A 72,089-nucleotide genomic window follows, 5' to 3' on the forward strand; every position below is an offset into this window, starting at 1 on the left:
GGATAAGCTCCATGGGGAGGTCGGCAACGACTGTTGACATGAAGTATGATGAGAGCCTGTACATGCCAGACGAACGCTCCTTTTCAAGCATCCTACGCTCCTGAGGGAAGGTAAATATAGCTTGAAATAGAGGGAAGAAGCCCCAAAATCCTGATTCGAAGAAGAGCAGTCCAATCTGCATATTGCATTGTTAAAAAAGCAATCTGGATTCTATGTACCATGTATTCAAATCCAAGCAAATGAGTGAATGTCATGCTATGCATAAGGGCCATTTCTAAAGGTTGTCAATGTGCTACATATGTATATTTATTCAACTTCCTATTTTTAGTCATCTAATTTAATTGATCTTCACAAATTGAATCTTCCAACACTATGCCAAATCAAAGTTGCCTCATTTGGTTCAAAATAGTAATTGACAAAATCATTTTTCAAGCAAAGAAGAATTCTCGTACCTTATCCTGTAGGTGGGCATCATCAGATTGCCACCATAGCAGTCCTGAAAGAACAGCTACAACCAGGACCTGACCGATCTTGAGGCCGGAGAATGACTGATGCTTTCTCTCTTTGACCCCTCTTGTAAACAAAACAGAAAATTGTTGCCACCAAGTTGTGGACCACTTGCCAAATTGCTTGTCATCTAATCCATCTTGATATTGACTGCTTCTAAGTTCTTGAAGCTCTTCCTTCAATTTGTCAGCAAGATTAATCTTATAGGCAGATACCAAAGTCTGCTTAATCTTATTTTGATCCTCATGTGAATCATCCGAGGATACACCTGAAAGGCTGCAAACATTAGCACCGGAACAATGCGTGATATGGGACATATAGTGTGCAATAGTAAGGAAAAAGTACTAGTGATTCATGATATCAAATGCCAAAGGGCATCAACAAATTCTCGTGATGCCTTTCTGTCTAAAATAGGAAGCCTAAAGGAATTGGATCCTCGTGTTTATTTGACTAAAAGCAGAGTCACCACACAGAATAGCAAGCCATATGTTTTCACCAAGTAATAATCATTTATGAATCTAAAAGAAGTGAAATTAATTTGAATCCACCAGTAAAGACCTTATGCAAACAAAACAGGAAATTGTTACTTCTACACACATCAGACCTTTTGTTAAATGTCTGCAGAAGGAAGCCTGTCAAATTCTGGCCTTTGCTTCCAAGCAGTGTTAAAAGAATGAGCAAAAAAAGAGAGGAAACCATACATGGGAAACTAGAAATAAACAAGATTATAAATGTGAAAGGAGATCCAGAATGTAAGTTAATATCGGTTGAAACAAATTTTGTATAATAACTTTCTATGCATACATGCAATATAAATTAGAAAAGAAAAAGAAAACCAAATAATGGGAAGCTGAGACTGCTTTTCTGATAGTATTGCAAAGTTTCCTAAGCCTACTAACAATTTCAATAGCTTTCTAAGGTTTCTAAGGCCTTTTTAGATCTTTACCCAAGGAAATTTCCCAAATTTTCAACCCTGCAGCTTTGCGAACATATTTTTTTGGTAGAAATAGAATTAGGCTTTGGCATTAATTATCCATGCTCCCAATTCTACATATAATAAAGAGTTCGGGCCTTAACTAAAGCAATACAAGAATAATTTCCTTGATAATTAAAAGCTCTTTAACGCAGTCAATACTATAAAGAAAATAAAATAATCTTCATTTGATTGTCCTACACGAGTACCAGTGCAAGCATTTTACAAAATATGAACCGCTAATAGATAACTTCATTGTTGGGGAAAAAACCAACAAACCATGCAATATTCCTCAAATCATCTTCAGATATTATAGGCAATTAGGCATTTTCTAAAATGAAAATATGAAAAATTTAAATATAGTTTCTTAAATGTTAAACCTTAGACTATCCAATTGAATTCAAGCACATTGTCGAATGTAACGACAATTAAATTCAACCATGTAGTTCATTAATTAATGTAATCATATGGTTGAATTTAATTGGTAAACCTAAGGTAATACACATAAAGAATTTAAGAACTTAAGAGAAAACAGTATTATCTTACACATACCGTTTGCAAGATCTAAGAAAAAATCTGCAGGATTCATGACAACCATTGGGGAATATCCGATGCTGGAAAAGTAGTCCATTGCTTCTGATCCCCTTCCAAAATACAAAGGGTTACCTTCGGATAACAGTAAAACCTTATGAAACATGTAAAATAGCCTACTTGAAGGCTGGTGTATGGTCATAACAACTGTTCTTCCTCCATTTGATAACTCCCACAATGTGGATACAATCCTTTGAGCAGTTGTTGAGTCAAGACCTGAAGTGGGCTCATCCAAAAATAGCAGACTAGGGTTTATGAGCATTTCTTGTCCTATACTAACCCTTTTCCTCTCTCCCCCAGAAATCCCCCTCAATCGTTCTCCTCCAACAACGCTATTATTGCATTTAGTTAAACCAAGTTGAGTTATCACAGCTTCTGCATGCTGGATTTTCTCTTCTTTACTCAGGCTATTAGGCAACCTGAGAAGAGCAGTGAACACTAGTGTTTCTGTCACTGTCAAGTGGGGATAAAGAACATCATCTTGTGTAACAAATCCAGTGTTTCGCTTCATAGCATTCGAGAAGGGCTTGCCATTGTAGGTTATGGTTCCAGCAAGCCGTCCACCAAGGCGGCCACCCAGTGCAGTCAGCAATGTTGTTTTGCCACTGCCAGAAGGGCCTAGCATGGCCAAAACTTCTCCAGGTTGAACCATGCCTGTGACACCCTTCAATATCATTTTCTCTTCAGAATTTTTGCTCTTCTTAAGTAATCCGCCTTTATTAATTGTGATCATGTAAACAACGTCCTCAAACTGTTCAATAAATCAAAATAACATGTGGGATTTGTCAGGTGAAGAGTTTACTAGATTTCCTTCGTAGTATAACTGATAATCATCAATGTCAATAAAAGTTTGTCCACATAGTACAATACTATATAACAGAAACAAACAAAGAAAAAACATATATTTAAAATTCATGTTGATTCCCATCATATTTTGATACAATAAACCATTAACTTTTGAACGATAGATATAGTAACAATGGTACTGAAGAACTAAGGACTAAAATTTAAAACCCATACTTATAAGAAAATTTATACATAAAATTAATTATAATTTTGAAATTGATTTTGCAAAATGAATCCGTTTATGATAAAGAGAAATCTAATTTTGACAATGAAATCTTCCAGATAATACTTAGATGTTACTTAAAGCCAAAGAACGCATAATCAATTCACCAACGTGTGTAAAATTAGTCTTTCAACCCAAGAAACAAGAGAGCCATGCATGGACAATCTTGGAAGTCATTATTCCATATGTAACAAAGAAAAAGGTTGATGTCAATATTGTACCTTCAACGTAACAGGCCGATTGGCTTTCTTAAAGATGGCTGGGGCTTCCATTTCTGTCTTCTTGTTAGCTTGAGCCTCTATGTCCACCATCGACATCTCTTGCTCCATGTTTTTTTTTTTTTTTTTGTCTTTTTCACTTCCCAATAAACCCACCTCTCTTTTTTCTTTTATGTATAGTATGAAAGAGATGATCAAAAGGTTGATCTCTCTCTCTCTCTCTCTCTCTCTCTCTCTCGCTCTCAAAGTCTAGTCTTTCCCTAGCTAGACACTCTTCTTTTCAGGTTGTTATTGTTATAGTAATGTGAAATGTGATAGTATTAGAGTGTGCAAAATGTTGGGAATAGAAAAGAGAAAAGGGCAACCAAGTTATTGTGGCTCATGCGAGAGAGATGAGAGGAGAGTTCGAATTTTGGCATTCACAAACCTGAGAGATTCGCGGCACCTTAAATGGGGCTTCAAATACCAGTTTTTAGTATTCCGCGTTCAGAGCTCTCTCTCTTTCTCATTCTGTTACAAATTACTCTACACAGATGTGTATACATGTGCGCCATATACAGTACTATAAATGAAGATTTTCATACATAAATTACGTAGCGTATAGCCTCTCTCTCTGATTTGTTGGGTAAAGTATTCTTGAATGAGATGGAACTCCTATAAATGATAAATCCTACTCCAACTGAAATTCTTGTGATGATGTGTTGGACGTAGGCCTCCTAAAATAGAATATAATAATAATATAATGGAAGTAGCCCCTAAATAATAATAATAATAATAATAATAATAAATCGACATCTTCTATTGGCCAAAAAAATGTAATGAATAATTTTTTTCCTAAAAAAAAATATCATACTTTTTAAAAAATATTGTGTATTTTATTAATTCATTTTACTATGTTTACAGTAGTTTAAAAGAGTAGAAAATTTCAATCTCTCAAAAAATTTTCTACTCTTCGATCAGTTCTCATTCTATCAAAATTTATATTAGAATTAATAGATTTCCGAACAAGTTTATTATTGAAATCCATTGTTGAATACCTAAAGTCCAATAGTGCAAAGAGTTGTTTTAAAAAAAAAAAAAAAAATAGTGCAAAGAGAACCAATGACTATCTCACACATGATATTTATTCTGATTGTTCAATTTTATTTTTAGAATTAAAACTTTTAAAATACGTTAAATAAATGAAAATAATCCAATTAACATATAAAGTTATGTAAAAATACTAGATTATTTTTTTAATGAATGTATCGCTTATAAAAATTAACTAACCATACATATTGTATTTGTGTATACAAAAATAATTTATCTAAAATTAAAATTAATAAAATCATATATTTTTTCTTAAAGAAAATGATTGTAAACTTTATTTATTGAAGATCGCATTACACAATAAAAAAGAGAAAACATGAACATTAAATAATAACTTTCTTATTCTTTTTTACCGTACTAGCAAAAGTTAGAGCAATACGAATACATCATTAAAAAAAAAACTAAAAAAAGGATATGTAACAAAAACTCTCACAAATCAGATTAATACGCTCAAGAATCCATGCGATTTTTTCACTGGGCAAATTCTACCCGAATTCAGGAACAACCTTTACAGGACGTGTAACGTGTTGAATGTTTATGTTCTGTTCATGGGACATGTTGAATGCTTATGTTTACTTGTAGCTTGTCTCTTGTAATAAGACTCAGTGTCATTTTCTGAATTTGCTTTTTCTGCACCTCGCTTTTTTGAAGTGACACCAAGGGTGAAGGAACTACATGTTGGAACTATGGAATTTCCTCACTACTCCAAAGCATACGTTTTCTAATATTTCAGTAAAAGTTTGACTAAGCTCAACCAAAACAGTACACATTAGTCTCGTTAAATTAATATATGCTTTTAGCGATGTAGAGTTTACTTGCTACATGTAGTGAGTCTCGATCTCTTTTCGCTACATTAGAAAGAAAAGACTTTTTTTTTTAATTCAATTTCTCAACCTGCCTCTCTTCTCCCTTCATCTATCTCTTCATCTGATTCTCTGTCATCTCCTCACTTCCTTCTCTCTCTTCATCTTACTTTCTCTCATCTCCCTCTCTCCTCTCTCTTATTCATTCTGTTAGAAATACTGAATTCAATAGTATTGTATTTCTCATTGAAAGAATATACATGAGTGCCTTTATATAGGAGGCATATGAGTGCAGTACAAGTAAATATGAGTGTAGTACAAGTAAAAGTGCTATACAAGTAAACTAGTTGGGCCTAAAGCCCACAACATTATACATGTTAACAGCCCCCCTCAAACTCAAGGTGGATGTGAGACCAACTTGAGGTTGTCAACCAAAGTACGAAGGCGTCCCTTAAGATATGACTTGGTGAAGATATCTGCAAGTTAATCTGTAGAGGAGACTGAGATTAGCTTGAGAGCACCATGGACAAGATGATAACGGATAAAATGACAATCGATCTCGATGTGTTTAGTCCGTTCATGGAAGACATCATTATGAGCAATATGAATGGCACTCTTGTTGTCACAATAAAGAGGAGTAGCAGAGGATGTAGACACACCTAAGTCTTTGAGAAGCCATTGTAGTTAAAGAAGCTCAGATGTGGTATCAGTAAGGGCACGATATTCTGCTTCAGTACTAGAACAGGCCACATGAGTTTGTTTCTTGCTTTGCCAAGAAATTAGAGAAGAACCAAGAAGAAAGCAATAACCAGTGGTGGACCTGTGATCAGTGGGATCTCCTGCCCAATCGGCATCAGAAAATGCACGGAGAACAAGAGGGGACTGAGCAGAGTAGAAAAGACCATGGAAGAGAGTGTCCTTTAGGTACCGAAGAATGCGCAGAATAGCAGCATAATGAGTCGATCGTGGAGCAGACAGATACTAGCTCACCTAGTGAACAACATAGGAAATGTCTGGACGACTAACAGTAAGATAAACTAGGCTGCCAACTAAGCGTCTGTAAAGAGAGGGATTAGACAATGATTTCCCTCCTGAGGGAGTCAAATGCGCATTAAGCTCGACTGGAGTGTCAACAGTCTTGCTATCAGTGAGTCTAGCTCTAGACAAGAGTTCAGAGGCATACTTGGCTTGAGTAATGTAAAGTCCATCTGTAGAATGAGTGATTTCAAGACCCAAGAAGTAGCTGAGATGTCCGAGATCTTTCATCTCAAACTGCTGACTGAGAAAATTCTTGAGTTCTTGAATGCCACTAAGGTCATCACCAGTTATGATCATATCATCCACATACAAGAGAAGTAAAATAGTGCATTTGTCAGTGCGACGAAGAAATAAGGTAGAATCATAATGACTGGCCATGTAACCCAAACGAGAGATGGTAGAGCTGAATTTGACAAACCAAGCACGTGGAGCTTGTTTAAGGCCATAAAGTGCACGTTGAAGGTGACAAACCTTGTTTGATTCAACAGAGAGACCAGGAGGAGGTTGCATATAAACTTCTTCACTTAAATCCTCATTAAGGAATGCATTTTTGACATCCATCTGGAAAAGATCCCATTTACTGGCAGCAGCAACAGCTAAGAGGGCACGAACAGAAGAGATACGAGCAACCGGAGCAAAGGTCTCTTCATAATCAATCTCATACTCCTGTGTAAAACCTTTTGCAACAAGACGAGCTTTGTAGCGCTCAATGGACTCATCAGAGCGAGTCTTAATCTTGTAAATCCACTTACAACCAACCACAGATTTCCTAGGAGGGAGAGTGACCAAGTCCCAAGTATGGTTTTTAGATAATGCATTAAGTTCCTCTTTCATTACAATCTGCCATAAAGGGTCAGTGGAAGCCTCACAATAGGTGTGAGGCTCGTGCAGTGTAGCAAGGGCAGTGTAACAATGATAGTCAAATAAATGTGCAGGAATTGACCTTACCTGAGTTGAGTGACGAGGTGGAATGTCTTGTGCATGATCTTCAGGCGGAGCAGGAGCAGGGGAACCAAGATCAGGGTTGGGTAGCTCGTCTTCGACCTGTTCATCTTCCACCTGTTCATTAAAGAGGGAACTAAGAAAGGGATCAAGGATTTCTGGTGGTTGGGCAAAGAAGTCAATAAGAGAATCAGGAGCAACAACAGGAGTATCATGATCAGCTATAGGAGGGTCAGGAGCAGCTACAGAAGGAATATGTGTCTCATCTGGAAATAGATCTAAGACAGAAGAGGAAGATAGAGAAGCACGAAAGTGAGAGAGCTCGACAAAGAGGCGATGTTCCCAAAAGACAACATTGCGGGAGATACGAAGACGATGAGAAATAGGATCATAACACCGATACCCCTTTTGAGTTTCGCTATAGCCAAGAAAACAACAAAGTCTTGACCTAGGCTCAAGTTTGTTATGCTCATGTGGCTGAAGAAGAACGAAACAAGCAGAGCCGAATGAGCGTAGGTGGTGATAATCTGGAGGTGACCCAAAAAGGCGCTCATATGAAGTTTGATTTTGGATGACAGGACTAGGAATGCGATTAATAGTATGAACAACATGAAGAGCAGCTTCACCCCAAAAAGGAGCAGGAACTTTGGCAAAGAGAAGAAGAGTACGAACAGTGTCAAGAATATGACGAAGTTTTCGTTCGGCTCTACCATTTTGCTGAGAGGTACTTGGACAAGTTAGTTAATGAACAGTGCCATAGGAATGCAAAACAGATTGGAAAGCATATTGAGTGTACTCAAGAGCATTATCAGATCGAAAAATTTTGATACGTTTAGAAAATTGAGTTTCAACCATTTTTGCAAAATTAGAATACACTTGCAGTAATTCATAACGATGTTTCATATCAAAGATCCAGCTATAGCGAGAGTAATCATCAACAAAGACAACAAAATATCGAAATCCACCAATACTAGAGATAGAGGAAGGTTCCCAAACATCAGAATGAATAAGGTCAAAGATATCAGTGGATATAGATTCACTAGAATTGAAAGGTAAAGCTGGTTGTTTTCCTAACTGACATGAAACACAATCAAAATTTTCTGTAGACATTGAACCTAACAAACATCTAGAAGCCAAATGTTGTACACAGGAAGAAGATGCGTGACCAAGTCGAGCATGCCAAAGAGCAAGAGAAGGAATAGAAGAAACTGCAGCAGTTGCGGTAATAGAAACATGAGCAACAAGTGGAAGACGAAGGTTGTTCACGAGAAACATACGCCCAACTCTGGGACCGGTCCCTAGCTCCTGTCCCGTCCTTGGATCCTGCACAATACACCCAGAATAATCAAATATAATTCGATAACCCAACTCAGCTAATTGTCCCATAGAAAACAAATTGTAAGAAAGGTCAGGAACATTAAAGACCCTAGAAACGGAGAGGTTAGAGGTTGAAACGGAACCTATATTATAACCAGACATTGTGGAACCATTTGCTGTGAGAATAGTAAGAGGGTGTGGTGCAGGTTTAAGTTCAGAAAATAAGGACGAATGAGGTGTCATGTGATTGCAACAAGCAGAATCCATAAGCCAAGAGGAAGGAGACATACCAGATAAAGCTGAGAGAGAAGAGGAATAAGATGCATTACCAACCATACGAATGACATTGGCGATGATGTTTTTAAGGTCATCTGTGGTCATGGTGAAAGTGCGACCTGAAGACTTAGACTACGCAGAGACGGGAGCCATTGGTTGGACACTCTCAATGTTAGCAATAGTGGCAGCAGAAATTGAAACAGCTGATTTATTGCGCTGAAAGCAAGTTTCAATATTATGGCCAAAACGTTTGCAAAAATTGCAAAAACGTTTGCTGGATTGTCGGCGACGATTGTTGCAAAAGGAAGAAGATTTGTCCTTATGCTTCATTTAGAAGCAAAATATGCAAAAATGGATTGCAAAAATGAAATCTACGCGAAAAACTGAGTAAGGAGAACCTGGACTGCAAAAAGTCAACTCCGAAAAAGTCAACGGTCAACAGTGACGTGGCGGTGATGTCAGCAGTGCGCTGGAGGATGACGTTAGCGATGACATGGCGTGATGACGTCACCTAGGGTTGACGTCAGCAGGAGCAGGTCTGGCGTGTGGTAGCGCGTGAAGGCAGGGATTCGGTGCGTGGGCGCGTGATCTTCAGTGCAGAAGCTTTGGGCGGCGCGTGAGGGCGCGTGGTGCCTTCGATGACTGTGAGGTTTTCACGAAAAGGTAGATCGGAGCAAGACGATCTTCGTGGTACCTTCAGAAAATTTTTCGGAGCAATATTCACGGCGGTGCTGAAAAAGGCAATGGTCTTTGCAGTGTTCGAACTCCTCAACGGCGGTTGCTATAGGTCCGGAACCTGAGGATGATGTCTGGAAGACTCGAAGGTTCAACGGAGAAAGGCTGTGGCAATTGTTGTGACAGCGGAAGCAATATTGAGAATGGAGTTACACCAATAAAGACAAGACTGCTAAGAAAAGGTCAGAGCAGTGGCTTTGATACTATGTTAGAAATACTGAATTCAATAGTATTGTATTTCTCACTGAAAGAATATACATGAGTGCCTTTATATAGGAGGCATATGAGTGCAGTACAAGTAGATATGAGTGTAGTACAAGTAAGAGTGCTATACAAGTAAACTAGTTGGGCCTAAAGCCCACAACATTATACATGTTAACACGTTCGACTGTCTTTATTCTGGGTATAGGTGGATTGTGCGATGTAGTGGCCATGGCATCAAATCTGTCATTTTTGGTGTTGTGATTTGGTTTGGTGTGGCGTGAATCTGTCGTTTCCGGTGATGTTGCGATTTGGTCTGGTGTGTTGTAGTGTTGTGAAGTGTTTAGGTGGTGGTGGTGCGATTTGGTAGTTTTGTTAGTGGTGCGATTTGGCTATTTTGGTGGTCGTATGGTGGTGCAATCTAGAGGTTCTAAGCGGTCAGATCTGGATTCTTGTATTGTTATCTTGATTTGAGTGGCTTTTGTGATTTGGGTTCTTGTTGGTAGTGGGTGTTTTAGGTTGTAGTGGCTGTGCCCGGTGGCTATATAATTTTTAATTTGGGATAAAAATTGTGAATGATAATTGAAAATAAATTATATTTAATTGTTACGGTGATATAGTATCGAAGCTGATCTATATGAATGAAAAAAAAGTAGATAGTTAAACAAGAAAAAATAGAGTTTTTTGGACTAATTTAACTAAAAGATTGAGAAGGCTAATTTGAATGCGAGTCTGTTTGGATTGAGGGGAAGGAGGGAGAGTAGAGTAAAATAAAATAAAATAAATTTGATTTAAAATTAGTTTATTTTCAGTCAACTTTATTCTACTCCCTCAATTCAAACAAGTCCTTAAGGAAGACTTGTTTAGGTCCAATTTCTCTTCGAGAACAACTGGAATCATTTCCAAATGAGTTTTTGCCTTATCTTTTAGACTTTGTTCCCACCCTTTTCATTTGGATATTTCTAGTTTGAATCAAGAAGGTAAATTAGCGATATTACTAATCAAAAACGAAATTTTAGCAGAAGTTGAACACAAAAACCTAAGCAAAACCCGTTTGATAAGCGTTTAAAAAAAAAAAAAAAAAAAACTGCGCCTTTTGGTGCTAAACGCGAAAAAGGTTTCTTTCACGGTCTTACTTGGAATTTAGTCTTAAAAACATTGAAAATAACGTTGTGAAACCTGCTATGTTTTGTTCTTTGTTTTTTGTTTTGTTTTTTTGTTTTTGTTGAATAATGTCCCAATAAATGCATCAAAGAAACAGTTTGCATCCCAAGAGATTTAAAGTTTAAACAGGGTTGACATTTTCCCACTTCATTTTATTTAAGTGTCTCAATTCCTAAAATGGCCTAATATATTTACTTAATTACTAAGAGATCAGATTAAATCGTCGAAAAGTAAACCCCCTGGACTCCACACAATCATCTCTATTATTTTTTCTCCATCAACCATCATACTTATGCCTCACTGCTGGTTATCTGCCGCTTGTCATTTGCCACGTGTCTGCACCAAATATGAGTTAACCATCTACTGTTTTCCATGCTTTTCACTATGAAACTTTCCTTCTTTCTTTTGTTGCAACTCACTTATCTTTTTAAAAAATAAATTCACCTCTTCATTCATTTTACTTGATTTTCTTTCTGCTTAGCAACATCCCTAAAATCACCTATACAGTTTCACATGTTACAAACCTGTGTACCTTTTTGGTAATTTGCACTTAAACAACAATTAGACCAATATTATCCAAATGTTTAAATATGATATTAAAAGTTGAAACTACACATTTTCAAAATTTTATCAAACGCTTAATTGTAGTTTAAAAAATTGTATTTTGAAAACCCAGATTTTATAAACGCTATATTTTAAAAATGTACTTTTTAAAAGCAACCTATTCAAATGGACACTTAGTAGTAATTTTGTATCTCAAAAAGTAAGAAAATATAGATTTTAAATAAATAAAAAATCAAAACATAAATATTACTGTACTATTTAAAATAAGAAAAATCCCCAAAAAAATAGTTGCCTTAGACTCCTTATGTGTTGTACTGGTCTTTTGAAATGAATCTGTTTGAAAATGAATTGTGGTATTTGATAGAAATGACACCATTTAGAATTTACAAGTATTTTTTATAAAAAAAAACTATTTTATATTTAAAACACTATGCATATGAAAAAATTCCTCGTAGTGGGCATATTTTACATGAAAGACATTTAACATGCTTATAACTTTATTAATTCCTTATGATTTTGGCATGATCATTATGGTAATAGTGTAAAGAAATCAATTTAATTGAGGCTAAATTTGTTAAAAACATACAATATCATAGATTTTACAAAGAAAATTGGCAAAAATCCAAAACTGATCCACTAACTTTCAGTTTTTTTCATTTCAGTCCTCTAACTTTCAGCTTTGTCATTTCAGTCCTCTAACTTTCAATTGTTGTCAATTCGGTACTCCGTTAGACCTCAGTTACCTGCTGCCATTAAGTGAGGCTCTTTTTTATTTTTTAATTCAGAATTAAAAAAAAAAAAACTGTTATTAAAAAAAAAAAAAGATAAAAGAAAACATTTAGGGGAACGATGACGTCGTTCCCCTTACCTAAAATCAAAACCAAGGAAATACGACACCCAAATCCCTAACTTAGAGAATTTGGGAAAAAGGGAAAACTAGTCGGTGGTTTAAGAGAGAGAGACTAAGTCCGTTTGAGAGAGAGACTGAGTTGGATTGAGAGAGAGAGAGACTAAATCGGTTTGAAAAAGAGATCGAGTATGAGAGAGAGACCAAGATGAAGGTGATGGAGTTCTGATAAAGACCGATTTGTAGAGATTGAGAGATTAAGACCGAGATATTGAGATTGAGACCGAGATATTGATATTGATAGGGTGTACTCCGTAGCTTCAGCTCTGGCCAAGAATTGTTTTGAGTAAGTGATGAAAACCCAGTTTTTTTTAGTGTGTTTGTGTGTGTGTTTTTGTTATGATGAAAATCAAGATATTGATATTGCAAAACAATGAATTCTAACTAGCTTTTTGTTTTCCCCAAATTTTCTCAGTTAGGATTTGGGTGTCATAATCTTTGGTTTTGATTTTAGGTCGTCGTTCCCCTAAATGTTTTTTTTTTTTTTAAACAGTTTTTTTTTCTTCTTTTAATTCCAAATTTTATTTTAAAAAAAGAGCCAAAATGACGTCATTTTGGCTCACTTAACGGCAGCAGATAACTGAGGTCTTATGAAGTATCGAATTGACAACAATTGAAAGTTAAAGAATGAAAATGACAAAATTGAAAGTTAGAAGACTGAAATGAAAAAGTTTGCAAGTTAGAGGGTTAGTTTTGAATTTTTGCCAAGAAAATTTAATGAGAACGCCGTTGAAATATGGAAAGGAACTAATAATGCCTTGCCTTGGGCCCAAAATATGTTGCATTGGCCCTGTTTTTATTTTTTTTTTAATCATATTTAGCCTTTTATAGCACTGCATGACTAAAGCAAATTGTGCAAGAAGATTGAACAAAGGAATCCAAGATAAATATTGAAATATGTGAACACTATCAACAATAATCATAATCCCATAAGAAATCCAAGCTAAATATTTCATATGTAAATAGATCCAACCGATTGAGTGAAAGAAATTTGGTATGTATATGTGTAGCTTGTGCCTTTAGGTCACTATTTAATAATTATGATGATATATTCAAATTTATTTCTTGTATGTTTAATAGCAAGGATTGATTTTATTTCTTGTATGTTTCTCAAAAAAAAAAAAAAATAGCAAGGATTGATTTTATTTTTAAAAATAAAAAGGACAAAGTACTTATTCAAACTTATATTGTAGGTAATTTCTTGTTTCTCAAAAACAAAAAAAAAAAACTATATATTGTAGGAATCTTATTTTTTAACATATATATTTCAATTAACCACTCACATGTATTAATTATTTAAATAAGTCAACTTTTAATTAAGTAATTTGACTAAAAAGACGCATAATTTTTTTTTTTTATTTTATGAATTTGCATATTATAGGTCCCATGAATTTTTCCCCTAATTTTTTTTCTATCAGGGTGTCCATTAGTCCATATATTTTGGCAGAGATGGCATTACAATTAGTCACCTAATAAGTGGTTGTGCATGAGTCTTTCTAGAAAGACAACAAAAAATGAGTAATGCTATAATTACAAACTATTAATCTAGTAAATTCTTACTAGTTCTAATTTGGGCTCACCGCTAACATTATATTTTTTCTTACAATAATTGTTTGAAAAATGCTAAAAGCACATCAACAATTTGTAAAAATGTTGTAAAATAATTTTAGTCTGTAGCATTACTCATAAAAAATCCAACAATCTCACAATATTCCCGAATGAGCCTATAGCACCTCATATATATGAAGCTTTAAACTAATTTAGAAATATTGTGAAATCTATGTTTTCATATATGGAAATTTTAATTTTCTTCTTTTACACCATCTGTCTGTTGTTGTGATTTAGAAATCGATTAGGGTACCTTGTACTCCATATACATTGAGATTGTAGTAGTGTGTGTGTATATATAGTTATATACAAACCATACAACCTAAAGGGCAACCTTTCTTAACGTCATGAGTAATATTCCCTGTAAAAAGGAAATAAAGGATTATATATGTGACTTCATTTTCCCTCGTAGTTTCCCACAAGAAATCTGAGTTCTAGAATAACACATTTTTTAGCTGAACTGAGCTAGGTGGTTAGTATTTTTTTTTTTCTTTAGCTGGTAAGTATTTCCCTTTTCTAATTTTGTTTGTTTATTTTGGATACATTCACTCATTTATTCCCCACACGATATCGCTCAATCGTTCAAAATTGCAATTGAAGATGTGTCTAATCCGAAACCACTACACACACACACAAGTTGTTGTAACACTATATTAGAAGACTCGAAAGATTTTTATTTCTTTTTATATAATTATATATTTTTTGGAAGGAAAAGTCTTTTAGGGATTTTTTTTTAGAAGAAGAAGAAGAAGGATTTTAGGGAATTGAGTGTGAATACTGAATAGTTGCACGTCATTGGGCTCAAACTTTTGGACCAAAATTCTATTTATATGGTCCAGCAAGAAATCTTACCCTTAAAAAAAAAAAAAAAAAAAAAAAAAAAAAAAAAAACCCACGATTGGGTTCAGGATTGAAGTCCAATGTTTTGCACTCATCTTAGAGCCCATACCGTTTTTCACAAAAAAAATAAAAATAAAAGGAGGATCTCTTTCAAATTTTCAATATCCAAGTTTGAAATAGTCATTTTTAAGGTGATTCTGAAGTCAATCTCCGCAACTCTTAACTCTAATGCATTTTTTTTTTTTTTGAGAAACAATTCTATTGCTAATACTTTGTTGAAAATAACGTATGTAATATAAGAAATTATCTCACCTCTTCTATTCGGTGGAATTGATGTTATGTACCAACTAGCAAGATAAATAGCCAAAGTTTTTCCAAAAAAAACAAAAAGAAAGAAAGAAAAAAGAAGAAGAAAAATTAGCCCAAAACATAACAACTTGGGCTATTTCTTGCACTAGCTGAGGCGCACTTCCATCTCTTTCAACCCTAATTGGACCCTCTTGACATAGTTTTAGATGTGTTGGTTTCTTCTGCCTTTTGCTTCTTGCTTAGTTGCGTTTCAAAAAATAGATTAACCAATACGGCTCGTAAAAGGGCCACAAAAATTGAATATAGATTGTTGTAAGTTGTAAGAGTAATTACATCAGTTCTTGAAAAATAGAAAAAGTGTTCATTTTACATATTTTGCTCAAAAAACTATAATAAATTTTGGTGGAGCCTAGCCATGGAAAAAGGTTAACCAATAGGGCTCGTAAAAGGGCCACAAAAATTGAATATAGATTGTTGTAAGTTGTAAGAGCAATTGCATTAGTTCTTGAAAAATAGAAAAAGTGTTCATTTTACATATTTTTGCTAAAAAAACTATCCACATCAGTAGGTCCATAATACTGTTCATATGCAAAATTGCTACAGAAACTATGTAAATATATACAGTTACTGTAGTTGTGTAAATCAATATTTTATTTTATTTTCTCTCTCTCCCATCAGACTTGTCCTTCTTCTTCATCTCACTATCTCTCTCTTGATCTCTTCATCTAAGAGCACAGCTGATCAATCTCCACCCATAACTACAACCTAGTGCCACCCAACCAGCACCACCCAACCTAGCACCACCACCATAACAACAAATAATAATCCAACCAAAAAATAAATGGAAAATCAAAGAAAAAATCAATAGGAAATCAAACCCAAAATCAATAAGAGAGAGGCGAAGAGTTTGAGGGAGGAGATGAGACTTTCACTAAGCTCTTCATCATCGATAAAGTCTTGTTCAAGCAATTCATCCTCACTAATCAACGGTGTATCATAAATGGTTCCTTCTTCATCAACTCGAGCCCAAGCATGGTTGTCATTTGCATCATCACATGCATCATCAGTAGTTACATTATAAGGGACATTCTCTATATATGTATCTACTTCATCGTCATATACAACTTCAATACCAACATCAAACACCTCCCTAGGTTTTGTTATGACCACCACCACCCAATCTTTATGTCTCACATCCTCTACATAAAACTCTTGCGAAGCTTGAGATGCTAATACATAAGGTTCGTCAATCAATCGATCACCCGTGTTTATCAATCTTGAGAAAATGATAAGGGGAAATCCAAAGTCATCTTTTTTGCATCCTCTCCCACTAATAACGTTAGCCCATTGACATTTGAATAATACATATTAATACTTATCAGAGTAGTTCAACTCAATAATATCGATTAGTATACCATAATAAGTAGCACCACTTTCAGTAACAACACAAACTCCACTATTTTGAGTTTTCCTAGTTGTCTCAAAATCTTTGGTGCGAAACTTCAAACCATTTATGACATAACGCTTGAACCGATTTGCTTCATTATCTGGATATCGAGCAAACCATCTAACTTTATCAGAGAGCTCTTTTCTCTCAGAGGCATCCATTGACATCACCTATTATAGGAGAGAATTTTATTATAAGTATGCTATCGAAAGTGTTACAACCGAAAATAGTGTTTCCTCTATGTGCTGCTTTTGAATAACATCATCAGTCACATAAAAAGGCAAACCAGCCTTGATCTTTGCTATGTGTACACTGTGTAGACAAATGTGTTAGTGTTAATCTAAAGCATTGTATTCGAATGTCGTTAAAGGACACACAAGGACATATCACTTACTCATGAAATGGGGTGATTTCTTTACAATTGAATAGCACATAACAATGTGCTTGGATCCATGAATTTGAATCTAGTGTAATGCTCACCACCGCACCCGTGGATTCCTCAACATTCCTTACAGGCCGATTGAATGCAGTTTCAACAGATTTAAAATAGCGTGAGCAGAATGTTAAGCATTCCTCTGCTACATACCCTTCTGCAATGGAGCCTTCTGGATAAGTTTTATTATGCACGTAAGACTTTAAGTCTTGACAAGTACCTATTGGAAAACCCAAGATCAACAACGGGAAATTGGTAAGTTAAGCAAAACCAAATAGACCAAGTTAACATATGTGTTACCTCTCTATGGGACACATCCAACGATAAGAACTGGGCCAGCAACTTTGGCTTTGTTAGCCAAATGCATGACTAGATGTACCGTCACTGTAAAGAAAAAGGGAGGGAATATCCTTTCCAACTCACACAATGTCACTGCAATTTTCTTCTCAAGAGCCCCAAGTTTCTCCACATTTAGTACTTTGAAACATATCTCCCTAAAAAAACAAGATAAGTCGATTAAATTCCTCCTCACTTCAGGGGGCAAAGATTTGCGTATTGCTATTGGAAAAAGTTGCTGCATTAAGATGTGATTATCATGGCTCTTCATTCCACTAATCTTGCATTCTTTGAGTTTAACGCTGTAGACGACTAAATTTCTTAGTTCGAAATAAATCAAACAAGTAAAATAGTTTCACAAATGCGAATTTGTATTGATGAATATGTGGTACAATTCTCTGTAATTACAAAAGAGTGATCCTCTAATTCAATCTCCTTGAAAGATTTGTTGATTGGAATTGTGGTAATGTAATTTTGATTTGAACACAAGATATCCTTCAATTTAGCTGAGGAATGGATCGAAGATCTTTGAAACAGAATTACAATGAATCTCTGGCTATGAGCTTGTTAGGAATTCTTTGTTCTTCGTGTGTTCTTCGTGTTCTTCGTGTTTGAAGGTTTGTGGTGGAAGTTCTTCGGTGCTTTAGAGGCTTGATTCCGTAGAGCTTCGTTGATTTATGGTGTGTTGAGGTTCTTGGAGGCTTTTGAGCTTGATTCTAGTGAACTTTGAGATTTAGGCAAGTAGTTTGGATGACTTTGCTTCGAATGTTGTTTGTATTTGAGGTTGAAGTTCTTGAAATTCCTGGAGGCTTCAGGGTTTGATTCCGGCAGAGCTTCTGGATTTCTGAACTCAAGATATCTTCTTTCTTCTATCTCCTCTTCCTTCTGTCCTGGGAAGGCTTCTATTTATAGGAGTTTAGGGGTGGGTGAGCGACACGTGGGAGTTTGATCGGTGACACTTGTCACAGACTGATTGGTCCGCTTATGTCATCGCTTACACGTGCTGGATTGCTTATGTCATCGCTTACACGTGCAGGGCTGCTTGTGTCAGTGCTTACGTATGCTGATGCAGTTTCATGCCTTTATTTCAATGACACTTGGCAAACTTCTATTGGTTTCTGAATAGTGATGGCAAAACCTAGTGGCAATACGTGGCGCTTTGTAATTGGTTGCATTTTGTGGACTTGGTAGTATGATGTGTCAGCTTGTGATAGGTTGAGAATTTTCCCTCTCTACAAATGCCCCCTCGAGACTCGTACATGCACACAGTTTTGGAGTGTGGTGAGTGAATGAGTCTTGAAAGAAAATGGATTTTTTTATACTTGACTCTTCTAGTGAAATAGTTGAAGGTGGTGGAGCTTTTAACAGGATGAAGTAATTGCAGAAGAGTAGATCCACCCATATGAAAGGCTTTGATGAGACCGAGAAGGGGTTTGCGAGTATTTGGCTGTACTCGTGTGACCGAGCTTTCTCAGCAGAGGTTAAGTCAAAGTAATTTCAGAAGAGTATTTTGGATCGTTGGTGGCGATCACAGGGTGTTGAAGATGGAGAAGAGGTGAGAATGTTGGCTAGGTACAGCATGCAGAGCTCTGGAGCTAGCCTCTTATTTTTAAGGACTTCTAGTGAAGTTATATCTGAAGGGTATACTTCGGATCACAGAGAGAACATGTGGGAGTGTGGTTGAATGTGCTTGTGTTATCGCACCACTCAGGTTAAGTTGAGGTAATTTCAGAAGAGTATTTTGGGTTTGTTGATGTTGATGGTGAAGAAGATAGTGATGAAGCAAAGTGAATGGGTGAAACATATGACACCATGGTACTGACCCTGTATGTTGGGGATTCTCTAGCGTAGATGTCTCTGGGAAGTACACCTTCGGATGTGGGACTGGCTGCATGCTGAATGAGGTCCAACAGCAAGTCGTTGAATGCGCATGTGTAACTGGACCATACTGACGGACATTAAGTTGAAGTAATTTCAGAAGTATATTTTCTGAAATTCTTCAAGCTGATCTTAAGTTGGAGTAATTCCAGAAAGTGTGTTTTGTGGTACCAGCAATGATGACCTTTGGGCTCCGTGTTGGTGGGAACATGGAATGAGGCCTTGGCGACCATTTACCAACACCAAAGGCTGATTTCTGATAAGCTGGTACCTTGGAAGTCATCGTAAGTGTTGGATGGGAGACAATTTGTAGGATACCCCAACACGTTTTACCACCTTCACCTAATGCAACTTTGTTGGGAAAGCACAAAAGATGAAAGATGGAGCTAACTTGTAATCCTGGTTTTAGAAACCAACCAGGTTGCTGTTTGTTTCGAACTACTACTTCTGATGGGAGACCAAACAGTTGGAGAGAGACTACGGAAACCCTGGTCTTAGGAACGGGTGTCTCTGCTGGACTTGGATTTCCTGGTGAACCAAATCCAAGAAAGCATGGAACAACGATGCCGACCTTGTTATGAGTAACTTTATGAACAAATGTGGTCGTTAAGTAGGGAAACAAAATTTGTTTGAATCCTAAAACAGCGATGATGTTGTGAGAAGGGTTTCTACTGAACCATGAGAGGGTTGATTTCAAACTGATTATGAGGCGATTTTGGTTGCTAGGTATTGAGAATGACGAGGCCATAGTGAGAACTGGCTGTGAGAAGGAGGATTTGAAAATTCGAAAGAAGCAAATCTTCATTTCATGATTTAGTGTATGTGTGTTTTTTTTTTCTTGATGGGTTTTAGTGGATCCGGCCCTTCTATTTATACCGAAGAGATGAAGAACGGTAGTTGGGTAATTAAGAACGGCAGATGAGACCTTTTGGTGAGAATGGTGAATGAGAACGGTAGTTGGGTAATTGAGAATGGCGGACGGGACTTTTTGGTGAGAATGGTGGATGAGAACAGTAGGCACTGAATGGGAATGGTGGGTTGGAGACTGGTAGGCACCGACGGAAATGGTTGGTTGAAGTAGTGACCCAATGTAATTTCAATTTTGAGACATACTTGTGAGAGTTCATCTGTTCTTTGAAAGGGGAGCCTTGATCAAGTCTGGAGGATAATTTTAAGGGAATCCATACCAAATGGATGGATCTCAAATTATGATCTTGAGAGCTTAAATTTTGGACACCGCTAGTACTTCGGAGAAGTGGGTCAGATTGGTGGTTTCTAAGTCCAAAACAAATACGCAGATTTCAAAATCAAAATCTTTGTAAAAACCTGATAGGACAAGCTTTGCTCGAACATATTGATTTTCGGTCAAAGTTTACATCAAAGCCAATAGTTGTAGAATCACACTATTTGAGCAATTTTGGATTCTTAAATGAATAAATAGATCCCAAAATTGGAACGTGCGTGAAAAATTGAGCAAGACAGGCCTATCTCAAAATTTTTGACTTTTGGTCAAGATTTGTGGAAAAGTCAACTTTTTAGAAATTGGACTGTTGTGCAATTTTCAAGTCTCGGTTGAAGAAACAGATCCTAAAATTGGAAAGTACGCGAAAAATTGAGTGGGACAGGTCCATCTCAAAAATTTTGACTTTTGGTCAAGATTTGTGCCAAAGTCAACTTTTTAGAAATTGGACTGTTTGTGCAATTTTCAAGTCTCGGTTGGAGAAATAGATCCCAAAATTGGAAAGTACATGAAAAACTGAGTGGGACAGCCTCGTTTTGATTTTTTTTTTTTTTGTCAAAGTCAAAGTTCCAACTAACCAAAGCTTGCTTTTTTTTTTTTTTTTTTTTTTTTCCAGGCGGTCCGGTCCGGTCCAGTTCGGTTCGTGTATGATGACGTCATCAGTGACGTCAAGACTCACTAGCGCGTGTGGCGCGTGCCCGCATGTGTGAAGATGAGCCAGCAAGTGTGACGCGCGTGTGGGGAATGAGCCAGCGCGTGGAAGCGCGTGCCTGTTGAGGAAACGTTCGTCGGAGCTTCTGGCGGCGCGTGACTATGATTTTGGGCCTGAAATTTTCAGGTTTTGTAGTTATAAGGCCGTAGAAGACCCCTGTATGGTCAGTTTTGTGAAATTGTGCACAGATTTGCACAGTTTTGATGGACTAAACCGGTGGTCATTGCGAGCTTGTGGCGGCGCGTGGTGGCTTTCTTGGACCTAAAAATTTCAGGTTTTGTAGATCGAAGGCCGATAGCTCTAATGGTGGCATCAGTTTTGTAAAATTGTTTTCAGATTTGCGCAGATTTGAATGAGAAACCCGCAGGTCATTGAGAATTTGTGGCTATGTGTGGCAGCGCGTGGCTGGGTATCTGGGCCTGAAATTTTCAGGTTTGGTGGATCGAAGGCTGTAGAAGACTCCTGTGGGTTGATTTTTGTGACACCTTGTTAGAAGTTTTAGAAATCCGGAAGAGGAGACAGCAGGCATTTGTTGAATTTGTTGCCATCTTAGTTTTCTATGTGGTTCTGACATAGTTGAAATCTCAGACTTTCAAGTCGGTAGCACAGTCAGTTTGAACCATTAATAATGCTAGAGATACAAATAATTTTACAAATTGCTAATGTGGTGAGTAGTTTGTTGGTATATAAAAAGTGATATTAATGGTAGGCTTAGCTACAAACCAACAAGAGGTTGACTACATCAAAAAATGTTGTAAAATAATTTGTGACGGTAGCATTACTCTTGAACAATATGTAGACTAGAACTTCATCGCAAGTCTAATGTAATAAATTCTTTCTGACAACGTGATCTTCCATAGGAACTTACCCCTTTCTTTTTCAAGGTTTGCCGTAGACTTCCCTAACTTTGAGTGCATTTGAGTTTGTAAAATCTGAATTTGAGCTACACACTTCTGAAATGTGAATACCACTTGCTGGTTGGTGGAACCATTCTCGGTAGTTTTCTATATAAAGGCATGCTATTGCCTTCATCACTGGGCACATCTTCAGCTTTCTTCTCCTGCTTTCAAGAATTTTTTTTTTTAATCTCATTTCTTTGTACCGGTTTGCTTCTTTTTTTTTTTTCCTTTTTTTTTTTTTTTTTTTTTGTAAATCTTCTCCCCTGACAATTTTTTTTGTTGTTGCTTGTTTTTGTTTTGCAGCACAATTTTCTTGAACTTTGAGTTTTGACATCAAACTTTACGTTGACGTGCTCATGGAAGTGTTTGCCTTCATTTGGTGGCTTTGAATTTCATTGATAGCAACATTCTTGCAGTGACGTATGCCTTCATGTTGTTACATTCTTTTCTTGCATCCACAATCTTTTAGTGATATTTGTCTTTGCAACGACGTTTCTATGAGGATATTCAGCTAGGCAACGATGCTATCGCCAGTACTCGTCTTTGAAGTCGTACTAGCTCCGGTATTGGTAATTAAGCTGTACCAACACTTGTATTTGCAACGCAGCTATATCAAGAATCTTTGCAACGTAGTTACATCAAGAGTCTTTACCATGAAGCCGCGCTAGCATTTGTCCTTGTACTGAAGCCATATCAACACTTGCCTTTACAATGAAGCTGCATCCATATTTTTCTTTGCATTGAAATCGTGTCACCACTTATCTTTGTCATGAAGCGGCGCCAACACTTGCATTTTCTATGAAGCATCACCATTAATTTGTCTACTGAAGCAATATTTGCACTTGCGTCTTCTATGAAGTCGCAGCACCATTTGCCTTTGTAATGAAGATGCACTAGCACTCTTCTTTTGCCATAAAGTTGCCTCGACACTTTATTTGCATTGAAGCCATGCCGATATTTATCTTTGTCATGAAGCCACGTTAACAGTTCATCTGCACCGAAGCCGTGCAGACATCCATCTTTACCATGAAGCAATGTCAACACTTCATTTGCAGCGAAGCCGTGCCGATATTTATCGTTGCTATGAAACCACATCAACAGTTCATTTGCACCAAAGCCATGCCGACATCCATCTTTACCATGATGCAACGTCAACACTTCCTTTGCATCAAAGCCATGCGGACATCTGTCTATACTATGAAGCAACGTCAACATTCCACATTTGGCATTTGCATTCGCATTGAAATTGCACTAATATTGGCCTTTATAATAAAGCTTGAAGTTTCAAGAAGCTCCTATCAAGACTTTGAGGATGCAAAGAGATGCCAATAAAACCTTGAAGATGTGAGAAAAATGCTGCCATGATTTTGACATTGCACGAACATGCCCTTAGAGGAGAGATGATGCAACACCAACTTCAAATGTTGGAGGAAGGTGACGTTGTCTAGATTTCAGAGACATGATGTGAAACAATACCACTTAGAGGGAGATGATGTGGTTCAAATTTCAGAGTTGTGAAGTGGCACAACCTAGAAGAGAGACAATATGGCCTAGACTTGAAAGGTACAAAAAAAGATGCCCCCAGGAGATAAGTGATGCAAAGTATACTTCAGAGACGTGGGAAGATGTCCACAGAAGATGAGCAATGCCATGCAGACTTCATTCCTTGCAACAGAGGTTGAAGATTTTATTTTACTCCACAACCGAGAATCAACTTATCATTATTTCAAGGAAAGCTAAGTAACACCAATTCTTTGCAGCTATCACTTTCTACCACAATGATCTTTGAACATCATATAGTGAGCAATTGATTGATCTTAAGCGACGCCTTGCCAATCAAAGGGTTCTTGAAAGCATGTTGACGACCTTTGGACAAACTCTTCAAACTAGACTGGCAGTCCTTCTTCTTTTTATGTGACTGAACTTAGTGAAAGGTACTAAGATGCCTACGTACCCTGGAGAGGGATCAAGTCATTACGTAGTTCAACCAAATTTTTTTTTGATGATTTTTTTTTTATGGTTTTGATGATTTTTTTTTCATTGTTTTGATGATTTTTTTTGTTTTTATTGTTTTGATGATTTTTTTGTTTTTATGGTTTTGATGATTTTTTTTCTTTGTTTTTCTTTTGTTTTGTTTTGTTTTTTTTTTTTTTTTTGTTTGTTTTTTTTTCATGATTTTTTGTTGTTGTTTCTTTTTAAAAAAAGGGAGGGCTCACGTGTGTAATCCTCGCCTTACACCCCACGGCATTTCATGGGTACCAATTGCGCAATAGTGGGTATCACCTCTAATCGAACCCGAGACCTTGGCCTCAAGGGCGACATGGGCATCCAGCCACTACGCCACACTCGCAAATGGTGACATAGAGTGGGATTAATTTCTCCTTATTTGTACACTTTCAAAGGTAATGGGAAGATATCATGTACTCTTGTAGTGCTGCAGTGGGTAGTTTAAGCTCTTACCGAGGAGCAATTCTTGATTTTCAAGCATAGAAGCGTTTGAGGAACTTCCCATTGATGGGGCCAATCCTTACGCCATCATTGTCAATCAATTTGTAAGCCTTATTGGTGTTTGCCCCCTGCCTGAGAATTGGAAGTACATCACAAGCAATGGTCACATGGTTTGACCCGACAACTTCATCAAGGTCTAGATCAATCTTGTTTTCTTTGGCAAGCTTCATGATTTGTTCTTTGAAGACGAAGCATTTTTGTATTGGGTGGCCAATGATGCGATGATATTTGCAGTAGTTAGGGTCATCAACTTTCCCTATGTCTTCTGGTCGCTTGCATTCTGGCAATTCAACCAGCTTCAATTGCAATAGTTGTTCTAAGATGTTTGGCACATCTTCATCGGGGAACGGATATGCTTTTTGCTCACGTTCCTTAAAGGTCAGACGACGCACTTCGTTCTTTTGCCATCCTTCAAGTTGTTTTTCATTTGCCTTTGCTTCTCTCCTTGGAACCTTAATTATGGCAGTGTTAACAGTTACTAGGTCTTTGAGATTGCCTTTTGCATTCCTGTCATTCATCTTTACTTCCTTTCTGCTTTCCTCAGGTATGGGAGGTTTTGTATTTCCGTGGCTAGAGATACTCAATTCCATGTCGTGTGCACGAGTTGCCATTTCTTCGAATGTTCGGGGTTTTATCCCTTGCAGGATGTACAGAAGTCCCCAGTGCATGCCTTGGATGCACATTTCTACAGCAGATATTTCAGAAAGTCTATCCTTACAGTTTAGACTCAAAGAACGCCATCGATTGATATAGTCAACAACGGGCTCGTCTTTCCACTACTTAGTATTGGTAAGCTCCATCATGCTTACCGTACGGTGTGTGCTATAGAACCGGTTGAGGAACTCCCTTTCAAGTTGTTCCCAACTATCGATTGACTCGAGTTCTAAGTCTGTATACCAATCAAAGGCATTCCCTTTTAGTGAACGAACGAACTGCTTTACAAAGAGGCCTCCTTGAGTCCCTGCGTTCTCGCAAGTTTCTACAAAGTGAGCAACGTGTTGCTTAGGGTTTCCCTTTCCATCAAATTGCAAGAACTTAGGGGGTTGATACCCATTTGGCATTCTCATATTGTTAATGCGCTTTGTATAGGGTTTTGAATATATGAGAGAATTTGTAGAAGAACCTCCATATTGTGCTCGTATGGTATTCGTTATCATGTCCTGTAGTTGTTGGACAGATATTGAGGCCATTGAGGTGGATTGTTTTTGTCGGGGAGTGTTTTCAATTTCTTTCCCTTCATCATCCTTTGCAGATGTGAATTTATGACCATGGCTTGATTCACTAAGATCTTGTACTTCGAGTTTGTTCATTAAAGTTGCAATTTGGAGGTCCTTATCTTCAAGTGCTTTTGTGAGAAGGACGACCCTTTGTTCCATTTCAGCCATCTTTTCTTCCATGGTAGAGGTGTTAGTCATCATGACTGACACAACTTCCACAGATGATGGAGAAGGAAGTGAATTGAAGTGAGCACATGAAATCTCATCTTTTGGGTTCCCTTTGATGAGAGAGAAATCGTGCGACCAACTTCTTGTGAAGGAAGAAGGGGATTTGCCCCCATACTTGTGGTGTTCCAAGGTGGAGATGTCCTTGTTGATGACCTTATTTCTTTTAAGAGGGTCTAAGGAGATGATTGTCTGGACCTTGGCTTCCTTGGTTGATTGAGATTGAAGTTGATTGTGAGCTTTAGGTTGGCTACAATTGATTACTCCAATGCAACTGTTGGTGGTAGCCGTACCAAGTTTAATTGAAGTAGCTATTGTTGAAGCTTGAATGTTCTTGCTAGAGGCCATTGAAGTTGGTAGCAAGATGATGAAGATTTTTTTTCTTTGAAGGAGAATGAGATGAGAGGCAGAAAAGTCCCACTGGACGTGCCAGAATTTGTAGACGACTAAATTTCTTAGTTCGAAATAAATCAAACAAGTAAAATAGTTTCACAAATGCGAATTTGTATTGATGAATATGTGGTACAATTCTCTGTAATTACAAAAGAGTGATCCTCTGATTCGATCTCCTTGAAAGATTTGTTGATTGGAATTGTGGTAATGTGATTTTGATTTGAACACAAGATATCCTTCAATTTAGCTGAGAAATGGATCGAAGATCTTTGAAACGGAATTACAACGAATCTTTGGCTATGAGCTCGTTAGGAATTCTTTGTTCTTCGTGTTCTTCGTGTGTTCTTCGTGTTTTTCGTGTGTTCTTCATGTTTGAAGGTTTGCGGTGGAAGTTCTTCGGTGCTTTAGAGGCTTGATTCCGTAGAGCTTCGTTGATTTATGGTGTGTTGAGGTTCTTGGAGGCTTTTGAGCTTGATTCCAGTGAACTTTGAGATTTAGGCAAGTAGTTTGGATGACTTTGCTTCGAATGTTGTTTGTATTTGAGGTTGAAGTTCTTGAAATTCCTGGAGGCTTCGGGGTTTGATTCCGGCAAAGCTTCTGGATTTCTGAACTCAAGATATCTTCTTTCTTCTATCTCCCCTTCCTTCTGTCCTGGGAAGGCTTCTATTTATAGGAGTTTAGGGGTGGGGTGAGCGACACGTGGCGGAGTCTGATCGTTGACACTTGTCACAGACTGATTGGTCCGCTTATGTCATCGCTTACACGTGCTGGATTGCTTGTGTCATCGCTTACACGTGCAAGGCTGCTTGTGTCAGTGCTTACGCATGCTGATGCAGTTTCATGCCTTTATTTCAATGACACTTGGCAAACTTCTATTGGTTTCTGAATAGTGATGGCAAAACCTAGCAGCAATACGTGGCGCTTTGTAATTGGTTGCATTTTGTGGACTTGGTAGTATGATGTGTCAGCTTGTGATAGGTCGGGAATTTTCCTTCTCTACAAACGCAACGTGAGATGTTTGAAGAATATCCATCTGGCACTCTTACATCTTTCAAAACTTGCAGAAAACAATCCTTTTCACTAGCAGTCATATGGTAGCAAGCATGTGGCATACATGTCTAATCATTCCCAACCTTTTCCAAGTGAAGTCCACTTCTTATACCCATATCCTTTAAGTCTTGGCGTGCCTTCAAGTTATCCTTTGTCTTGCCATCCAAGTTCAACAATGTGCCAATTATATTATCGACTACATTCTTTTCAATGTGCATCACATCAAGATTGTGACGCAACACATGGTCCTTCCAATAAGGCAAGGTGAAAAATATACTTCTCTTCTTTCACACAGTTAAGGCTTCCTCCCCTCTTTTTCTTTTATTGGTCAAATTAACTTTTTTCTTCCCAAACACATGATCGGCTATAGCATCCATTTGTAACATGATTTCCCCTCCGGATACTGTAATAGGAGCTGATCTCATATCAACATTCCCATCAAATGATTTTTTTTTTTTTTTTTGCTTACGGAATTTATAATCCCTATCCAAGAATCACCTGTTTCCAATGTAACTAAATTTCCTTCCATATCTTAACCAATGAGACTGACTATCATAGTTACAAGAGGGACATGCAAGAGCACCTTTAATACTCCAACCTGAGATATCACCATATGCAGGAAAATCATTTGTGGTCCACAATAATGCAGCATGCATTTGGAGTGATTTTTTGGAAAACACATCAAACGTTTCTACTCCAACATCCCATAACTCCTTCAGTTCTTCTACTAGGGGTTGTAAGTACACATCTATATTGTTCCCGGGTGAGGTTGGACCGGGAATCAATAAGGATAGCATGAAATAATACCTTTTCATGCACATCCATGGAGGGAGATTGTATGGGATCAAAATGACAGGCCATGTACTATGAGTAGTACTCATATTTCCATACGGGTTAAATCCATCAACTGCTAATCCAAGCCTTACATTACAAGGCTTGGACAAGAACTCTATGTACTTAGAGCCAAATGATTTCCAAGCTTCAGAATCAGCAGGATGCCTCATTAACCCGTCATTCACACGACCATTGGTATGCCACTTCATATGATTGGCTGTGTCAGGGGACATAAATAGTCGCTTCAATCTTGGCTTTAAGGGGAACTACCGCAGGATCCTTACAGCTTTCTTTTTTCTTTTCTTGGAGGAAGCATTAGTACTTTGTTGACCTTTAGACTCATTACTTTCCCATCTTGAAAGGTTATAGTTTGGACAAGCTTCAAGGTTCGCATTGTCCTTCTAATATAAAATACAATCTTTAGGACAAGCATGAATCTTCTCATAGCTCAAGCCCAAATCCTTAATAATCTTCTTAGCCTCATAACAGTCTTTTGAAAACTTAGCATTTGAAGGAAGAAAATCAAGCAAAAATTGCAGCAATATGGTAAATGATTTGCTGGTTCAACCATTAAGACACTTCATGTGGTACAAATGCACAATGGCTGACAATTTGCTAAAATGCTTACAACCTTCATAACAAGGTTGATTAGCATCTTCAAGCAATTTCATAAACTGAAGTGCATCTTCATTAGGACCTTCTGCAAGACCTTCTGTGGGTTGGTGCACACTAGGGACTTCTTCCGTTGGCCTAGATGCCATATCTTGTATGGGAAACATGTCATGCAACGTGTCACAGAGATCGGCATATTCTATCGGGTTTTCTTGGACATGACTATTAGGAATTTTAGTAAAAGTCTTTGCAGACGATGATTCCCCATTAAAAATCCAAGGGTTATAACCTCTACAAATCCCTTTTGACACTAAGTGAGCCTGTACAACATCTATAGGCAACGAATTTGTATGCATGCATTTTTTACACAGACATGAAATCGTTCCATCTGGGTGTGCATGGTTAGATGCAAAATTCAGAAACTGTTGGACTCCATCTAAATATTCTCGCGACCTTCTATTGGTAATTTTCATCCAACTCTTATCCGTTGCTATCAAGTGGTTCACAAGAAATACCTATAATGTGATTTCATGAAAACACAAACCAAGAGTTAACACACATTTCATTTAAACAATTTCACTTTAATTTAAGAAACAAATCATCTTTAATCATTCACTTTTAGCTATGTTCCTAATCAAACAATGAATTTAAATGCATAGAGAAGTTATCAATACATTTGGTAACTATAACATCATTACTAGCAATATTCTTTAGGAATGGACATCTCTTTAAATATGCAATTCCATTTTAGTGTTCCACATATGTGAAAAAGATAGAGAGAAGCCCTTAAAATGAATTAATCAAATAAAAACAACTCAACAACAATCATCTACTATTACACAAAACAGCCAACACTCCCAATATCAGCTAAAACCACCTTATTACCCCATGCAAGCCACCAACTTGCCCCAATTCAACAACCCACCACAAACAGAGAGAGAGAGAGAGAGAGAGAGAGAGAGTACCTTAAGTCTTTCACCAACTTCACTTGCTTTGATCACATGAACTTATAGTGCCTCTTCTTTTTGCAATCTGCCAACAAGAAAAGAATATATATAAACCTAAGTTAATTCTCACTCTTGACAAACAAGAGCATTAAAACCCCATAAATTTCCAACACATTCTTTACTGTTGACTTTTGTTGATGCTTTCTCAAAACAAAAAGTTAAATTTAACAACTTGAGACCAGAAAAAAAAAAAAAAAAAAAAAAAAAAAAAAATGGAGAAAAAATGTTTTATTTGTTGTTTTTGGAGTGTAAGCATTTGTCCTTTTAAAATTACGTTAAAAAAAAGAAAAAGAAAATTTACTTTCTTCTAGTAGACTATATATTAAGACAAGCGTTGAATTCCTCAATAGTTAATACTGAACACAAAATTTGGTGATGGACACTCATAAGGAATCTGTCATTCTATGAGCCTAGTTTGCTACTGCGCGCAGCGCCGATACAAAGAAAAAAAAAGATTCCAAAAATATGAATAAATTCTAATCCTAAATTTCAGATCCCAGCTGCCTTATCTAGGCATAGGCGCTAACAGAAAGATTCTAATTAAAGTCTCAACCCTTGATTGAGCCACTGCATATTCACCCCAACTCCAACTTCAAAGAGTAAACGAAATTTCCCATAATCTAATTTAAAAACTCAACCATTCATAGCAATAAAAGCCGATGACATGCAAAGTGTGTAATGGACCAAAATATTTAAGCAAAAAAAACCACGCTACATCATTGGACATTTTTAATATCCCACCATATCCACTTTGCGAGATGTAATCAAAGCCATCCTAATCACACATGGCTAAGTAATATCCCAACAGAAACAAGGAGACCAATTTCACCCACTAATCCCAGTAATGGAAAAAATGTTTTATTTGTTGTTTTTGGAATAGAATACTTGCATTTTTTTTTTATGGTCTGGAGAGATCTGTGATTAAATTTAAGTATATTTTTGTGTGTTCTTTATTTGAATGGTGTATTATGATTGGGGAAGGGGTGTCTTGCAACTCTTTAGTTTATTTATTTATTTTTGATATGTTGTAATTCTTTAGTTAAGTTCCTGGATAGCATGAATCATTAATTGTAGATGTTAGGCAGCTTTTCTTTTAAGCATACTTTATTTCAATAAAATCTCTTATTTATTATTTATTTATTTTTAATTGGTGATTTTTTATGATGTACAGTTGAAAATTTATTAAATACTTTATCTTTCTTTTTGGAAATTGATATCCTCGTACTTTTTTCTTTTGCATTCTAAAAGGAGTTATAGGTTGTTTCTAAAAATATTTATACAGATCTAGGGTTTAGAGTTGTAGAAGAAAAGGTTAAAAATCAACCAGGGTTTTGTGAGACCTTATTTGATCTGTTTGTAAGGTTAAGATTGTTTGGTCATATTAATCACTACAATAGTAAAATAAAATAAAATAAATGACATTCTATAGTTCTCTTAAAGGGTTAAAAGCTTATGGGCTACATAATTGCTTAGAGGAATAAGCTGGAGTGCCCTATACAGCCCAGCCCAAAGGTTAAAAAATAAAAAAAGAACAAGCACTAGCCTAAAAAAGGAACCACAATTTCTTAAACTAAAAGGAAGAGGATTAGGGAGGCAGATAAAGAGGGAGCAAGAGAAGGAAGGAAGTAACAATTGGTAAGGACCCCTTCTCTTTATTTTCCAATCTTGTTTTCCAAGATTTTCAATTAGGATGCTCTTACATCATACGTTAATGTCTAAGAAGTTGCAATCCTTAGAACTTTAACACTAGGAAATTGTTATTGCGCAATATGTTGACATTAAGAAGCTAGGTTCTTTGGAAAAGATGATGAATGCTAAAGATCAAAGTATTCTAGAAATTTTGGGGCGCGGTTACTAGCTGTTAGTTCAAACTGGCTGTCAATTGTCTTTTAAAGTCATGGCAGTGTTTCAAGCCTCTTGATAGTTCAATTCATTATTGGACTATTTTTAAATTTGTTTCTTTAATATTAGGATATTTACATTTAAGATGATAGGAAGGAGGGGGTGTATTTTTACCATCTAATAAGGGTTGTATCTATGTAATGGGCTTTAAAGGTATCTATGGAATGAACACAACTAGTTGCCATGTAACTTTAAATTTGTTTTCATCAATTGCTCGATAATGTGTGGCAAATTCTCAATGATGGATGATTGGGTAAAAATTATAATCAATGCAAAAAGACAACTCAATATTAAGAAAGAACAAGTCTCAGACCTCCTTTTTGCAAACAATAATGTACTGTGATGTGTTGTGGTTATATCCCCAGATATGAACAAAGCCTAAACTTCCACATTTTCTCTTGGGAATTTATCAATAGGCCTCAAATGAAGAGACTTTGACTTCAACTCCTCCCCATGCTTACAAAATCAATTCTCACCTCCTGATGCTTATAAAATTATTAGCATACTTTGCTCTAAATAAAACTATAATACTAACGTTTTAAGAAATTTAGAATACCCAACAAGCTATACCCAAATGGCATTACAATTAACAAAGAAGTCTACTTAGCATTGATTTAACCGGCAGCAGATAAAGTTAAATTTTGTCTTTGAAACCATACAATATCATCTGAAGCAATAGTAGAGCTCGTGGCACACTAGTCAACATGATTAGCAATACAAACTAACTATTAGGACAAACACAATCCATCATAATCTATGATCATTAATAGACCCACCACCATTATCCAACAATCATGATAACTAATGAATAACAAAGTGGTGGAAAAAAGAGCATCTTAGTGAAACAACAGAATCTCCAGAAATGAAAGCATCTAAAAATAAAAAGTAAAAACAAGCCTCCATTCTTTTCACATATAGTGAAACAACAGTCTTTCTGGAGGCCTCTAACATTTTTCTCATAGGTTGACCATCCACATGAAAATGGAGACATTCCAATTGAAGGAATGCCCTCTGCAAGAAAAGACAAAACTTTGCTAAGGGCAATTTCTTTACTTCCCATTTCTAAAAGACATGCAAGGCCGAAAATTCAAATGTCTGCTGAAATTGTAATTTTTTTATTCTGTCAATGCAAATTTTACCATATTATCATACTTCAAAAAATAGAATCAAGCATGAACAAAATATTGCAAGAAAAAAAGAATTACAAATAATGAGGCAAGAAGAAACTATCACAAGTTGGAAAATTCTCAACCTCAATAACTTTGCAATATGAACTTTATGGAAGCTGGTGATATGGTTGTCAAATTGCCAACTTGGTTATGATAAAGTTGTCAGGAGCAAGGAATGCTTATAAAGAAATATGTATGGCATTCTTTCACTTTTGATACACAAACATTGACTTGCATTACAGACCTAGACTTGATGGAGAGGAAGATATGCAGATATATAAAATATAGAATTAAGAGAACAATTTTTTTTTTTTTTTTGGATAAGTAGAGTTAAGAGAAAACATGCATAAAAGTTTAATTGTAACAACTAAATTAGTACCTTTGGCTAATGCTCTAACAACTTCAAGATTGAGGGTTGTAACCTGAATGAAAAAAAAGAAAAAAGAAAAAAGAAGTAATCATGATTATGCACTCTTTTCAACTGTCCCAGGGCATGTGACATCTAAGTTCAAAGAAGAACTTAGTAAACAGACAATTAGTTTAACAGAAAGTGTTTAATAAGACTTCCCGCAATGTATCAGACTACCAGCACCCAAGAAAAGGCCAAAAATAGCAGCACTGCCAAGTGTAGTTTGTCCAATGTACCTGATCTTCATTAGTCCTGGTACCTACATCCCCCAACAATAATTACATAAATAAAGACTATACAACTATATAAATATGCTAAAATTGATAGCCAACTGAATTCAATACTTATGATATAAACATGAGCTACAGATCTAAGCTGAAGAGAAGGTGATTCTACAGTTTTGCATCCAAAATTGTGTATATATAATTGATAAAAGATTAGTCATTCTTCTAAAGCTTATCTCATCCAAAGTGATGGCTACACAAATCAAAATTCCTCACATTAAGGATCTTAAATATAGTCAACAGGTTGCCTGGGTTAAATTTACACCAGCACCACATAAGGTAGACCTATCAGGTGAGGGATATGGATTTCTGTTACTGATGGTACAGCACAACTCTTAGAGAACAATCTCATACTAGCACAATGGGAGTGATTATCATTATTGAAACAATTATAAACAACTAACACCTCCATTATTGGGTCTCTGGGCAGCAAGAAATTGCTCTAGGGTGAGGACCAAGATAAGAGAGGGACTCCGGATCAAAGAGATTCAACAATAGTAGATAAGAGAGGTGATTGGCTCGGAAGGAACCCCTTAGTCCCTTACTGCTACTACATATGATACCGTACAATTGAAATGTTTGAAGTAGAAGGGTTGATTCCAACAAACCTAGACAAAATATTAATGACAATCTGCTATTCCAGTTCACTCCACTTACATGCAAGACTGGTTAGGTCAAAACAGGAACCCAAAACTGTCCTGGTTCTTAAAAATTTGATGGTAATAACTCTCATAGCAATAAAGATAGATAAGGAGGGGTGGGGGAAGACAGGAATTTTTACAGAAGATACATTGTTCACAATTATGATTTGATGATATTAAATAACCTAGCCTCACAATTAATTAATGTATGGGAAAGAAGTGAAAATGATAATCAACATGGATTCTAGAATTACACTATCCAAAAAGAAGTTTTCATGGCTTTGCTGCAGCCAGTTTTACTAGTCACGGCAATGCATGTGCCAGACTTCATGCTCATATATCTCATATATAATTTTTTATTCTTTTGAAGAGTTCACGGCTTCATGTTCCTGTAAAGCCATGATACATGCAGCCCAATTGCCCAACAGAGATCTAATTGTACTATGGGTTCTAGTTCCACATTTCCACTCTTACTTTTAATACAAAAGAAATTTCTCCATGCATCATACCATACTACCATGATATCAGTAATTACATCTTGTATTTGAGATGGATTAACGAATGGATTTAACGAAACTTATAAGAAGATATGCAGAGAAAATCTGTTGATTAGTGTTTAATCATTATCTGCCTTTCAAACACATGATGAAGACAATGACAAAATGCAACTCAGACTAGGTTGGCCAATGAACCAGCTAAAAGGGTACTTCCTCTTCTACCATAAGAATAAAGGGCAAGGTTGTAAGTTCAAAACCTAGTGTATGTAACTTACTAGTATACAATTAAAACAAAATTGGTTCAGACCAGGTTGGGTTAGGTCAGGGTTCAATTCAAAATGCCAACTAGTCAACATTAAAGAAAAAAGGGAAAAAAAATCTGTGAATTTAAATTCTTAGACTTTATCACTGTTCAAAATATCCACCTCTTGAACTTCCTGCAAGGTACCCTTTCGCTTACAGCCCAAAATGGATCACTATAAAAGTTCAAAAAAGAATATTTCCCCCCCAAATATAGGGTCTAAGTAGAGGGCTTTGTGTGTGATCAGCCCATATATAAAACTGAAAAAGGCCAATAAGTTTTGTTTGAAATGGATCTCCCTCCCCTCATAAGAATAAGTGGAGGAGGGTATAATTGTAGGCTCAAAACCCACTGGGTGCATGTATAACCTACCAATAAAATAAAATATACATCTGACCACAGCAGGCATATGCCCATTGCACTGTGCTCAGCCACACCAATACACCATCCAAGTCGTTTATTCAGCCCCTCAATCATTTAACCATCCCATGAGGAAGTTGAAAACACTTGGCTTAGATTATCTTTCTGATGTCTAATATGGTTTTATAAAGAAACATAACTTTCATAAGGAGCAGAACTGAAAAATCCGACTTTGGAATTACAACTCTAGAAGAGCTACTAAGAACTTGAATCTACGTTTCATGATATGGTAATGGACTATGGAATATCTTAGTATCTCAAGATGACTAGTCACTGTCCATATGGTCATATTATATATACATCACCAATTCATACAGCGTATTATGTACAGATGTTGCTATGTAAGCTGTTCAGCGTGTAAAAACTAAAAAGCTACTCACATGAACATGATAACCTTCACCTAGAATTTTAGAAAGATCATACCAAAAGTGGAAAGAAAAGAAAGCATGAAATTTTATTTTGACCGAGAGCAATAGTGATGAAGAAGAGTAATCATATGTGAAGGATACACAATCTCATGGCTACAAGTTGGAGATTAGATCAGACAAGTACCTTAAACCTAATAGCCTCATATGTCCCATACACTGCACCTGTTTACAACATAAAATTCACATTAAACAAAAAATCATATAAGAACAAAAAGCTCAAACGACAAGAAATTCAAAGAATGAGCTTGCACACACACACACACACACACAAAGTGCATAAAAAAATTGAAATTATTGCCCACAAGAGAATTTCATTGGAAGCAGAATATAGTTCCAATAGCATAAATGAAGAAGCAGCACTGAGCAGAGACAACCCAATAATTTTTTCTTGCTCTTTCTTGTTTCTTTTCTATTTTTTGCTTGAAATCTAATTTAAAAGTTTGCTCTTTTTTTCTTTTTCAGCCATAAACATTGCAGAACAAGAGAAGCAAGGAAAAAGCAAGCAGCGGAAAGGGAAGCAATAGCAAATGGCAAACCAAAATGGGTAGCACCTACTTCCTATTTCATTTTTTCATTCTATGCTTTTATTTTTGGAATGCATGCTCACATGATTATAGTAGCTCAAGTGTACACATGAACACAAGACACACACACGGCTACACCTATTCCTGTTCTTAGGTATAGTGAACAGTGAACACAGATTCCATACAAACAGAGCATGCTTGCACAAACGTACATTCATACACACATTCGGAACCCCAAATCAAAAACTCACAGCAACAACTATTCAGAACCCCAAAAACAAATCAAATTTCCAATCAAACCCAAAACCTCAAACCAAATCAAGAAACCCAAAATAGTCACACCCATGACCTGAGAAGACGAGAAGGGTTAGGTTTTGGCCATGGGTTCGATTTTGAGAGAGAAGATCACCAGTAGCGGCAGTGGCATTTGAGGTTAGAGTGGATGGTTTTTGTGTAAAAGGGAGAGAGAGAGACTTATATCATAAAAAATAAAAAATGCAGGCATGAAATCAGAAGAAGAAGAAGTCTGTTTTTTGCGTACATACATGGTGAGTCATAATAGAATTGACAGCAAACATCATTTTTTTTTTTTTTGGTGAACAATTGAAAAGCACATTTTTGTTTGTTCTTGGCAACTTGAAGCACATTACTACAACTTGGAGCCAAAGATTTACAATCACATATTTTGTACTTCCAAAGGCAAAGAATTTTACAAAATCAGATATGAAGCAATTAGAAAATAAATATAAAAATTCTAAAACTAAATTATTCATCACAAGCTCCAATGAAAATAAAATATTAAAAGTTTAGGTAATTTCAACTATCTTCAAATAACAATATTGCTTTGCTTTTACAAAATAAAAGCTCAAGTGCTAAATCTAACAGCTAACAAATTGTAGAAATCAACCATCAGTTAGAATCTTCAGGTTATACAAACCTTCTAACTTATGATGTTGTCTAAGGACTTGAGAGCATACATTCTATGCAATTTCTGAAACTAGAAATAATTATTTCTCAATGAGGAACTCATTTAATTGGTAAGTGACACATACAACCAATGGGTCTTGAAACCCAAATTCTAGTTTTCCCAACAAAAAAAACAATCAATGGATATTCTATTCCAAGCCAAAGTTTTGCCACATTGAAAAGAAAGGAAAAAGTGTTAGCTAAATATTCCATTTTCCCTATATATTTGTTTTCCACCAGGCTTTATTTTCATGCAATCAGTAATATAAAAACAGAAGAGTTTGTGTAGGCAAAGATAAATAGACACAGTGCCTAATTACTTCCTAATCATGACATAAGGACAAGACAATGCAAATACAAAGCAAGCACATTACCAAGTAAAAGAAACCGAGCCAATGTCGGAAATGCAGCTCCTTGATAGAACGCTTTCCAGCACTCCCTCCTCTTTTCTTCTGAAGGGACCTTAGCACTAAGGACCTACACACACCACATGCAGAATGCAATCAATGAAATGAAAAATGGACCTTTCAAGAAAATCAACACAATCCAAAACCTCTTCAAAGGACTAAAAAGACCACCGAACGATTTAAAAGCGGCAAAAAGGTAATTACCAAAATGTAAATACTCCAAAATTACCAACAATTTTTTAGACTCGAGATGTTAGTAAAATCGAGTCTCTTAGACTCGAGATGTTAGTAAAAAATATAGTTTGTAAACAGTGCCTACTAATTATAATGTTTGAAAAACGAAATTAGTTTCCTATTTTCGCCAAATTCCAATAACAAAAAACCAAAACAACACCAAGGTAAATAACTAAAAGGAAAACAACAATCACACCCTGAAGATCATCAAAAAGTCTCTAGTTGTTGACTACTGTTGAAAAGTAAAAGAACAACAAAACAGACAAAAGAACAAACTTCCCATGCATAATAGCTCCTAAAACTCCATAACATGCCAATTATAGGCACGCAATTAAGGGCCCATAAGGCAGGCAGGTCCAAGCAACTTTTCATTGTTCACAGGTCATCATCACAAATGGAAATAAAACCCACCATAGAAGATCTGATACACAATGCAAATGGAAAACAATAAAGAATTCAAGTATCTAGTAATACAACAAAAAATTGATAAAAATTTCAAAATGCAAACGCGAATTCACAAAGCCCTTTCAGGTTTAGCAACTCAACCCGGGCTGCTGTTGGATAAATATATGTTTATATTGCATACAAAACATATGCAACGAAAAAATAACAGATCTACTTCTTTCATAAATGTTAACATGTACTATGTAAGTTTCAGAATTTAAGTACAAGAGAGTGTACCTTGGTACAGTGAATTTCAAAAATGAAGATCAAAATCACTTGGGAACACTTCTAATCTTCACTCCAATTCCACTGACGCCCAAGAAGTGTGGTCTCCCAATCAGTTTTCAAAGGGAGAATGTCAAAGTGTCTAATACTTCTTACACACCATTTCACAACAGTGTTGTTATTTTTCACACATAAAAAAAAATTACGTATGTTTCTCCCTTTGTATCTAACTGATTATCTAATTAGGCTGGCCTTTTAGGTCTTTCCAATTGGGCTTAAGTGTATGGCTTGGAGTGGGACCAAAAGGGACCAATAAGACACTAGTTCCTATGGGCCTTGGGCTTTTCTGTTAACTCTTGACAAGTCCAAAGTTACCATTAACTATATTTAATACCACTATATAAATATAGTTGCATTCTATGCCTTATTTATAAATTATATCTCAAGACTTTACTGTACATGCAACCCCTTCATAAAATATTCGTAGTAATACAAAATCATGAATATAGACTGCCACTTTGAAGATTACTACATCTTAATTCCTTGAGTACCTGGTTTAATCCTTTAAAGTTATTCATCATATATTTATGAAATCCAATTTCATAAATATGTACTTTAGTAACTTCTTACCAAAGTGGTTAGGCCTAACTCTCTGAATAACTGAACCTATCAAACTTATCTCAAGGGAATATTTTATATCTCCATTAAGAGACTATGAATTCCATCTTGAGAATATATGTTCCATCAACACTAAATGTGATTACCCAACATACTAAGGTTTTGATCATTTCTTTAGACCTCACTCATGATATATCAAAGTAACCTACACTTCATGATCAGGTCTATTATCCTCTTAGGATTAAGAGTTCATGTAAATAAAAGTCGTGAGTTTATTATTCATTTGACAGTCGTTAGGAGAATAATAAATCTCACAGCGGTCTAGTTCAATATGTTTTAACTTTTAAAATATATCAACATACCAACTAGAAATCTCCATTTCCATGATCAAGACAAATCATCTTAGTTGATATGTTATAGTCTACGCAGATGAAGTGCCCAATTTCATCACCGACTACGAACTAAAATTCTAAGTTTACAAAGAACTTGTGATTTATATCTTTTGTGACTAAATCACATATTATGCATCTCATTGACTATATGATAATGTCCCAATATTCATGTTACCATTATTTTTAGATAATAATAAAACAACTTTATTAACCACAACATTAAGTCATACATAATGTCATATATAGCATCATACAATAGGATTTAAGGGTACACATCCTAACAGCTGCAATCATTACACATACTCATAACAAATAAAACCTAAACTACCACTCACATTGCATTACTAATCCAAACCAAAAAAACATATCATCCAAAATATAGTTTTTGCAACCAACTATATTCATATTTAGACACGTAAAATAACACTGTCCAAAACATAAATCACAAAATTACAGTATAATTTCACTGTCGATCAATCATTACACAAAGAACAAATGAATCACAACCAATAACTGCAATTAACACCAAAACTCTGACATCTGAATGATTCCATCAGACCACTTTAAATCACAACCACCCAAAACCCCAAGTGGGCTTTAAACCTCGACAACCAAAATTCTTCATGGGGTCCAACAATAGAGAGACACACACACACTCACACAGAATCAAATGAAACATACCTAAGCAGAGATTGAACCAAAAAAAAAAAAAAAAGACACCTGGGTTTATTAAAAATTTCCACACAAACGAACCAATCAAAACAAACCCACATCAAAATTCCCAAACTAAAAATGAAATAAAGCAAAATTTTAGAAATAAACTTCGAATAACCAAAACCTAGAAAACTAAACCCAATTTCTTTATAACCTTGAAACCCAAAAAAAAAAGAAAAAAAGAAGCCAAATCATCAAACATGCCAGCTACATAAGAAAACAAATTAATAACAACCAAATAACTGAACAAACAACAAAGATTTTGTAATCTTCTACTTAGAGCATTAGCAGAAAACCATACACACTAATAGGGAAAAAAAATCGGGCATTTCTTTAGATCGGAAAGGTCGATCAAGGTGTAGAGGGAGATAAAAGCTTTACGCCGAGAGGGAGAGAGAGAGGTCGAACCTGGATTAGACTGATATTCAGATGATGTTGGCCTCTGATGTCCACTTGGGAACCTAGAACTGTGATTTCCAGATGGAGCGATACATCTTCAAGAGGAGAAACGATGGTTTTTTTTCCCCTCTATATCACTTTCTTAGATCTTTCTCTGTTTTTGGTTGTGTAGTAGTATGTTTGGAATGTGAGAAAGTGTGAGTTTGGGAGAGAGAAAGGAGGGATTTTGAGATCTGGGTTTTGGTTTTTGCGTCTTTTGGAGAAATGGGTATTGCTTATTTGTTAGAGTTTGTGAAGAAAAAGGATGTGGGATTCGTGACTTTGTGAGTTTTTGTTTCTAGGTTTTGGCTATTTTTTAAAGATCAAGTAGCTCAAGCCATGGGTTTCTGTCAAGAGAGTTCGGATGAGATAGCAGAAAGAGGGAAGGTTCTAGATTAGGGGGATGAACAGCTAGGGTTAGAAATGATAAGAGAAATGGGTCAGGCTAGACCTGACCCATTTGTTTTTGGACCTAACTAGGCTCGATTTTTGGGTGGTGGTGGTGGTGATGGCTTTGGTTGTGGGTGGTAGTGGTAGTGGCTATGGCTGTGGCTGTGGGTAGTGGTAGAGATGAGAGTGTCTAAAAGAGAGAGTGTGTGTGTGGGAGACTAATGAAATGGTGAAAACGAAAACATGGTAAAAATGAAAAGGGACAAAAAAACAGAGCAAAAATTTAGGACTAGAGGGGGCAATTTCAAGGTCTATTGTGGCAGGTCAATGACCCGTCGCTATATCTAAGCTGCTGCTAAAGCAGGTCTATTGTGGCAGGTCATTGGCCCGCCGCTATAGTACGCCGCAGTATACTAGAATTATTGCGGCGGGCCAATAGATCTCATGTACCGCAATGGGCCAAAAAAACACCATAATAGGCAGCGTATAGTGGCAGTTTTTGCACCCACCGCAATAGGCCAGTTTTTTTGTAGTGTCCATAACTTGAAAACATCTCCACTGTGTTTCCGAATAAGCTCACCCATATCTCAAAATATTGAGTCATGTTAACTAAGTTAAGTGTTTGAATAATCATCCAAACAAGCCTACTACCTATGGGCCCCACTGATATTGGTTAATGAGTTACCGAAACTGAGATTTGTTAACTCAGTTCACCAAAATCCAAACAAGGCCTTAGTAATTTTGATATTGGGGTTACCAAATATATATATATATATATATATATATATATATATATATATATATATATGTATGTGTGTGTGTGTGTGTGTGTGTGTATGTACACACACCTTAGGTCGAAAACCCTAGCCACCATAAAAACACATTTGTGGTCTTATAGATTAGAAGGGAGAGGGAGAAGGTTTCATGGTTTATATTAAAAAAAAAAAAATAAGGACTTGATTTTGTATTCATTCAAGAAGTAGAAATCGAATTTGTCAAACTTTACCACTTTAGGATGGGGTGGAAACATTGTACAATTGGATATAAAGATTTAGAGCGAAGTTTTCATTTCTTATAAGTAGGTAATGTAAGTAACATTTCTCCTAATTGATTTTGTTTTGCTTATACTACTGTATTTTAGCTACTAAATATTATTTCACAATTATTACAATTTTATTTCAATTGTTTTGGCTACATTGATTGAAAAGTAAAGAATAAAGAATTATCATAAATATATTTGATTATTATATATATTTTTTATATATGTATTTGAATGAAATATATGTGTTTGAACAATGATTTACACACACACACACACACACACACACACAGATATATATATATATATATATATATATATATATATATATATATATATATATATATATATATGAATTTGGACAATCTGACTATGTCTTGACCCTAATACTCAACAAATGGGGGTTATTCATGGAATTACAATCATAATCATGAATATGACTTTAACGTTTGGGGTTATATATTAGGATGGATTAATTTTTTTCATTGGCTATATATATTAGGATGGTTTAACGTTTTCTTTGGGGTTATATGTATTAACCTAAATCCTAGGTTTGCTCGTAATGTGTATTCTAGAACAAAGTCATGGTTATAGAGCCTAATTCATGTTTAAGGTTTTACTTTTTAATTTAGGACATATTTTAAATCCTAAAGTTTTGGCTACTGCTTATGAGTCTTGATAAATTCAAGGAAACATATTTTTGGGTAGAGATGCTTTGCATTAGTGTATCATTTAGTTCAACAAAGTATATTCCTAGTGAGTCAGTTTGTATAATTCAATAAGCTATATTTTGTAGGGGATGTTAAGTAAATTCCATGGTTGATTATAGGTCCTATTTAAGAGTGTTTTGAGACTATTTGGAAGGTGTTGTAGCTGGACTTTCAGAGTGATTCAAGTGATGTAAGTAATTATGCATAATATGCATAAGTTTTGTTCATTAGGTTCCTAAAAGTCAAAGGTTCTCAAAAGTTACATTTTAAGCATACATTTTTCTAAAGTTTATTAAAAGCATTTTTGCATCATTGAAAGAGAAAGTTCAACTTTTAAATAATGTTTTAAGGAGAAACTTAAAATTGTAAATAATTGAACGTTCAAGTGCACGTTTGGATTCGGCTGAAAAGGTACAGAGACGCGTGTCTGCGTTTTTGTGTGGGTCCTGTGCACTGTTCGCGGGACCCGCAAGTACTTTTTTTAGCAAAAATAACTTTAAAACTGTGTCCCACGACACTATTCACATATTTAAAAATTATTTTACTATAGTATTTTCAGTTTTTAGTTTTTGGCAATAAACGGTATCCAAATAGACCTCGAATCTTATTTAAAAGATGATTTCTAAACTAAACTATTTTCTGAAAATAATTGAGTTACAAAGTAAGTTTCTATAAAGGTTCTTGATCTTTAAATTTGTTTAAAACCAAGTGTTTTCAAATTCATATTCCTATTTTCCAAATGGTATTTAAAACGTTTCTTTTAACAAATTGAGTTTTTAGACATATTCAAGAATTGTAAAATACTTACATAAACTCCACAGTTCCTATTTATTCCTTAAGAGATTCAAGCATCCTTTGATTTATATTTCAATTGAATATTGTGATATTCGATATGCCTCTATATTTGGAATAATTATTAATATTAAGAAAATTATTCTATTTTGTATAAACTTTGTATTTGTGATATGTGACTCAAATTAAGCTTTTTAGAACTAATCAGATATAGGTGTAAGCCCGCTCATAGGGTTGTATGTAAGAATAAGTGTTGATCCCTTACTAGCAGAGGTTAGATTTTGGAATCCCTCATAGGATTGTATGTGAGAATATGTGGTGTGTGTATATGTGACATTGTGCTATGATCAATTATTTGCATGTGTTTGGGAATGATTTTAAGATTTGATTACATATCTATTAAGTGGTTCATTATATGTTTTAGAAAGAAATTATATTTGATATCATTAAATGAGTTTGTGAAATCAAAATAATCGTGCTCTGCTTGAGTCTATTTAGTTGTGTATTGTGTATAATTACTTACTAGATGTATGACTCACCTTATCAATTACAATTTTCAAATTAAAGTTTAATTGATAAACAAAAACTTTGGATCTCTTCATAAGGTGCAAGGTAGCGTGAGAGTTTTTAGGTGACGTCAATAATGCTTGAAACTTTTAAGGATTTTTAGTTATTTTTATTTCGCTTAAGATTTTACAGTATTTGGATATTATTTCTAAATTGTGGATTTTAGTATTGTAAGAGATTTATTAAGAGTATTGTTTATTTGAAGTTTGTTGAATTTCAGAAATTAAGTATGTTTATTGAATTATGTAAGATCGGCAAGTTAGTTATGCATCTAAATTCATGTTCCATGGATTTGGGTCGTGACAATGTTGGTATCAGAACTCTAGGTTATGACAATTAGGACTTTTGATTTTTTTTTTTTTGAATTTTTTTTTATAGGATGTGGAAGAATAGGCTTGATTTATTTGATTGTCAATAGGTAGTTTTGGGAGTTTGATAATTGTTAGAAGCTATATGCTTAGAATATTAATAATAGTAAAGGGTTTAGTATCTCTTGTATACAATAATTTTCTTCGAGATTTATCTGACTCTAAAGTGTTGTTTGTTTGGTTATAGGAAAATGCCACCCAACAATTCTATTCCTTCTAGTTTTAAGCCAAAACCTGAAAGCCTTGAGGGTGTTTTAAATGTTATTAGAAGTCTTACTGAGGTGGTGGAAAAACATGTTAGTACTATGGAACAATCAAGCCCAAAGATGCTAAATAGAAGGATGTACCATTGAGCAATTTAGGAAAATGGGTCCTCCTTCATATTTGGGCAACCCCGATCCTACAAAAGCAGGATCTTGGATAATTTTGATGTGATTGGTTGTACTGAGGTGCAAAAAGTCTCTTTTGCTTCCTTTATGTTGAAAGGTGAAGTAGAGCATTGGTGGAGATCCACCAAAAGACATTGCCACTTGAGGAAGATGAGATATTGACTTGGACTATTTTCCCTAATTCCTTTTATGAAAAAAAATTTCCAGAAAGTATACGGGATGAGAAAGAAGTGGAGTTTATGAGCTCATTCAAGGGAATAAAACGGTGTTACAATATAAGGCTATTATTGAGCTGTCTCGATTTTCCCCTTATATTGTGTCTGATGATGTTAGAAAGGCTAAGAAATTTCAGAGGGGACTACGACCAAGTATCAGAACTAGGATGGTAGCCTTACGATTGAAGTCATATTCTGAGATTGTAAAGATTGCAAAGGTTGTTGAGAAGGAGTGCGAAGAATATCAGAGGATTAGGAGTTAGAATAACAAAAGGCCTAAGCCTAAAGGGTTTCATAAAGAGAATGAACAAAATAAGCCATATAAGAAGAAGACTACAACAGTACCAGAGACTAAAATGGTACAACAAGTAATAGAGATTTTGTTAGAAGTGTGGTAAAATGCATAAGGGAGTTTGCTATTGTGAAAGTAGGGCTAGTTTTAAGTGTGGACAAATGGGTCATCATACCAAAGATTGCCTAACCTTGAAGAGTGAGTTGATGGCTAAGTCTACTGATGTGAAGCAAAAGCCAAAAGTCCAAGGACGCATGTTTTCCATTACTAAGCAAGATGCTAAGGCATCCAAGTCAGTGGTAACAAGTACCATTCCCATATTTTCTCATCCTACACAAGTTCTTATTGATCTTGGTTCTACTCATTCCTTTGTATCTTGTGCTTATATGAAATATGTTGATTGTGTTCTTGAATTGTTGTACTTTGAACTTTTTGTTTCTACTCCTTTGGGTGAAACAATGGTTGCCGAGACTATATGTAAGTCTTGTGCAATTAAGATTGGAGGAAATTAGTTGTTGGCTAATTTGATTCTCTTAGAAATTCAAGAATTTGATGTAATATTAGGCATCGATTGGTTAGCATCTTACCATGCTAATGTTGACTGTTACAAGAAAGAAGTAATGTTTTGTATTTCGAACCGACCTAAATTTATGTTTCATGGGTCAAGAGAGAGTTTCTTGCCTAATGTTATTTCTGCCATTCATACTAATAAGTTACTTAGAAAAGGTTGTAAAGGTTATCTTGCGTATGTGGTGGATAACTAGGAGGAAGAGTTAAAGATTGATGACATTCCTATTGTGAGGGACCTTGTTGATGTATTTCCTAAGGATCTCCTTGGGCTACCATTTGATAGGGAGATAGAATTTGCCATTGACTTGGTGCTAGAAATTGCACCTATTTCTATGGCACCATATCATATGACACCTACAGAGCTGAAGGAGCTTAAATTGTAATTGCACAAGCTTTTAGAAAAGGGATTTATTCGACTTAGTGTATCTCCTTGGGGCGCTCCTGTTCTTTTTGTAAAGAAAAATGATGGGTCTATGAGATTATGCATTGATTATAGGCAATTGAAAAAGGTCACTGTGAGGAACAAATATCCTTTACCTAGGATTGATGATTTGTTTGATCAATTGCATGGTGCTAAAGTCTTTTTGAAGATTGACCTTAGATCAGGTTACCATCGACTCAAGGTTAAGTAAGAAGATATACCTAAGACTGCCTTTTGTACTCGTTATGGACACTACAAGTTTTTGGTGGTGCCATTTGGATTGACTAATGCCCCTACTGCCTTCATGGATTTAATGAACCATGTGTTCAAGCCTTATTTGGACTAGTTTCTTATTGTTTGTATTGATGATATTTTGGTATATTCTAAAACTTAGGAGGAGCATGTAGAACATTTGAGGGTTGTGTTGCAGATCTTAAGGGAGAAAAAATTATATGCCAAGTTTAAGTAGTGTGAGTTTTGGTTACATGAAGTAATGTTTTTAGGGCATGTAATATCTAAGGATGGTATTTTTGTGGATCCTAAAAAGGTGGAAGCTATGGTAAATTGACCTAGACCAACAAATGTATCTGAAGTTCGTAGCTTCTTAGGTCTTGCAGGCTACTATAAGAGGTTTGTTGAAGATCTTTCACGCATAGCAGGTCCCTTGACTAGGTTAACCCAAAAGAATGCTAAATTCTTGTGGAAAAATGAATGTGAGAAGAGCTTCCAAGAATTGAAAGACCGGTTGGTGTCTACCCCAGTTCTGACATTGCCAATGGGTTCAAGAGGATTTGTAATTTACAGTGATGCTTCACAAAAAGGTCTAGGTTGTGTGCTTATGCCGCATGGAAAGGTGATAACGTATGCTTTGAAGCAGCTAAAAATGTATGAATAGAATTACCCTACTCATGACTTGGAGTTAGCGGTAGTGGTCTTTGCATTGAAAATATGGAGGCACTAATTATATGGTGAGACATGTGAGATTTACACTGACCATAAAAGTTTGAAATTTTTATTCTCTAAAAAATAATTGAATATGCGACAAAGGAGATCGATTGAATTGTTGAAAGACTATAATTGTACAATACATTATCACCCAAGCAAAGCAAAAGTGGTGGCTAATGCCTTGAGTAGAAAGTCCTCTAGTAGGGTGGCAAGTATAAATTTGAGGAAAAGACATTTTTTGGTAGAGTTAAAGGAGATAAATGTGGAGCACTAAGTGAATAAGTCGAGGGTACTTCTTGCACATTTTCAATTGCAGCCTACCTTAGTCGAAAAGGTGAAGATTGCTCAAGGATGTGATCCTCATTTGGTAAAGATTATGGAAGAGGTAAAGGAAGGTAATTGAGCTGAGTTTGGAATTCATGGTGATGGTGTTTTATGATTTAGAAATTGATTATGTGTTCCCAATAATGCTGACTTAAAAAAGGAAATTATGGAGGAGACTCATAAATCTGCATACACTATTCACCAAAATGTATTGAGATCTCAGAGAAGTGTATTGGAGGAATAATATGAAAAGAGAGATTTGTAGATTTTGTATCCCAGTGTTTAATTTGTCAACAAGTTAAAGTTGTACATCAAAGGCCTACTGGATTATTTCAGCCTCTCAATATTCCGGAGTGGAAGTGGGAACATATCTGTTGGGAAATTTAGACCCCAGTTGATACAATTAACAAGTTTTAAACCCAATTTGTTAATTAGATTTATTATGCATAAAACTTGTTAAAACAAACAAACATCAAATCATGTCAAATATAAGTGCAGCGAAAAAATAAATAAGACAAGATATGATGACCTAAGAAAACTAATAAAACCAACCAGTTTCACAGCAAAAAACTTGGGGGGAAACCTTCCCGAAAAGCAATTCACTATAGTAAAGAGAAGTTTCAGATCTAGTACAAAACCTTTGTCCCTAGACTCTACAATCCCCGTAGATGAACTCACAACAGAAACCTTCTACCGTTTTAGAACCTCTGAACTCTTCAATATATGAACGCCACCATTTAATGCACGGACCCCAGTACGTGACTCACTCCTTTGCACGAATCCCCATACGTGACTCACTCATCAACTTGAGGAAGAAGAATGTTGGCTGCAAAGTTCTTCACTTCATCAACAATGAAGGTCAAGAAGCACTTGGTTACAAAACCCTAAGGCGCAAAGACGCAGTAGTTTCTTTCAGAGAGAATAAGGCTTCAGTCACCTTTTGCATATGTTCTCCTTGTATTCTCTTATGTGACGACCTCTAAAATAAGCCTTATATATGTCTAGAGTTGTGAGAAAAGAAACCCTACACAAATACAAAAGCATGGGCCGAAAATCAGATCTGAAAATTCTGATTTCCATAACCTCAATAGATACCTCGATAGATAGCAGGTGTCAAACCTCATTAAACCTCGAGTCGAGCTATCTGTCCGCAAGTGTCGAGCTATCTGTCTAGTTTTAGTGAACACCTTTCATTCACTTGTTTCTTGGTCCAATCTTCATGACTTTAATACTAAACTTGAACAACATATTCTTTGAAATATAAAACACATCCTAGATCTACCCAATTACAAGTAAAGTACGTTTTGTCAAAGGATTAGCCAACTACATAAAATATGTCCTTAACAATATCTCCTTGGACTTTGTGACTGGATTACGCAAGTCAGTTAAGGGCCACGATGCTATATGGGTAATAGTGGATAGATTGACCAAGTCTTCCCTTTTTCTACCAATCAAGACTACATTTTTGCTAGATAAATTGGCTTAGTTATATGTTATGGAAATAGTGAGATTGCATGGAGTTCCCATCTCTATACATGTTTGAGTCATCATATGTTTTGGCATATGAATCTATCAATGTTAGAGAGGACTTGTCTTATGAGGAGCAACCAGTGCAGATTCTTGATAGGAAGGATCAAGTGCTATGTTCAAGGAATATATCCTTAGTGAAAGTGTTATGGAGAAATCATGCAGTTCAAGAAGCAACATGGGAAAAGAGGAAGACATGAAAGAAAAATGCCTCTATCTATTTTCTAATTGAGGTACTTCAGATTTGAGAGGGAAAGAGTGTAATACCCCACATATCTTTATTTGAGGTTATTACATTTTTTTTTCTTTTATATATAATTGATGGGTTATAAGTACTTTTTGTTGCTAACTGCAGCCCACTACCCCACTAAGCCCACATCTTTGATGCGTTAACTACAGGATAGAGGAAAAGATAAATCAAGGTTTTATAGGAAGGGTTTCATCACTAAGAAGGCTAGGAGGTGTATTTTTCACTTAGAGATTAGAACAAATACAATTTAAGAGGCAAACAATTGTTTCAGGTATGATTTTCCTTTTGTTATAAACAAAGAATTAAAGGGTTAGAATTTTATCTTTGGAATGTTAGTGATGTTTAGATATTTTTCAGAAGGGATATTTCCTAGAATTTTTGTTTACTCTTTTACGTTAGTGGTTACAGACTTCATTCTAGAAAAAAAAATCATGGAATTACAATCTTAATCAAGAATATGAATTTAACGTTTGGGGTTATATATTAGGATGGTTTAACGTTTTCTTTGGGGTTATATATATATAAACTTAAATCCTAGGTTTGTCCATAATGTGTATTCTAGAACAAAGTCATGGTCATAGAGCCTAATTCATGTTTACGGTTTTACTTTATTGTTTAGGACATATATTAAATCCTAAAGTTTTGGCTACTACCTATGAGTTTTGATAAATTCAAGTAAACATATTTTTGGGTAAAGATGCTTTGCATCAATGTTATCATTTAGTTCAGCAAAGTATATTTTTAGTGAGTCAGTTTGTATAATTTGATAAGCTTTATATTTTGTAGGGATATTAAGTAAATTTAATGGTTGATTATAGGTTCTATTTAAGAGTGTTTCGAGACTATTTGGAGGCTGTTTCGGCTGGACTTTCAGAGTGATTGAAGTGAAGATAAATATCTAAAAGAAAATCTTGTTTCACAATTTAAAACTATCCATGGAGATGGATTAGAGCAACGAAGCAACGTAGCTTAAGGGAAGTAGTAGTAGTTTTTTTTTTTTTTTCTCCCGTTGAGGAGTGGAGTATGATTTGTTTAAAATTAGTTATACTAGTTAACAAATTTGTAGACAATTGGGTATGTCACTTGGTGTAACATGAGGCACTTCTTTTTTAGTTTCAGCTTTAAATATATACTAGTGTTGCCCCGTACATATGTATGGGTACAATTAAAAATAATCACAATTACACGATTCAAATTGTACCTTTTTTTTGAAGATGTTCAAATTATACATAGTATTAGCTTAAACTTTTTTAAACCACATATTTCTAAAATATGTAATAGTTTCTCATTATATATATATATATATATATATATATATATATATATATATATATATATATATATATATGAAAGCTTGATATTACAAATGCTAGAGCTTGTTTAGACCCCTAATACTTAATTACGGCTTGATTAATTTTAAGCTTAGTACACTTAATGCAAAATATACGTGATTAGCAAATTAATTAATCAAAGCATTCAACAATTGCATGGATGAGCACAATGATACAATACTAAAATGTTAAGGGCAGTAGGGAATAGGATAACAAACCCAAGATAATACCGCAATATGTTATCAAAGAGGAAAACCGAAGAAGTTGGCTTAAAAACCTCTCTGCAACCCACCAAACCAAAATGATCCACTAGTGAATAAGTTGGAGTACAAGGATATCAAAAAGATCCTACAAGCCTAATCTACCCAAAGTACTTGAGCTCTCCAAGCTCCAGCTACCAATGAGCTTCTTGGAGTCTTGTCTTCACTAGCTTCCTGGATCCCGTAATATTGCCCAAGTGCACCGCCAAGCCTCACCAGCTTATTTTGGCAAAGACTCAATATTTCCCAAGCTCCAAAACATTCTCTACACTCTAAATGGGTTTGAGTTCTAGTTGGGTACAACTCTTCTCTCAAGGTATGACAATGGGAGAGGGGAAGGAGAAGACACTATAAGGATTTCTCTATTGAGGATGAGTAGCTCTCTCTAAAAGGTGGGTGTTGTAGAAACCTCTATAGGGTTTTCTTCTAAATAGTCTCTTTAAAATTTTGAGGGTAATGAGGGTATATATAGTATAGGTGAAGGGTAAATGAGTCACACTTAAAATCAACTATCAGTGTATCTCGCAAGTCATCTTGCGGGTTGGCCAAGTTGCGAGATACATTCGAGATATCCTGACTCTTGAGCAATCTTCACCAACTTAGTACTAAATTCATAACAATTAAATCCCACAAAATACATGGAAATAAATTAATAAAATTACAACACTTTTGGTCATGGAATTCAACCAACATGAATTTAATATAAAAGCCATAACTTTACAATATATATATATATATATATATATATATATATATATATATATATTAGAATTTAATTGGTTTTAGAATCTTTGGTGTTTTTAGCCAATAAATTCACTTGCACAAAAATTAAAAACTTAGATGAACATGTGGCAAAAAATTAGACATCAATTGAAATCCAATTTAGAATCTAATTAGATTTGGACTATTTGATTTTTACAATCAATAACTCACTTGACAAAAAATTAAAAATTAAATGGGACACATGACGCAAAATTGAGAATCCAGTTAAAATCTAATTGGATTTTCTTTGAGTTTTGGCTATACACACACACACACACACTAGTTACAAATAAAAACTACAATTATATGGTTCAAATTATAACTTCTTTTAATAATATTTTCAAATTATACATGGTATTAGCTCAAAATTGCATCCGGTTATCAATGGCTTCTTCTAATACTTCCCATGCGCACCAAAACTTCTTTCAACACTTAGATTGTGTGAGGTAAGTGTTTAGGCTAAGAACCTCTCAAGAATTTGTAATTGGAGAGGTAGGAGTAGAGGAAAACTAAGAGAAATTGTGTAGATGATTGTGAGTTTGCAATCTCTAACTCTCAAATGTATTGCTAAGGTTTTGTATTTAAAAGTATCCTTACAATTTTGTGGGTAATGTGGGCTTATATAGTGTGGGTAAAGAAATGAGGTAAAAACTCTTTAAAAACATCAAGGTAGAGAGTTTCGTAGGTCACTCGTGAGTTGGCCAAGTTGCGAAGTGACTTGTAAAAACCAGCTCGACATAAGTCTGTTCAGCTTCTAGTATATGCCTCTCACGTGGCCTTTCGCAGGTTGTCCGCTTGTGATCCAGTCACGAGCAAGTTGCGAACTTTACTGTTTTCATAATTCTTTACCAAACCCCCACACTCAACACTTACATTAAATCCCACAAACATACAGGGAAATGATTGAACAAAATATAACCAAATTTGACACAAAATTAAGGCCAACAAAAACATAGTTGTAAATCACAACTTTACACACACACACACACACACACACACACACACACACACACACACACACACACACACACACACACACACACACACACACACATATGATTTAGAATTTAATTGGATTTAGACTCTTTTGTTTTTGCACATAATAATTCATTTGCCACAAAAATTAAAAAATTAGATGGATATGTGGTGGAAAATTAGGCTCCAATTAAAATCCAATTCAGAATCTAATTGGATTTGGACTCTACAATTTTTGCACTTAATAATTCACTTGGCACAAAATTAAAAATTAAATGACACATTTGGTGCAAAATTGAGAATCCAATTAAAATCTAATTGGATTTTTTCTGAACTTTGGCTATTAATATATATATTAGTGTGTAGCCCCGTGCATATGCATGGGTATAATTAAAATCAGTCACAATTATTCAGTTCAAATCATACATTTTTTTATTGAAAATGTTCAAATTATATATGGTATTAGTTTACACTTTATTTAAACTATACATTTCTAAAATATGTAATAGTTTCTCATCTATATATATATTATATAAAACCAAAGCCTCTGAAACTTCCACAATTTTCCACATCAGCATAATATAAAAAATAAAATAAAAAAACGTAATAGAACTTTTCTAAACCTGATGCTTTCCCTCCCGATGCTTTGCCTTTCCCTTTGATGATGCTCTACCTTCTCTTCCCTTCCTTCCTCTACTAGCTCCTCCTCGACTAGACCCACGACAAACTCTCATTCTTCTCAAGCTCCCTAAGAACCCCAGGTCCAAAAATTCCCACCACAAACCCAATTTTCATGTTCTAGCTTCTGCAAACCCAAATGGGTTTGATGGGTTGGAGTGGTTATGGTCGAAACTTGGCGAGTCAAGGAAAAAGGAAACTCTCAGCCAGTTCCTCCTTAATCAGACCCATGGCAAAATCTCATTCTTCTCGAGCTTCCTAAGAACACCAGGTCCAAAATTCCCACGACAGACCCAATTTTCTTGTTCTAGCTTCTGTAAACCCAAATGGGTTTGATGGGTTTTCATGGTAGAGTCTGACTCTGAAGTATTGTTGATGAAACGATCACCCTAAATGCTTGGATGGAAATTTGCTGTCTGGCGGACAACCTCTGATTTGGCATTTTGGGATGGAGCCCCTGAGACTTGGATTGACATATTTTTTCTAAGTCCAAGGACGAGTCTAAGTTTTGAATAGTATGAAGGGATTTGTTCTCTGTGAACTTCTTGAGTGTGATGTAGAATGCCTTCAAGTCCATGGTATTTATAAGCATCGTATGTCATTAGAATTACCAGTTAATTATTACTACAATTTTTTGACTAATAGTTAGGTATATTGAATCATAGTTAGGTTAGTCTGGTGTGGCTCGGAGCGATTATGGTCGAAACTCGGTGAGTCAGGGAAGAAGGAAACTAGGTTTGCTTGGAAAATGCCAATGTGAAGGTGGGTGAGTTTGTGGGGCGAGCTAAGGAAGGGGTCAGCAAAGGTCAGGGTGAGTTGGAACAGTTTAGGACTGATTTAGTGCTTGAATTTTTGAGTAGGAATCGATGGGAGCGTTGGAAGGTAATTCTGCACTTTGAGACCTTTTTGTTTTAATTTTTGTTTGGTAGATAAGAAATTGCAGGAAAAGGATAGAAAATGGACAAGTTTAAGTATTTTCTTCTGAATTATTGGGGCATTATATGTTAGCTGGTTGTTAGTGTACACACTAATACAAATAAGGATAGCTTATATGAAATTGGTGGAAATGGAAAATTTTGAGCTATATAAAACCTAACCCTCTGAAGTTCTCACAATTTTCCACTCTAGTACAATATTTAAATAAAATTAGTTTTGTTTAATCCAAAGTTAACAAGGAGTGAAACTCTATCTCTCTAACAAGTCCAACTTAAACTCAAACTCATCATTATCATTTTTTTAAAACAAAATTATTTTTGCTCAATCCAAACTTAACAAGGAGTGAAACTCTATCTCTCTAACAAGTCTAACTTAAACTCAAACTCAAACATTGATAATTTATCTCTAAATTTGCGAGGTTAATCATGAACAGTATAAAAGCAAAGCAAACCCCAATATTTTTTTTAAGCCGAGTAGAGGTATGGGCTCCTCTTATGTTATTTTATTCTCCTCTATTTTCTTAAAAAAAATTATTTTATGGTTTTTCGTGTATTTTTTAAAAAATAATTTTCGTACATGAATCACAAAGTCTCTTTAGGCGTTTATTTCGAATGTAACCCATCTTTCTCTTATATTTCTCTATTGTTTAGTCATATATATATTTTGTTTTGTTTCAATAATTTCTAGGCAATGAATCATCTAATTCTTTAATATTTTTTGGTTTTTCAGAAATTTTAATATTTGGATATTTGAGTTATTTTTTGCAATATCTAAAATTGTTTGACAAAATTTTTTTTTATAATTTATTGCACATTAAAGCAATAGCTTTTTCATCAAATTGTAATACAAATTGAAGTCATACAAGAGCAAATCATGCAATGTTGTAGTTTCTTAAATTTTTTATAAAATTATTTTAGTCTATCTCATAAATAGGTAGGTTCTTGTGCATAACACGGATCTGCGATTATTTCAGTTTTTGCAACCAATAATTTACTTTTCACAAAAATTAAAAACTTAAATGAACACATGATAAAAAATTGAAATCCAATTTAGAATCTAATTGAATCTTCTCTAATATATATATATTTATTTATTTATTGGTACTGACCTTACAAATCTCACAATCACTGCATTGGAATAATTATATGCAGGAGTCTTTGTATAGCAAGTGGATAGTAGTAAAAGGAGGAGAATGTAGTCGAGAACTTGGAGAAATAAGAGAACTTTCAAAACAGTGTTAAGTGTTGTATGTGTTTAGTAAACAAATAATGTGTATATATATATATATATATATATGTATGTATATATATTAAAGTCTTTATAGCACTTAATATTAGCCCAAATATTGTTAAGTGTTGTATATGTGACTACGTGTACGTACGTCGCCGCGAAACTAAGACTCCTTTTGTTTTGTCAAAAAATTTCCGTTCTTTTTTATTTATTTTAAAATAGCACATCACCCAAAAAAAATAAAAAGTGGGGCAGCATGATATCTACAACATCATTAGGGTCATTATAGGTAGCATTTATATGTTCCAGAGCTTAAATAAAAATTTACTATATCAGATTGGGACCTACTATAACTGATAAATGTATTGTGAAACGTTATAATATAACATTTTATTGTATTTCTAAATTTCTTTCTTGGTCTAGTGTCTGTTGGGAAACTTCTCTAACTTTTTGTTGAAAATATTTTTACCAAGAGTTTGCTAAAAACCTAGTACTGTGTTTAACCTCTCAATTATCCTCACGATAACTCATAGCATAGAATAAATGGTAGCGTAGGGAAACAAAAGAAAGCCGCAACTTGAGAAATTTCAAGCGAAACTTTACCATCCCCCACTAGAATGGCACGATAATTTCAATCTCCCACAAAAGCATACCACCAGTAGTAAATCTCACAATCATTATTATAATAATAATTATTTTTGTAAACATTGTGCTACATTATTAAATGAGATAGCAACATCTTCCTTTTATTTTTATTTTACAAATGGTCCCCATATAATATTAATGGACTTGGATCCTATTCAAGCCTATGATTCTTTAGAGATTTCCGGTTGAAAGATTCATATTTTGTCACCCCAGTCACATTGGTACTAGATTTATAAGCACTGATGCAACATTATTTTTCATCTCTTTTCCAACGTGAGTGTAGCCATCCCCTTCCTTGTAAATGACATCTATTACTCGTGCAAGATTAAGAACACGCATAAGTAGAGGCATGGGAATAACAGTAGGCCTTAAACACTCCTCATTAATGTCCTTCCATGCATTAGCGACTTGCTTGTTGAATTCATCATGGACTACTTGCTCTGAGACACCATGTTGCTTCATGTAGCATTCAACTGCTGAGGCAGCATGCCCTCTCTCTTGCTCAAACTACAGACAAAGTTTTCCAAAAGGATATATAAGTAGAAATTTGGATATATATATATATATATATATATATATATATATATATACATATATATGTGAAATAGATCTCTCACAGTAGCTTGTGAAACTTAGTGAGGTTTTTTGGTTGCATACCTTGTGTGACTTCATGTCGTCCATGAGTCTACTAATTACAGAAGAAGCTGTAATAATCTTGGGGTTGCTGAAGATCCAATCAAAGGCCTCTTTTGTAACTGTCACCCATACCAAGGAAAGAGATAGCTGTAAGCATAGGGTAACCAGAGGTTTTAAGTGCAATATGCATATACTCCTCCATTGTTGGGATGTAATTTTCGTGGAACCATTTCGCTTCATCAAAGTAGGCCCGAACCAAAAGTTTCATCTAAGATAGCATATATTAAACAACATGAATGAAATAAGTACGTAGCATAAAAAAGTTAAAGAGCGTGGAAAGTTAAGTTGCTTGACTCTTACAACATCTTTTGCATAGCTAACACGGTATGATCTTCCTTTCTTGGCCAACTCATTTTTAATTGCTTCGAATACATCAAAGAGTGCACGATAACATATTTGCATGTATTCTGGAAGTTGATCTATGCAGCTAATATCCCACCTGAAAATATCATTTACCAATTACAAAAGTTAGATTGATATTATACATCATATTCTTAACATATATATTAATTAATTCAATCTATGAACCTCTCAATTGCTTCAGTGAAGGGTTCAAGTTCTTCAAGTGTGCCATAAACATCATATATATCGTCCAGAATGGATGTCATGGAAATAACTTTGGTTAATATTTTTCTTGCAAGTGAATATTGGGGCTCAAAGTACACTGCGACTATCCAAAAGTAGCACTCGACAACTCTATCTCTTCCAAAAGGTAGTTTCCTTGTAAAATCTAAATCTTTCCACCACCTACAATTTGAATATAACAATTAATATTTATTGATTGTAAGTAAACAAAAATAGGAAAATTCTAGGGCTATTATAAAATTTTACTACAAAAAATTTATAAATTGATCTGTTAAGAATATGATTGGTGTCACTTTAATAACCAAATAAATAAATGTTACAATTACTTATTTGCGATTTGTGATATGTCAATTTGTAAGGTTTGTATAGCAAAATTTGTAGAATTTTTAACTCCACTTCTGAAAATATATACAAGTTAGTATAAAAAAAAATAACATTAAATAAAAAGAATTTTTTTTTCATAGATGACGAATCCAATAAGGATCTTTTAGCTCTAACCACAAAATTCATAATTTTCCTTTCTTCTAAAAATAAAAAACTAAAATCATAATATGCATATCTCAAATATTTAAAATGAACCAAAATGTTTTAGAAAATAAAAAAGAACTATACTTTTAGGAAAATATATATTAAATACATTTTAGTTTATTTTTTTATAAATAAATATGTTTAATTTAATGAGTAATGTATATAGTACAATAAATAAGAGAAAAAAAAAAAAGTACTTATATAAACTTATTTATTTTTAAGAAAATATTCCTTAAATACATTTTGATAATAAATTACATATTACCTAGTGATTTCACTAAGTTCTTCTTTGTGCAATGACTGCACCAGGTTAAAATCTAATATTGAAAGCTTGAGTAAGGCTTTGTTGTGTGAAGCATCCTGTTCATAGATGGAAATGTATCGTCGAGCCTCTAGCCGTGGTATGCCCTTATGCAAGGGTTGTTTTAGGGCACGAGTTACTTGTGCTTTAGGGGATGCTGTGGACTTGAGGTGAATTGTCGTGAACTGAAGGGCCTCATCAAGAATTTCTTCTCCATGGACCCTCAAATGTGTAGCTTCATAAAAGGCTAGCATGCCTTCAACGTTGCTAGTCAAGCTTTCCTTGAATTGACCATCTTCTTCTTTGAACTTGTTAAAAGCATCTGTTTAATAAACACCAAACTTATTTAATGAATAAGATCACTATTACACACACACACACACACATATATATATATATATATGGACCGACTAGCGCATCACTAAAGACATATGAGGCATATATTTAGAAAATTAAATTCATGTCTTACCGGTCCATATATATATATATATATATATATATATATATATATATATATGTGGACCGACTAGCGCATCACTAAAGACATATGAGGCATATATTTAGAAAATTAAATTCATGTCTTACCACATGAAACCTTAAATCCTTGTTGACGTAGTAGTCAAAAATGAAGGGAAACATTGTAGAGATCATCATCTTCAGCATCATTATAAGTAGCATATATATGTTCTAGAGCTTCTTCGATTTCACTTTCAAAGTTTAAGCCACGCCAAGGCGCTGGAGTGCATCAATTAAGCCTAATTGTTGTGAAAGATGACCCAAAGATGCTAAGAGCTCTTTTCTTACCTCTTCTTTCAGCTCTTCAACTTCACGTACTTTACGGAAACGAATATCCTACACCATAAATTGCATTAACAAATAATTATATTGTAACAAAAAAAAAATGCTATAAATATTATAAATTTTACTACATAATCTTTAAAACCTAGGATAGAAAATAATCGTGTTACCTTGTCCTCTGAAGTATTGTTGATTAAATGGTCACCCCAAATGCTTGGATGGAAATTTGCTGTCCGGCGAACAACCTCTGATTTGGCATTTTGGGATGGGGCCGCTGAGACTTGGATAGACATTTTTTCTAAGTTCAAGGACGAGTCTAAGTTTTGAATGGTATGAAGGGATTTGTTCTCTGTGAACTTCTTGAGTGTGATGTAGAATGCCTTCAAGTCCATGGTATTTATAAGCATCATATGTCATTAGAATTACCAGTTAATTATTACTACATTTTTTTGACCAATAGTTAGGTATGATGAATCATATATCTCAACTGACTGGAGATAATGAACATTGCACGTATGCTATATGTCATTGTGCAATTGGTAGAAATGGAGGGCAGGTTGGGAGCTGTACTTACATGGCCGAAAATTTTGAAAAGTCTACTTATTCCGAAAATAAATACTAAGTTTTATTAAGTTTTTTTTACTTTGAAAAATCTATTTATCCTAAAAATAAATTATTTTATATATTTTTTACCTAATTTTGAGATATCCCTCTCTTTTCCATGAAAAAAGTAGAAGGAAATTTAATCAAAAGTTAAAAACTAAAAATAAAAAAAACAAAAGTTTAGATATTTAAAAATATGCAGTAAAAAACTATCTCATAAATAATAAATAATGTTACATACATATTGTAGAAATAAGACTTAGTTAATGTTTAGTTTAAATTCAATCTTTCTACATTAAATTTAGAAGTGAATGAATTACTCAATATTGCGTAATGAGATTTATTACACTATCATATTAAATGATGATATCTCTAACAACTTGATAATTAGGGTGGGAGGATTTAGACTCTTAATGTTTCTGTTGAAAATAACAATAAAATTGTGAACCAATTGAGTTACAATAGCTCTCGAGATATAAAATAATGATATCTCTCTCTCTTTTTTTTTTTTATACAAGATAAAAATTTTACTCTAATATAATTTAAGTGTATATATGTGTGAAACTCCTTTTTAAAAACTTGAATCTCGGTCCTTGTCTACCACACATCACAAACACTTATACTTATAGAGTGACCATCGCATTAAAGCTGTGTGATTGTATCAAATAATGATATCTAATTGAACTTTAAGATGTTAAAAACTTTTAACATCTTAAAAGAGAAAATTAATAATCTCAAAATATGAAGCTTTCACTTATGTTGTAGTTATGTGTCTATACGCGCGTCAGTGCGTGTCCCTTCTTAGCAAAAGTTTTGGTTCTAAGCATTGCAATCCCTACTTCTATTTATATTAGCAAATCAAAACACTCTAATTTAGGTGACAAAGTGGAAGAAAATTTCTCAAACCTACCATATGACAATTGATAAGATTATTCACATGTATTTTTAGTTATATAACTTATTCAGTAAGTTATACAACTTATTTAAATATGAAAACAGGTGGCTTTATAAGTTGTTATGTAGTGGGTTTGAGGTAAATTGTTTAAAAAAAAAAAAAATTCAGGTGTAAAAAAGAAGAAAAATCCTATAAATATAAAGTGTTTTGGCTAAATATTGTTAAAATTTAAATTTATAGGCAGTTAAACGAGGAGAGAGATAGAATTCGGTAGGAAGATTCTGACATCAAATTTTACTTTTGAATTGCGGAATTTGATGTAAAATATTCTCTCTCTTGCTTGCTATTGGTACTGTCCTTTCGGTTTTTTTGGCCGCGTGATACATGTTTTTATTTATTTTTATGGGACCGCGTGGTACATGTTGGTTTTGGTGATGGTTTCTGCTCGCTATTAGTACTGTCCTCTCGGTTTTTTTGGCCGCGTGATACATGTTGGTCTCTTAGTTGATTTTGATTTTTGGTGATGGTTTCTGCTCGCTATTAGTACTATCCTTTCGGTTTTTTTGGCCGCGTGATACATGTTGGTCTCTTAGTTGATTTTGATTTTGATTTTTGGTGATGGTTTCTGTAAAAACATAAATGCCGCTGGCAAGGTTTTAACCGAACAAACCACCAAGTTACTCCACTTTGATTATTATATTGGATGATTATTATATTGGAAGTTAAATTATTTATTCTTAAAATAAATAAATATTTCAATAAATAAATTATATATTTATATTTTTTAAAAGGCTTCAGTTAATGTGTGCCCTAAGGACACACAATAATCCATCTATTTTTAAAAAAAATTTCTCGAAAATTGAAAAAATTGTCAAAACTTTTTTAATTCCCGATTTTTTTTTTCAAAATTGATAAATTATAGTGTGCCCTAAAGGCACACATTAGCAAAATCCTTTAAAAAAAAGCAATAGTTATAACTACAGAGGACACGCACACAGGAGCGGAGGTATGCTCAACCACCACCATCCACCACCAAAACTCAGACACAAAATCCCAATTTGTCACCACCAAAATTACCCCCAAAAATAATTGCCACCACCACTACTAAAAATCCAAACCACAACCATCAAAACTCAACCCCCACCACCACAACCACTGCAACTCACCAACACAAAAAGCACTCATCATCACCATCCACTACAAACATCAACAACCATCAAACTCACATTTTGCCTATCCCTTATCAAAACCCATCCACCACCGTGGGGTTTGTGGAAGATCATGACTGAGCAAAACACAACACAAAAGAAAAAAACCACGGCAAGCAAGCCTAGATCCACGACAAGCGCCGACAAACCTAGAAACGATCTGGCACCACTCCGTCCACCACTCCCAACCCAGCCACCAATTTCGCCCAAGCCCAGCCAACCACCACTCCCAACCCACCTACCCAAAATCAAAACCCATCCACCACCCCACCACCACATACACCCCAGCAACCACCAAAAAAAAAAAAAAAAAATTCATTGTCAGCCACCCAAAGAGGCTTCATCGTCAACCATGAGAGAGGGCCTGATTTGCTATCCACGCCGATGATCTTAAGCCACCCAAAGAGGTTTCACCGTCGGCCATGAGAGGAAGAGAGTAGAGAGTGTTAGAGAAAAAGATGAGGGAAAAAAGAAAAGAAAAGAAAAAGAAGAGAGAGAGGTCAGAGTTTGAAGTGAGAGGAAGAGAGAGAAGAGATTAAAAAATTATATAATTTTTACATACTCAGATGCTAGGATGCAAAAAAAAAAAAAAAAGTTACATACTCGGGTGTGGAGAGTTTTTAAGGCTTTAGTGGGTAAAATAGCAACTGGAGGGTTTTTACAACCCCCACTACTAATGCTCTTAAGGACCTAGCTAGGTTGTATTGTTGTGAAAATTATCATTGGAGAGTAGAGGAACCGTAAGGGTTTAATATTAGACTTTTAGTAGCAACTCGTGTCAAGAAGCAGATTCGAGATAATTTTTTATCTAATGGGCATCTTGTTAATGAAGTCCAAGCTCTCTTAGTCATCTGTAGGTTTTACAGTCTGTTTGAAAACTATCTATTTTACTAAAATTCAAAACTTTTTACTGAAAATACGTATACAAAAAGAAAAAAAAGGATCTAAAAGTTGACTGCATATGCTTTACCGCAGCATAATATGACTCTAATGGTGGCAAGTCCTCCTACTTGCGGTCATTAATTGCATTTGTTTTTTGGTTTCTTCTTCTATATTGTTCTCTTCTTGTACTACAATTCATATTAGTAACTTTTTTATTAAAACAAAAGAGACTAACATTAATTTTAAATTAGAGAGGCACTTGATACAAATTACAGCATTGGCATGGAAAATCTAATTGAAAATTCCAAATGACACTTAATTAATGCAAAATTAAACTACAATTGTAATTTAATTTAAATCCTTATTATTGAACTTTTCATTTAATACATTATGTAAATGTTTCACCAAAGGTATTATGGTGATGTCTAATTTTTTGAATGTTCCCTTCCCATCTTTTTTAACTATATGGTTTGTTAATATGTTTAACTTTTCATTTATTATATCGTGACTTTTCTCAAACTTTGCAAAAATGGGATTTAAAGTGGGATCCACTAGGTACAACTCGGTTTGGTTTTAGTTTGTAGTCAAATTGCTAATATTTGCATTTTTTCCCCATCTTTAAAGCTGGATGTCCCTTTGGGTCCGCTTGCCTGGCCGGGTATACAGTTCCTCTAAATGAAATGAAGAATTTTGAGTTTTCTGATCTCTTAATCTTTATTCCAAAAGGACATTAATTTCTCATACGTCCTCTAGAATTGATGATTGAACCATAGGAAAATTGGGAGGTTGTTGTAAAGTTGTGATTTTGATAGGCCAAAAACGTATTGACCCCTTGTGATGGATTAATTAATTAATTAATTAGCCAAGTTCAATTAATTAACGAATTTAACATGCAAAGTGTGGTAGCACAAACAAATCACCAATAAACTAAATATGCAGCGGAAATTAAATGACACGGTGATTTGTTTATGAATGGGGAAAACTTACACGGCAAAAACCCCACCGGGTGAATTTAAGGTCACCACTCCCGAAATTCCACTATTATCACAACAAACAATTACAAGTAAAGAAATCTCAAGTACCTTACCAACCTACAGTTGAACCCTTACTCCAATATCCAATTGGACTTGTTCTGTAGTGACAATTTCTCATTTTCAATGCACGCCTCCCAAGTACGTGACTAACCAATTTGATGCGTGGATCCTAGTACGCGGCTTATGCCTTTGCACGAATCACAGTACGTGACTAACTCCACAGCAACCCTTTGATTGTTGTAGTTGATCTGCAGCAGCTTCACATAGAATCACTAATAAGATCTTCAATGTTGGTGCTAGAGACTTTGCTTGGTTACAAAACCCAAAGGCGTACAAGAAACACAGCAAGAACTCTTTCTTCTGTAGGAGGAGGCTAGGGTTTCAAAAAGAAAACCTAATGAAGCTCTCTAGGGTTTTTCTTTTTCCACCTCCTTTAAATAGGAGCTTAATGGGCTTTCCTTTTCCAAATAGCTTTACACAAACCTTGGGCTTTCCTAGTCCAATAAGAATTATACAAACCCATAAACAAATAGCCTTTTAGAGTAAAAATGTTGCTGGCTATAATCTGAAACCTGTAAGCTCAATCGATCGAGACATCTGTCGAGTTTTAATGAATCTCGACAAATTGAGCTTCTGTTAAGGAGGTATCGAGACCTGCAGTTTGCACTTTTCTTGAGCAGTTCTTGAGTAATCTTCATGTCTTCAATTTAACCACTTGTAATGATCATCTTGAACTTACTTAGATATACTCAAATACAAGTAAAGTGCGTTTTGTCAAAAAATATGCCAATTACATAAAAATATGTCCCCAACAGATTTAAAATTATTTTGTGTTGGCTTTAATTCCGTGCCAAATTTGATTGTAATTTTGTTTAATATTTTATACCCTATATTTATTGTGAAATTTTATTGTAAGGGTTGTGTGATAGAGAGAGAAAGAGAGTGTGAAGACTCAAGCATTTGAAGACAGAAGAATTCTCGCGGGTGTCTTGTGACTAAACATCCTGCGAAGTAATACATGTGTCTTGCACATGACTGGAATGCAAAGAGTCATGACAGATGGTGACAGCTGGTTTTCGCGAGTGTCTCGTGGGTAAGGCCTTCCCGTGGGATACCCGCGAAACAGTCTGTTTGGCTATTTTTTCCTATTTACTCCACTACATTCTCATACACACTATATATATACCATCATTACCTACATATTGAGTAGAAAACTTTTCAGAAGAGAAAACCCTAACCTCAACCCTTGAGAGTGTGAGATTTTCATACCCACAATTCTACACACCATCCATTGTGGTTTTCCTCTACTCCTACCTCTCCATTTCTCGATTGGTACCCGAATTTCGAAAGAAGACTTTTTTAAAAAGCTTTTCTCTCACGTGTTCTTCAAAATTTCAAAAGCTTTTTCCTTACGTCTTATTTATTTTCCACATTATTTACATGATATGATTATTATTGTGTTAACTTAGATCTGAATAATTTATCTAAGTAATTACTTGGCTAAATAACTAGGTTAAACAACTTGTGTTAAGGGGTCTAAAAACGTACAAATGGCATAACTTAATTCAATAGTTGGGGGGAAGAGGGAGGAAAGGATTTGAACCATGGATAGTGCTACAATGGATTTGAAAACACCAAAACGTACCACCTAGTTGAGCTGCAAAGCTCTTAACCATTGTAGCACAATCTTAATTAAAAGGTAAAGGGAGTACATATATGAGCAATTTGTTTCAATTCCTCGATGACCTCAAAAAGAAAAATAAATTTGCTTCGATGCATTTTGCTAATTTCTTATTTGCTAAAATTATTGTAAATTTTGAGAAGAAAAAAAAATTAAAACAAAAAAAACTAAACAAAATGCACACTTAGTCATAAAAATTCTAATATCTTGTCAACAAATTAAGATAGGTAACTAATTTTATCCATAAATTACTTAATCATTGATATCTATTATTTAGGGTGGAATTAGGAAAATGAGTATCTAAAACCATGGAATAAATTATGTTTAAAGGAAATAAGATGTTTTTCTCTATAATTTTTTTGGTTTAATATCAAATTAAATTGATTATCTATATATTGGTTCTACTTATAAAAAAGAACAGTCAATGTTGCTAAATTACAATACTCTTGACATATAAAAACACAGATAATATGTTTATATATGTGTGTATTTTTGTTAACATAATTTTTTGTTATTATTATTATTATTTGATAGATAGATAGATAATGGGGAGGGGAGGGGGGGGGGGGGGGTTGAGATATAGAGGTGGGGCGCCACCCAATTATAGCATTATTATTGTGTTATCAATGTTTGATTATATTCCTTGCTTGTATTATATGATATTGTATGATTATTTATATTGTTGTTTATCACCATTGAATATAAATATAGATGTGTGTGTATATATATATATATCTATTTGTGGCTCTATTTCATTAATTTTATTAAAAAAATAAGTTAATAATTTAGAAACTAATTGTACACATCTGGATTTTAATATTAAAATTTTAGTTCCCATAGAGCGTTCTTTTAGATCTTCAAAAGTCGAATCCAAAGAACACATATTTAGATCTCTAATGGACGAACCAATATACTAACTTATTTTAAGATACTAAGTTGTGTTAATATACATAATAGAAAGAAATTATAAAAAGAAAAGTAAAAATATATTTTATCATATATGTGGGGAGTAAAAAGACCCTGATGGAGATGTGGGCCTTTGGGCCATGCTAAGGAAGGCCAACCTGCTCTTGGGTTTAGAACTTGTTAGTACTACGGGTCGGCCCATACGCCGAGGATCCGAGGATCCAGCCGAGGGTGAATTTCTCTTCAGACGGACACCGGAGAACCCGGGACTTTATGGTAAAGGTTAGGGAATGACACGGTCAAGACCAATGGTTAAAGGGGGTAAACCCTTGAATGTCCTAGAAGCACCGATGTTAGAGAAATACCAAAAATAAAGGCTGCCACCTCCACATTAAAGACCCTGCACCTACCACCCTGGCCGCATTAATGGGGAAGTGGCACCTGAACAGTGGAAGGGAAACTTCTAGTTACTATTCAAAGGCACTGAGAAAAGAAATATCTAGGCTAAGGGGGAGTTGGGGCAACACGTGTACAAAGTATCAAAAAGAGGAGTATTTAAGGAGCAACTTAGAACAGAAGGGGGGGGGGGGGCTCCCTTCTTTGTAATCTAAAAAGAAAAAGAAAAAAGAGAAAGAGAAAATATAAGAACATCTCTCGGCTTACGTCCGAGCAGGTTGATTTGCAATATTCCTTGTTGTTTTCAAGTGTTTGCAATCTTTGACTTGTCATTTAATCCTCAAACACTTCTAACCTGGGTTTCAAGCCCACACTCTACAAATTCATATTGTTTAAGGCTCATTGGGCCTGAGCCCGTAACTGTTCTTGGGGCCAGGTGCAATTGTGCACTTACAATTGGCGCCGTCTGTGGGGAATCTAGTCTAGAAGAGGTAGGGATACTATGGCAGGCTTCGGTGCTCACCATGCAGAGTCACAAGGATCACAGCCGGAAGATCATTTCGAACGTCTTGAACATCGAAGGGATCGTGAGGGAAGTGTCCATATAGAATACCTAGGCGCTAGCCATATTCATGAGGGGGGTAGCGCCACCCACGATGAGGGTTCTAAATCCATGCAGAAGGAAATCAACCGTTTAAAGAGAAAGCTACGCCGCGCCAAGCGTAGGCTTTCACCGTCCTCATCTAATTCTTCCTTAGAGGAGGATAGAGGAGGTGGCTACAGCTCAAGGTCGCGCTCTCCCACCAGTGCAACATCCTCCGGTGAGGAGGACGACCAGCCAACTCGCAGACCTAAGAAGCCTCATTCTAGGGGCTTAGGCAACGATGCTATGAGTAGGGCGTTGCACCAACTCTCCAAATCTCCATTTACACGGAGGATTGAGAAAGGAAGGCTTCCCAGAAGGTTTACCCAGCCCACTTTCACCATCTATAATGGCCGGACTGATCCGGTGGAGCATGTGAGTCACTTTAACCAGAGGATGGCGGTGCACTCTCACAACGAGACCCTGATGTGTAAAGTTTTCCCCTCTAGCCTGGGACCTGTTGCTATGAGGTGGTTCAACGGCCTTAAGTCGGGGTCTATAAGTTCGTTTAGGGAGCTTACTAGAGCATTCGCTTCACGGTTCATTACGTGTAGCAGAGTACCACGGCCATTGGACTCGCTGTTATCCATGACCATGAGGGAAGGGGAGACGTTGAAAGCATACTCCGACCATTACTGGGAGATGTTTAATGAAATAGATGGCGACTTTGATGAGGTGGCGCTTAATACCTTTAAGGTAGGCCTTCCTACTGATCACGACCTGAGAAAGTCTTTGACTAAAAAGCCTGTTCGCAATGTACGTCGCCTCATGGACCGTATTGACGAGTATAAGAGAGTGGAGGAAGACCAACAGCAAGGAAAGGGAAAGGAGAAGGTTATCCCGCAGGAGAGAAGGGATTTCAGGTCGGACAGATACCACAATAACAGGCCGAGGAGAGATTACATCGGACAGTCCGCCTCGGCAGCACCTCAGGCCGTGAACACTGTATTCCGGGAACCAGTACATCAGCTGCTGGAGAAAGTTCGTAAGGAACCCTTCTTTAAATGGCCTGATAAGATGGCAGGAGACCCTGCGAAGAGGAATCAGAACCTCTTTTGCCAGTACCACCGGGATGTGGGCCATACTACTGAGAACTGTCGGACCCTTTGGAACCACTTGGAGCAGCTTGTCAGTGAAGGAAAACTGAAGCAGCACCTGTGCCAATCTAGCGGGCAGGTCAGTCAAATTGGCTCAAACAACCAGAGGAACAATACATCTCGGCCAGCATTGGGAACAATTAATGTTATCTTCACTGCACCTGGTAGGACCGGCTCAGGCCCCAGTAGGGTGATGGCGATTTCCCATCCTCAGGCCGAGGATGTGGGTCGCAGGCCGAAGAGGTTGAAGGGCACTTTGCCCGTCTTAGGTTTCTCAGAGGAGGATAAGGTAGGGACTATCCAGCCCCATGACAATGCTCTTGTGGTCACCCTCAGGATAGGGAACTATGATGTGAGAAGGGTGATGATATATCAGGGCAGCGGTGCAGATATCATGTACCCTGATCTATTTAAAGGGTTAAGGTTGAAGTTGGAAGATCTTACTCCTTATGATTCACCGCTTATAAGCTTTGAGGGGAGAGCCGTTGTGCCGAAAGGACAGATCCGTTTGCCCGTTCAATCCGACTCAGAAACGGTTGAGGTGGATTTCATTGTGGTTGACGCGTACTCTCCATATACAGCCATCCTCGCCAGGCCTTGGCTGCATGCGCTTGGAGCCGTCTCCTCTACCTTACATGTTAAAGTTAAATTCCCCTCGGGGGAATGTGTTGAGGAAATCCTCGGCAGCCAATCGGTAGCCAGACAGTGCATATCGGCTGCAGTATTGCATCAGACAGAAGCCGAGACTTCGGCTTTAATCACCAAAGACTTATAGCAGTTAACAGCTCCTGGTTCATCTGGGATGGTGACAGGAGAGGAGACACATTGTGAGGACTTAGAGAAGTTTCCGGTAGCTGATAATCCAGAGAGGTTCTTCCAGGTCGGCATACTTCTGCCACACCAAGAGAAGATCGAATTGTTAGAATTTCTGAAGGACAATATTGATGTTTTTGCGTGGGATCCTTACGAAGCTCCAGGCGTCAATCCGAGCTTCATTTGTCATCATTTAAATGTCAACCCAGCTATTGTTCCGAGAAGGACAGCCACCTCGGCGCTCCTCCAGAGAACATTCCGAGGCTGTGAAGGAAGAGGTGCTTAAACTCAAGAGGGCTGGGGCTATCAAAGAAGTTTTCTACCCCGAGTGGTTGGCCCATATAGTTGTCGTTAAAAAGAAAAATGGAACGTGGAGGGTGTGTGTGGACTTTACTGATCTGAACAAGTCCTGTCCTAAAGATTCGTTCCTAATGCCACGTATTGATCAACTGGTGGATGCCACTGTCGGACATCCTCGGATGAGTTTTTTGGACGCCTTCCAGGGTTATCACCAGATTCCCTTGGCATTAGAGGATCAGGAGAAGACTGCCTTCATTACACCGACGGGGAATTATCATTATAAGGTCATGCCGTTCGGCTTGAAGAATGCTGGGGCTACCTATCAAAGGATGATGACCAGAATGTTCGAACAGCAAATGGGGAAAACCATTGAAGTATATGTTGGCGATATGGTGGTGAAAAGCAAAACAATACCCTCACACGTGAAAGATTTGGCCGACACTTTTCAGATACTGAGAAAGTACAAGTTGCGCCTCAACGCCTCAAAGTGTTCTTTCGGCGTGGGGTTTGGAAAGTTCTTGGGATACATGATTACTCATAGAGGCATAGAGGTAAATCCGGTGCAGGTCAAGGCTATTCAGGATTTGCAGCCTCCTCGGAACCCAAAAGAAATTCAAAAGTTAACGGGAATGATTGCCGCCCTGAATAGGTTCATATCTCGGTCAGCTGACCGGTGTCGTCCTTTCTTCCAACTGTTGAATAAGTGGAAAGGGTTTCAATGGACCGAGGACTGCGAGTTAGCTTTTCAACAGCTCAAGCAATATCTTTCTCGGCCACCCATTCTGTCTCGTCCGGAGGCACATGAGATTTTGTTTGCTTATCTGGCAGTGGCTGTCCACGCGGTCAGCCTGGTCCTGATAAGAGATGATAACGGGGTGCAAAGACCGGTATATTACGTTAGTAAGTCTTTGGGTGATGCCGAGGTGCGTTATCAACCCTTAGAGAAAGCGCTCCTGGCCGTGGTTCATGCCACGCGAAAGCTTCCCCATTATTTTCAGTCCCACACAGTGGTTGTTCTGACCCAATTGCCCCTCAAGGCAGTGCTGCGTAGCGCCGACTATTCAGGAAGGATAGCAAAGTGGGGAACCATCCTGGGGGCTTTTGATGTTAAATACAAGCCTCGCACCTCGGTGAAGGGCCAGGTCCTCGCTGACTTGGTGGCGGAATTTGCCGAGCCATTGCTGGAAGAAACTCACAAAGAGGCCCACATGGATGAAAATTCAGTTGGTGTGATCACAGCTGCGGTGTCTCCGATTTGGGAAGTGTATGTGGATGGGGCAGCTAATCAAAGAGGGTCAGGTGTTGGACTTGTCCTGACGTCCCCCGAGGGAATTGTCTTCGAAAAGTCTTTGAGATTGGCATTCTCGGCCACTAATAATAAGGCCGAATACGAAGTGGTCTTGGTAGGCATGAAAATGGTGCATAGAATGGGTGGAAAGGAAATCCATGTCTTCTCGGACTCTCAACTGGTGGTCGCCCAAGTCACGGGGACCATGGAGGCTAGAGATCCAAGGATGCAGGAATATTTGGCCCAAATCAAGCGCCAGCAAACTGAATTTGACTCCTTCGCCTTAACTCATATCTCTCGGAGCGGAAACACCCATGCAGACTCCTTAGCCACGCTGGCAACGTCCTCGGCTCAAGGTTTACCTAGGGTTATCCTCGTTGAGGATTTACTAGAGCCCACTCTTATCGCCGCCAGGGCGGCTCGCGTCCATCTAATAAGGCCTGGACCTAGTTGGATCGACCCTCGGTCATATCTTTTCTTAGGAATGATGTCCTTCCTGAGGAAAAATCTGAAGCAGATAAGATACGCCGAAAGGCGCCACGTTTCTGGTTGTTCGAGGACCAGAAACTGTACAAACGATCCTTTTCAGGACCGTACTTGTTGTGTGTACACCCTGACTCAACGGAAGGGCTTCTAGAAGAACTGCATGAAGGGATTTGTGGCAGCCACACTGGGGGAAGATCCTTAGCCCACAGAGCTCTGACTCAGGGTTATTGGTGGCCCAATATGCAAAGAGAGGCCCAAGACTATGCCAGGAAATGTGATCAGTGTCAGAGGTTCGCCCCTAATATTCATCAACCTGGAGGAGTTCTTAACCCCCTTTCCAGTCCTTGGCCCTTCGCACAGTGGGGACTAGACATAGTT

The 72,089-nt window shown here is 36.0% G+C and overlaps 2 protein-coding genes and 1 pseudogene across 2 annotated transcripts in view; all 3 read right to left on the reverse strand.

Moving 5' to 3' along the window:
* Positions 1 to 3,469, reverse strand: part of LOC142639570 (ABC transporter G family member 9) — a 3,960-nt gene extending 491 nt beyond the window's left edge. The window contains exons 1-4 of the mRNA XM_075813729.1: positions 3,362 to 3,469; positions 2,033 to 2,822; positions 453 to 775; positions 1 to 175 (exon numbers count right to left, since the gene is read on the reverse strand). The exon at positions 1 to 175 is cut by the window's left edge and continues 491 nt beyond it. Coding sequence (XP_075669844.1) covers positions 1 to 175; positions 453 to 775; positions 2,033 to 2,822; positions 3,362 to 3,469 — 1,396 coding nt within the window. The remainder of the gene's footprint in view (positions 176 to 452; positions 776 to 2,032; positions 2,823 to 3,361) is intronic.
* A 29,104-nt stretch (positions 3,470 to 32,573) lies between these two features.
* On the reverse strand, positions 32,574 to 38,496 carry LOC142639571 (uncharacterized). Its single transcript, XM_075813730.1, has 5 exons — positions 38,401 to 38,496; positions 37,858 to 37,960; positions 36,118 to 36,155; positions 33,393 to 33,681; positions 32,574 to 32,855 (listed from the first exon to the last, which is right to left on the reverse strand). Exons 1-4 carry the CDS (start codon positions 38,494 to 38,496, stop codon positions 33,568 to 33,570), a joined length of 351 nt encoding a protein of 116 aa, XP_075669845.1. The 3' UTR covers positions 32,574 to 32,855; positions 33,393 to 33,567.
* An 18,288-nt stretch (positions 38,497 to 56,784) lies between these two features.
* LOC142641503 (sesquiterpene synthase 2-like) lies at positions 56,785 to 59,772 on the reverse strand (annotated as a pseudogene).
* Between the last annotated feature and the right edge of the window lie 12,317 nt (positions 59,773 to 72,089).

This window comes from Castanea sativa, chromosome 6 (assembly GCF_040712315.1).
Source record: "Castanea sativa cultivar Marrone di Chiusa Pesio chromosome 6, ASM4071231v1".
Taxonomy (NCBI): domain Eukaryota; kingdom Viridiplantae; phylum Streptophyta; class Magnoliopsida; order Fagales; family Fagaceae; genus Castanea; species Castanea sativa.

What these genes read in the sequence shown, in the direction of transcription:
- LOC142639571 (XM_075813730.1), bottom strand. Translation starts at nt 38,496, where the DNA reads ATGAAAAGTTGCTTGGACCTGCCTGCCTTATGGGCCCTTAATTGCGTG. An exon ending in GGAGCTATTATGCATGGGAA is followed by an intron (nt 37,961 to 38,400) that starts GTTTGTTCTTTT and finishes TGGTGTGTGTAG; the next exon opens with GTCCTTAGTGCTAAGGTCCC. An exon ending in ATGAGGCTATTAGGTTTAAG is followed by an intron (nt 33,682 to 36,117) that starts GTACTTGTCTGA and finishes TGGGGGATGTAG; the next exon opens with GTACCAGGACTAATGAAGAT.